The following is a 72,089-nucleotide window of genomic DNA, read 5'->3' as shown; positions in this document are numbered from 1 at the left end:
ATCAAAATGACTTAGTCACTCAAAGTTATTCTTAAAACAGTATTGCCGTTACTATGTACAACAGTTTCTTGATTCTGCTCATTTTGCTCTTTATTATTTCATGTATGTTTATTCATGTTTTTATAAGATCATCAAGCTTATAATTTCTTACACACAATGATATTCTACAAAATTTGCACAGTAGTATTCCTTACAACCATATACCATAGCTTATTTAGCTATTTCCCAATTGATGAACAATATCCAGTTATCTACCACCACAAAAAGAGTTACTATAAATATTTTGGAACATGTAGGTTATTTTCCTTTTCCTCAAATTTTTGTAGACAGTTTCTCAAAGGTCTTATATCTCAAATATATAAAGAATATTGTCAAAGCTACAAAAATGCTAATCATTCCTGTATTGAAAAATTGTCAAAGGACATGAACAGGAAGTTTCTTTTACTAAGAAAAAAATCAAAACAATTTGTAGTTATATGAAAAAATATTCTAAATCATTATTAGAGAAAAACAAATTAAAATGACCTTGAGATATCATTTTATACTTATAATATTGGCTAAAATGATTGAAAAGGAAAATGATAAATGCCATAGGGGATGTAGAACAATTGGGACATTAATTCACTGTTGAGGTATTGAAAACTAATTCAAGCATGTTGGAGAGAAATCTAGAATCATGGCAAAAGAATTATTAACTGTTTATACTCTTTGACTTCCCCCCCATACCTCTACCACATCTGTTTCCCAAGATGATTAGGAGAAAAAAAATAAAAGGAAAAGAACCTATATGTTCTCAGATAATTTCTTAACCTTTCTTGATGTGCAACATGACAAAAGGACGTTACATTGTTCCATGTCCCTTTAGAATTTTTGATAATTTCAAATCAATTCTTCCTCAATATATAAATACATTTTTTGAATTTATTATTTCCTCCATGAACACAAAACACTTAGGCCCATTGGAGGTAAAAAAAAAAACCTTGTGTACATATATAGGTATTTATATTTACACATATATTACATATGTACATGCTTTTGAGTGCGTATAAATATATACACATACATGAAAATATCCAGATTGTATAGATAAACTCACCAAGAATTGACAATTCTTTTGACAACTTTGACAATTCTCAAAAGAAAAAGTAAGGCTCATTACTAAAAATATTATTTTCCCACTCTCTAGTACTCCATTTGATATATTGTCTTAGTCAAAATAAATATTTTTCTTTCACAGTAGTAGTTAGTAATTTTTAAAAAAGTAAATTAATCATCTCACTATTTTTTTTAGTCTCAAGTAGCCTACCCTATTTTGCTGAGGAATAACTAACAATGTCTCTATTTTCTAGGTCTTTCTGAAGTCTTTGCTTTTTTTCTGAGTATTAGTTAGGCTGTTTCAGCAATACTTTTATCACCTATTGATGCTGCTTTTCCTTTTTGACCAAACTTTCACAAGATTAGTGTGCCTCATCATAATCCTTGGAATGATTAACTTCCTCACACCAAGTAGTTTTCTTGTTTCATTGGTATCAATGTAAATAGCATGAAAACTAGTGCAAAACTGATACAGACATTCATAAAGGTGGGTAAATAAGATAAATCTGATTTTATTCACTCAAGATCAGATGTCCTGAGTCAAATTAGTGCCAGAAGAACTAAACATGCATGTCCAGTCACAAAGTGAAACAATATAAAATTTATTGTTTGAATCAGTTATTTTCCACATCATTGTTATTAAGAAACTTAGAAAGGAGGCACACAGGGTTTGGGGGAGATTTAATGAAATTAAAGCATCAGGAAAGACTTCTCAAAAAAGTTTAAATTTTTTACTAAATTGCAGGAAATCAGTTCTAAAGGACAAAGGAAAAGTATTAGAGAACTAGAGGCAGGGGGGACAGCCAGTGCAAAACACAGAGAAGAGATGCAGAGAGTGACTACAGTCAAGTACGCTGGAACACTCAGACAGTTAAGCGTGTGGAAAGACAATATCTAAGAGGATTAAAAAATAGGGAGGGATAAGTTTATAAACAGTTCTAAATATATAAAAGTGAAGTTTATATTTGATTCTATAGGTAAGAAGGAACCACTGGAGTTAGTTGAGTTGGGAGGTGATACGATATTTAGATCTATATTTTTTGGAAATCACTTTTGGAATTGTGTGGAAGATATATTGGAGTCCATAGAGACTCAAGGCATGGAAATCAATGAAGAGGCAATGTAATAGTCCTGGACAGAGGTGATGAGGGCTATAACTATGGTAGTTGCTGTATGGGTAGAAAAGACATATCTGAGAAATGTTATGAAGACCGAAACAGTAAGATCTGAAAGCCCTATTGTAATGCTGGAGAAACTGAGGCAGGAGAGAGATTAGAGAGTTTTCAATAGTTTATTAATTGGAGAGTATAATTGACTGGACCGGACTCTTGTCTCAAATTATCCAGTCAGATAAAGATATACTGGGACCAAGGAATCCATGTTGGTCCCAGGGCTGTCATCTCAAAGAATCTAGCAAAGAATGGGAGTATCTCAGGACCTTAAATATTCTTTAGAGACAAAGAAAGTAAAAAGGGCGCGAAAGTTCCTGTCAGAATAGGGGAGGCCATAAATCCTAAAAGCCCGGAGACAGGATGTCTGAATACCCAGAAATAAGATGTCAGTGAGGTATCTTGGAATATTTTAGAGGGATATTGTAAATTCTTGAGGACAGGAGTTCTTGAGGTTAGGAGTTCTGCTCTCTTGTTTATCTTGCTAGCAATATATAACCTTAGAGTAAATGGTTCCCAGTCTTAATGGACCAGAGTGGGTTTTTACGACTAAAGGATTTGACAGAACAGTTAAGGAAACTGAGACAAAGGAAACTAATTCAGGGAAACCAAGTCAGAATAGTTAAAGAGAACTGTGGCATAACACTATGATTTCTCATCTTTGTTTTGTTATGAGGGAATTAAGAAGCCAACTTTCAAGACTTGGAAAAGCAGATACTCCAAGATAAACATGTCATAGTGGTAATTGCCAGGTCATTTTGTACTTTGCCACAAGGTTGAAAAATTTAGTGTGATAAAACTTTCTTTCAGCTGTGTAAAAGTCACTGAGTTTAGCACCTATTTATAAAGAATAATTGGTTAAAATCATAAGCTTATAGCTGAATGTTTTCTTCCCTCAATGGCTACATCCTAAATTTACTTTCTGCTTGGGCCTGTCTGCTTACAGATACTGTATTGTCTGACCTTCTAAAAAGATCACTGCAGAATTGTGCTTGGATTTGGCAAGTGTGTTTCACAATTCCTAGAACTTTCCTCTCACATTACTTTTCTCCTCAGATTTACTTTGAGTACATGCTTTGTGTTATTTACCATGGGAACATTTTTTGAAATATACCTTGGTTGTCAAAATTATTCGTAGCAGCTCTGGGTCAGATAAAAATCACAGGGCTGTGCATATTTTGGTCTTATCCCTATCATGAAATGATAGGCCAGTGACTCTGTACAGACTATATGAATAAAACAAAACGGAGGGGGGGTACATAGCAAGTGAACCAAATATGATATATTTTATGACTTTTTTTCTTTCTAGTTCATAGGGAACATGGACACTTGGGACAGAGGAATAAGGGGAATTAATGGAAAAGATGAGAGAAACCTATTCAGCTATGATTATATGAACACTTTTGCCTAAAACTGGCCTTGATAACAATAGGATAAATTATCATTAATTGATTATCATCATCTTTGCAAAAAAAAAAAAACTAAAAAAATTAAGAAACATCCTGAGTACAATGTTGTATTTAATAAAGTGAGTTAAACAATTTCTATTTAGGAACTCATCATCTGGGACAAAGATATGTGTTAGCAAACTAAAGCAAAAATGTATACAGAAGTTATCACTAAGTCAGTTAGTCACAGAGCAGAAAATAACATTTTTGTATGTGATCTGAATATTAAGAAGAACAAGAATAAGGGTTCATGGGGAATGGGAAGAGATAAAAATGGGAAACACTTAAAGAGACTATCACCCTATCTTTTTCACTAGATTGTATATAATGAGAAATTCTGCTTTTTGAAAATCATTTCCGTGAATTGTTGAGGAATTTTCTAGGGTAAGCCAAATATTTTTGTGTTAGGTTATACACTTGGCTGTACCTAGCAATATCACATTACTGCTAAAGAATATATCATATCTTTTCCAACCTGGCAAACAAAAGTACTCTCTTCAGAATGAAACAAAGAATAGTTAAGTTTTGAGTTAGAAAGATAGGTTGAGTACTGAATGAAATGCCTCCTCAGTGGAGGTTCTATACATTTAAAGGGGGAATTTGATGCTACTGGATACAACAAAAAAGAGTACAGAAAGGGAAGAGACGGAAATAAAATTGGAAGGTAGTATGAGTGCTGTATGGTGGGTAGAATGCTGAATTTGGAGTCAGGAAAACTTGAGTTCAAATTTTCTAATTGTATGACTAGACAAGACTCAGTCTCAGTTGCTTATCTGCAAAATTGAGCTAACAATCACATAGCATTGTTAGCTGTAAAGATCAAAGGGAATAATAGATGCAAAGTGATTTGTTTGGTAAACATCAAAAAGCAATATAGATACTAGTTTTGTGATTAGTAATATGGCTATTATCATTATTATTTTATATTTCACACTTCCAAATATCCCACATTTTAACAACAAATTTGTATCTTTAATCTATGTGTATGTACATTGAAAAATGTTTCAATTGCAAAATCAGGGGCGTGGGGGGGGGGGGAGAGAACAGAGTGGTGGATCCAGATAGAGGAGGAGAAATGGGGAAGACGTTATAGAAAATGAAGTAGAAATACAAATGTTATGGAATCTTTTTGAATCTTTAGTACCTTCATTGTTCCCTCCATTTCTTTTGTAAAACCCTGCTTTTTCTCCTCTGTAAAGAGAAATCCTATCTTTTAAAATGACATACTCTCCCAGAGAGCTCTTTCTTCTCAATTCAAACAGTGGCAGATGGCAGATGAGTAGAAGGAAGTTTGTATTGCCTTTGCCCATCCCATAGATAACAGAAGACTTTGGGCTCCCAGGCTGCCAATCTTCTATCTTTCATCAGCACCAAATTCATGATGATAAGAAAGAAAGAAAAGCAATTTAATCCTCAATGGCACTTCATACAGCTGCTGTAAAACATCATTTGTTCTTTATACGAAGTAAGTAGTAATAACATGGGAACACTGGAAATTGTCAGTTGGATGGGTAGAGATGGTAGAGGAAAAGTTTTCAAGGATAAATCTGGGTAATAAGGTAAAATATATATGTACTATCCATGCTACGATGGGTTTTCATCAAAGATTCAGAAAACACCCACTTATCCTCTGTGAGGAACTCACTGCAGCTCATTTTCTATCGGTATATGTAACTTTATCCCAAGATGAGCATCTGTCAGCTCTGGAAAGCATAACATTTATAATATTGTTTTCATTCCTGACTGAACACATAAAAAGCACAAAATCTAGTTAGAAGAGTGGCATATGTGTGTGTGAGTTTTCTCTAAGCCTTTGCCACAGGCTCCCACTCACCCTCTTCCATTATTTACAGGCTGCTGGTGGGTTTTGCTTATGGTTTTCCGAATGAAGCAAAATGAATCATTGGAATTTCTCTCCAGGTAGCCGCAGGAATGGTGGGGAAATGAAACAGACTAGCCAGACATTTATCAAAATTTGAAATTTAAACCCAATGCTTTATCATTACTATGTCAGAAATTTAAATTTCAGGAATTCCCCTCCCCCCAAAAATAGGTTATAAGTTATTGCCAAATAAATATTAAGGCTTGATCAATAATCAATTCAATCAATAACTCAGTTACCATTTTATGCATAGGATCACAAAAATAGAGCTAGAAGGGACCTTAGAATCCATCTAATCCTTATTTTACATATGAAGAAATTCAAGATCAGAAAGAGTAGTTTAGTACCTTAATCTCACAAGTAATTTGGGAAGTTATTTGAATCTAGGTTCTTTGACTCAAAAACTTTTTCCACTGTACCACTTACCTCCTATCTATATTAGAGAGGCAGCCAGGTATTTTGATAGGAATATTGGCCTTTGAATCACTTAATCTGGATTTGAATCTTGATCTTTCTACTTACTAGGTAAATGATCCTAGGCAAGTCATTTACTCTCTGAAGGCACCCCCTATTTCTCCATCTGTAAAATGAGGAGGTTGGACTAGATGACTTTTTTGAATGGATGCATATTTATTGCTCCCATTGTATCTCTACCCTCTTCTATTTTCTGAGATTCTCATGGGAATGGGAAGCAAAAATTTCAGTGAAAAAAACAGGGGACAATTCCCCCATTTCCTTTCTCCATTTATGGATTTAATCATGAGTACCTCTCAACTATTCCCTCTCTACTTACAAAAAGGAATTTCTCTATAAATGAAATTCAAATGAAAAGAAAGATCTATTCAAGGTTTTAATTAACATTGATTTAAAAGGAGGTTTGTCATAGGAAATTGTCATAAAGGGCTCTGCTTTTCCCTTACAATAATTGTCATTTCCAAGTCTCTGTTCATAGCGCTTTGTCAATTGGCAACAGCACATTGCAGAATTGTACTATGCTACCATTTCTAGAATGACTGTACTTCTGAATGGACTATCTTTTTGTACCATCAGGTTTCCATCTATCTGTCATCAACTGTTTTGACCCCAATGGGAAAATGTACCAGTTACAATTCTGTTTTTATTTATTTTCATTTGCAAAAAAATATTATTTTGCTGAAGACATTTATGCTTTGAGATTAGTAGAAAATGACCTGTTTAAAGTATACAGGCTTGAGAGTAAGACCTTGCAATCACTTTTATCTCTTAACAATTAGTAGTTATGTGACTTATTAGTTGTGTGGCAAATTGTTTAAGTTCTTTGAGCCCCAATATCCTTATCCATGGAATGGGAATAACAATTATACTACATAATTCAGACTTCCAGTGAAGAAAATACTTTGTAAATTATCAAGTCTAATAAAAAAGATACCATTATTGGTCAATTCTGCAAATCTTTTTTTTCTTCCTTTCCTCAGAAGGTCAAAGGATTATGGATCATAGGATCACAAGAAAATGAAATTTCATTTTTTCAGACCATTGCATGTTTTTATTTATTAAAGCCTTTAAAAAGTTATGGCAATTCTCTTCTACTTCTTATCATTAAAGTCCTACCACATAAGACAGAATCAAGAATGAATAATAAAAGTTAACATTTATGTAACATTTTAAAGGTTGGCAAAGTTTATATATATATATATATATATATAGATGATGTTATTATCCCAATTTTACAGATAAAGAAACTGAGGCTAAGAAAGCTTAATAATTTGCCCTATGTCATTCAGCCACTGAGGTAAGATTCAAACTGAAGTTATCTCAACTCCTAGTCTAGTATTCTATCAACAAGCCTTCTATATGAAATGACCTCTGGAACATTCCAAACTTACAGTGGTTGAAGGACTATAAAAATTAAATGTAGACATGGCCCAGATACCCACTTATCTGCTTTAAAATTTAGTTACTTATACAGAAATCATAATCCAATTTTAATTCAAATTTAGTTATTTATATACAACCACCCATATGTGAATATATATATATATATATATATATATATATATATAATATGAATATACTCAGATCTGTGTCTCCCATCCTATTCTACACACACACTCTCCTATCCTACACACACACTCACACACATACTCTTTTTCTCCCATTTGGATTTTCTCAGAGGCTCCTCTAGGGCCCTGTTGTAGTTTCCATTGTTATAATTCAGGGAAATGAGAAAAGGATACTAAGAAAAAAAGAGTATTATTCTCCTTCAAAGAAGTAGTTCAGCGTCATTCTCCTCCTATTAGTGTAAATAAACCTGTTTCTTGATAGCACTCATACACTTTTCTATGATACACCCCCACACAGTCTATATGCCATTCTGATTTTATCGAGGTAATTTAAAAGGAGCTGTATGTAATCTTCCAAACACATTTCAAAGCATTGTATTGTGTGAACAGGCAGCAGTCACCTTTCTTTTAGCTGAAATTTGTCACTTCATTTTGGGGCTGGTTACTCTATTCTTAAGGAAAGGGCTCTATTTTGGCTGAGCTGTTGGACAGCGATACCAGGTGATCACCCTGCAAGCTGGATTTTTTTATTTCCCTTACACCCATGGCAGTGGAAAGGGTCAGCTCAAGGTAAAATTAGGAATATAATGGAGTTGTTCTAAAGCCTTTTTCACTTCCAGGCTAGGCCGCTGTACCTCCCAATTACTTTCCTGCCTCTTCTGGGTTAGTATTGTCAATATAATCGCTATTATTTTCTCAAACGTCTCCCATCTTCATGCTTAGAATTTACTTATAAAAAATTTCATCTCTTCAATAGTCAAGGTTTCAGATAAATAAAGCTGATGAATTTGAGGAGGAAATAGACACAATCTGTGTGTTGTGAGTTTGGGGAGCCACCTTCTCTACCTTTTTCAACATTCAAAAGTAACATTTATAGGTCAAAGAAATGTACTAGCAGGGTGGGTAATATAAATGAATTAAATTTCGGTCTCATTCCATCTCACTTCCCATACTACCAAGGACATTTTGTGGTATTAACTAGAGACCTTCTGACCCACCAAGATGTTCTGATGAAATTAACTACAGGGAAACTGCTCCCCTAAGAACAGACCTGGTCTTGGAACAATATCAATCTCCCCTCTCCCCAGCCAAATCACCACTAAATAACCTGACTTCCTGTCCTTTTTTATTCAATCTCCCAAATAGTCAAATAGTTGAGCAGTCTCAATTGACAGGCTCTTTTTGCCTTCTGTTGTTATTTAGTTGTAATGAATTCTCCAGGACCCCATTGAAGGGTTTCTTGGCAAAGGTATTAAAGTGGTTTGCCATCGGGGCACATTTTAAAGATGTGGAAACAGAAGCAAAAAGGGCTTGCCCACAGTCACCCAGAAAGGAAGTGCCTAAGGCCAAATTGGAACTTGGGTTACTCTTTGCCTTGCCCACTTATCAGCCATCTCTCTCTCTCTCTCTCTCTCTCTCTCTCTCTCTCTATATATATATATATATATATATAATATATATATATATGTGTGTGTTATCTCTTTTAAGAGGGCAACTGCCCATCAACTGAAGCTAATTAAACTTTTTATCTTCTAGCTTTTCTTATTCATTTATTGTTATACAATCAAAGGGGGCCAGGGATGAGGAATAACTTTTCTAGAGGATGTTAGGATTTCTGGGTTTAGAGATTCTCTAATAAATTATTGATTAATCAATCAAGCAATGAATATTTATAACTTCTGTTTTTTATCTTCTAACTTTTCTTCTTCACTTATTGTTCTCCAATCAAAGGGGTTTAGGTATGAGGAATAACTTTTCTAGAGGATATTAGGATATGTGGGCTTAGGGATTCCCTAATAAACTATTGACTAATCAGTCAAGCAATGAATATTTTTAATTCTTGTTGGCTCAGCTCAGTGGTCTTTTCAATTTAAGTGCAAAGATCATAATTTGTCCCATCAACTGTGGACTCAGCCAAGGGGTAGATATCAATGCCAAGTATATTCAAGGTATTATTAATGTTGTCAGGGTAGCAATTCCTAATTCAAAATATGAAGCACAAAGCACAAGGCACATGTGAAAAATTCACAATGATGTTCTCTTTGCTAAAAGGTACTTTAATTTATGAGAAAAGGTTAGGGACAAAGTAAAGCGATAAAATAGATGCCAGGAGAAGTAAATATGAAATAGATTTAGTAGAGCATATAGTTAGCAAGGAAAGGGGTTTAATAATCAACAAGGGAAAAAACAAGTTCCCTAATGGAGAAAAGGAGAAAAGACAAATTCCCTAGTAGAGAAAAGAGAAAGGAAATAAGTCAGGAAGTAGGAGTATGCCATTGATTGGCAGGTGAAATTCATAGAGGAATTTAGCACCCTAAAAGCTATAACAAAAACAAAGGCATGGGATAAGGAGGTGGGAAGATATGATGAGACAGAACGCTGTGGTAGGCTAACCCCAAAAGGGATTCATCAAAGATAGCCCAGGCCATGGACAGATTTATAGGGAAATTTAACCTCAGGGGTTTGACATCACAACTCAGCTTTCTGATCAGATACAATAAGACAGGGCCTCCAAAGATCTGCAAGAGATGGTACTAGAAGGCAGAGCTGAACCCCTCAATGCCCTTCCCTACTTGCTTCAGGGAGCATTATAATCTTGTCTTCAGGCTTTCTCTGCTACCTTACAGAGCTACTCAAGACCTCTTCATTATGGTTGTTTCTAAGTGTGCAAAATAAAAATATGAATTAATCCTACCCTCGGGGAACTTACTTTTTTATAGGAATAACATCTTAGTTACTATACTAAAGGGTAAAAGGATACAGGTAATATAATAGTGGCCTATTAGTGTAATTTCAGAATACTGAGACATTCCATGGTTTAATTATCCATAATAGTTTTAGGTTTTCTTTTTATGACACTTTATTTCTTCTTTATGAAATTAAAAAAAAATTAATTCTGGCTCAGGAAGGAGAAAACATGAGAAGGTACAGGTTCTCAAAGGGGAAAGGAAAATAGTGTCACCTTTGTTCTTTGACAGGTAGGTTGTTGCTTCTCCCATTAATGAAGAGAAATTCCTGTATAACTTTTCTTCCTCACTATTTCTGATGAGACAAGCTTTGAGGTCTGGACAATAAGACATTTTAACAATTATAAATTATTTTCTGAATTTAAATATGTACTTGTAGCATATGAGACGGCAAGTAGTTGGCACAGTCCAGGTAGAGAGCCAAGACAGGAGTCAGGAAGACTTGTTTTCCTCAGTCCAAATCTAACCTCAGACACTTAACTAAGCTGCACAATCCTGGGCAAGTCACTTAACCATGTTTGTCTCAGTTTCCTCATCCATAAAATGAACTAGAGATGGAGATGGCAATTCTGTTTGCCTCAGTTTCCACATCTATAAAAATGAGCAGGAGAAAAAAAAATGGCAAACCATTCTAGTATCTTTGTTATGAAAACCCTAAATAGTATCACAAAGAGTCATACATGATTGAAACTACTTAATGACAATAACTATAACAAGTGTATAAGAGTAGAAACTGAAGGATCAATTCTACTCTGTAATCAGCTGAATTTAAAGAAGGTAGCACATGTAATCTGGGGTGTCTTGGATGAAGAAATCATTTAGATTTTAGATTTTCCTCTGGAGAACCACAGAAGTTAATGATTCTAACTTAATCACTTTGCAAATCAAGAAAATTTAAATGATTTGTCTAAAGTTTCATAGATAGTAAGTAGCAAAGTGGAATTGCAGGTAGAACATATCAGGTAGCAAGTTCTTGACTTACACACTTCTGAAATTTCAGACCTGAAGAGATAATGCTCTTGTCCTTTATTGTCTGACTAAGAAGTATTAATTATTCAACATATCCAAATGAAGCTGGAATCAGATTAAAATGTAATTGGAAAATATTTAATGAATGTTGTAGTTTAGTCAGTTGAGTTGTGTCTTACTCCTCATGACCCCATTTGAAGTTTTCTTGGCAAATGTATTGGAGTGGTTTGCCAATTTTTTTCTCCAGTTTATTTTACAAATGTGGGAACTAAGGCAAACAGAGTCACAAGATCACAAAACTAGTAAAAGTCTGAGGCCAGATATTAAGTCAGATCTTCCTCACTCTAGACCTATCACTCCAATTCACTGTGACACCTACCTTCCCATATAATGAACAAATAAGTTAAAATTAAATTTAAAATATAATACAACACAAATATTTCTAATATGTAGTTTTCTAAGTCAATATGCTGCCCACAGAAATTGTTCAATACTGATAATCCATTGGATAAATGTTTTAAATTAGGTTAAAAACCAAGAATTTGAAAGTAGGGAGGCTAGATTGGACAGTGGATAGAACAATGGATTTGAAATCAAGAAAATTCATCTTCCTGAGTTTAAAACTGGCCTCAGACATTTACTATCTATGTGAACCTGGTTAAGTCACTTAACCCTGTTTGCCTCAATTCCTCATCTATAAAATGAGCTGAAAAAAAAATGGCAAACCACTACAATATCATTGTCAAGAAAACCCCAAAAATTTGGTCACAGAAAGTTGAAGGCAACTGAAATGAGTCAAAAACAAAAAAAGTCCAAAGTTAGTCATGACAGATAGAGGGTGTGATTTTTTAAGGCAAATTTCTTTTGTGAAGCTCTATAACTTGAAAGCAGGTATCTACTTTGCCTGGATGTAGAGTCTAGAGATAGGTATCAATGACAATCCTATCAAAGAGAAATTCCAATATTTGGGGGAAAGTGGCAATCTCATAGTTATAACTCATTTTCCCTACCATTCAATCATTTGTTTAGCCACTTTTGATTAATATGGCATAAGCAATAGTGGCAATACTAAATCCTTTATAGTTTTACAATATAGGATTCTAAAAAAAATTTCAAGGGTTAAAAAAAAACAACAACATAGAAAGCTGAGGAAAGTGGTAACATTCTCACACCATTTTTTCATGGTTGCTTTTGTATGCCTGAGTTCTCACAGATTGTTTTATCAGCTTGGCAGAGTACTCTATTTATCTCTTTGGGGATTTTCTCCAGGGTCAAATCTAGGTGGAAGATAGAGCTTTAAGTGACAAAAGAGAGTTTACAAACCAATTTGCCTGAAATTTGCATTTTGCTACTATTTATGCAATTGATCTTCGTTTAATTTTCATGCTCTTTTCTTTTTCTCTCAATCACAGTGTATACCCAGAGGTTTTTATTTTCTTGCAGCAGAATATTAAGTCCTTTGCATAACTCAGGGTTACTGAAAATTAGTGATTCAAAGAATGATTGATGCCAAATGTTTGTGAGAATAAAATGACAAAAACAAACTAACAAAAAAAACCCTGTAGCTTGACCTTAAGTAGATATTTCTCTCACTATGCCAGTAATAATAGCTCAAGGGAGAACAAACACAACTTTATGTTGATTATCTTGTTAATGAGAAAATTATTTCTTTAAATTCCCCATTGTTATTTAAAATAAAACAAAACAAAAAATAAAAATAATAAACCTTTATCATTGTTTGTCAAAATCCAGTTTTTATTTTAGCTTAGTCTATAACAGTTCCAATATTTAGTTCCCTCCAAAAGAGAGTTCATTATTGAAATTTGTATAAATGTTCAGAATGCTGGGATGCCAGAACTATTTCCTGCTTTCAACTGTTCAAAGAGAATTTAAAGAAAAAAAATTTTTTTTAATCTAGAGAGGTATTTACATTATGGATCATTGGGCTAAATATGTGGGTAAAAGTGATATTGAAAAAAAAATTGGAAAAAGAAAGTTTTGATTTATCTAAATGAATTCAATATGGAATGTTTTAAGAGAAGTATAGCATTATTGTTTCCAAAATGTATTCTGTACTTTTGTTGGTTAAGAAGAAGATATGTAAGAATTGAATTTGGATTTCTCAACTATAACTTTAAAAAAGCAAGAAAGATGACTTCTAGCCAGGTCCATCTCTGATTTATCATGTCTTTATTTTTATTTTTTAGGGTGTTAGAACCTTAATATTTATTTATTTATTTTTCATTAAAGCTTTTTATTTACAAAACATATACATGGTAATTTTTCAACACTGACTTTTGCAAAACCTTCTATTTCAAATTTTACCTCCTTCTTGATAACAAGGGGAGCTTTGAAACACTTTCTCTTTCTCTCTCTCTGACTTTGGGGGGAATGCTAAGCATTCCCCTGAGAGACCCACCCCAAGGAATCAAGATAAAGTAGTTTCATTCTGTTATCTGATTGGGACTGGTTGAGTCCAGGACCTTTCCTAACCCTATTGAGTTGGAAATTAGCCCAGAGGCCCATTCAATTCCAATATTTTCTATTCTAATTCCAGCTCAAACTGCTCCCAGTCCCCACCAAGAACTACCCATATTAACAAGCTTCCTCCAGTCCAATTCCTTGCAGAGGACCTAATCATGCCAAGGAACCTCTATCTCCCCTTGGCATAAGCTGCAACCATCTGACTGCTGAAATGATATTCTCTTTCAGCGTTACGCCTTCTCTTTCTCACCTATTTCCCTTACAAGACCTTATTCACCTCTCTGTCAGGATTTCTCTGCTAGTAACTTTATATCCCTCTTCCAGGACCTTTCCACCAAGGAATTTAGTCTTTCTATTCATGCATAGCAAAGGCTGACTTCCCAATGCCAATAATAAACTTCTTTTTTGCTAGTCTAGTTTTTGGGTTTGTAAATTCCTTTACAAAGGACCTCTGCAACAACCAAATGGGCTCCTACAACACCTTGTCCTGAACTGAACCTCTTCATTAGGAGACACAATCTTGAACCTCATCACCCTCACTCCCTCCTCAGATGGTAGGTAGTCCAATACATGTTAAATATGCTAAAGTATATGTTAAATCTAATATATGTATACATAGTTATACAGTTATCTTGCTGCACAAGAAAAATCAAGAAGAGAAAAAAACTGAAAAAGAAAACAAAATGCAAGCAAACAACAACAGAAAGAGTGAAAATGCTATGTTGTGGTTCACACTCAGTTCCCACAATCCTCTCTCTGGGTGTAGATAGATGGCTCTCTTAGTCACTGTACAATTGGAACTGGTCTGAATCATCTCATTGTTGAAGAGAGTCACGTCCATCAGAATTGATCATTGTATAATTTTGTTGTTATTGTGTATAATGATCTTCTGGTTCTGTTCATGTCACTCATCATCAGTTCTTGGAAGTCTCTCCAGGCCTCTCTGAAATCATCCTGCTGATCATTTCTTTTTTTTTTTTTTTTTTTTTTTTTTAAATAGCCTTTTATTTACAGGTTATCTGTATGGGTAACTTTACAGCATTAACAATTGCCAAACCTCTTGTTCCAATTTTTCCCCTCTTACCCCTCACCCCCTCCCCCAGATGGCAGGATGACCAGTAGATGTTAAATATATTAAAATATAAATTAGATACACAATAAGTATACATGACCAAAACATTATTTTGCTGTACAAAAAGAATTAGACTCTGAAATATTGTGCAATTAGCTTGTGAAGGAAATCACAAATGCAGGTGGGCATAAATATAGGGATTGGGAATTCAATGTAATGGTTTTTAGTCATCTCCCAGAGTTCTTTCTCTGGGCGTAGCTGGTTCAGTTCATTACTGCTCCATTGGAAATGATTTGGTTGATCTCATTGCTGAGGATGGCCAGGTCCATCAGAACTGGTCATCATATAGTATTGTTGTTGAAGTATATAATGATCTCCTAGTCCTGCTCATTTCACCTGCTGATCATTTCTTACAGAACAATAATATTTTATAACATTTATGTACCACAATGTGTTCAGCCATTCTCCAATTAATGGACATCCATTCAATTTCCAGTTTCTTGCTGCTGCAAACAGGACTGCTACAAACATTTTTGCACATGTGGGTTCCTTTCCCTCTTTAAGATCTCTTTGGGATATAAGCCCGGTAGAAACACTGCTGGGTCAAAGGGTATGCACCGTTTGATAACTTTTTGAACATAGTTCCAAATTGTTCTCCAGAATGGCTGGATTCATTTACAGTTCCACCAACAATGTATCAGTGCCCCAGTTTTCCCACATCCCCTCCAACATTCATCATTATCTTTTCCTGTCATGTTAGTCAATCTGACAGACATGTAGTGGTATCTCAGAGTTGTCTTAATTTGCATTTCTTTGATCAATAGTGATTTGTAGCATCTTTTCATATGACTAGATATAATTTCAATTTTTTCATCTGAAAATGGTCTGTTCACATCCTTTGACCATTTATCAATTGGAGAATGGGTTGAATTCTTATAAGTTGAGTCAATTCTCTATATATTTTAGAAATAAGGGCTTTATCAAAGTCTTTGAATATAAAAATGTTTTCCCAGTTTATTGTTTCTGTTCTAATCTTGTCTGCATTAGTTTTGTTTGTACAGAAACTTTTTTAACTTAATATAATCAAAATTATCTATTTTGTGATCAATAATGATCTCTAGTTCTTCTTTGGTCACAAATTCCTTCCTCTTCCACAGATGTGAGAGATAAACCATCCTATGTTCTTCCAATTTGTTTATAATATCATTCTTTATGTCTAAGTCATGAACCCATTTTGACCTTCTTCTAGGAGAGCCTTATGTGATGTGGACCAATTTATATCACCCTTTGGGGCTTCATCTAGAGACGATCTGCTTTCAGTCTCCTCAGGGTCTGAAATCTGTTCTTCCCTTTCACCATAAAAACTGTTTATGGTCAGAGTACTCTTTGCTTTTTTACTGATTTTAACAAAAGTTAAGGTCTGCTTTTAGGGCAGGGGAGGTTTTCCAAGCTTCCTCTATAGGCTGTGCTGAATCCATGCTGACTCACTCCTGGTGCTGGGTGGGCTTGGCCAGGTCCCCTAAGATTCTGGCCTTTTGGGGTTCACTACAGATCTTTTGTGTTTGTGTTGGATGTTTTATAACTTCTCTGCTGATCCACTGACTTGAAACCAGGTCAGATTAGCTAATATTGATGCTGAAGATTCCTCCCTGTAAATTCTCCGTTGCAGGGAGCCCCTACCACCCTGGGTCTGTGCTGTCTGCACTGTCTGCGCTGTGCTCAGACTGCTTGCGCCTCCATGCCCAATTGAAACAGACCTTTTCTGATGATCTTTGAAATTATATTCTGCTGGTAATTTGTTGCACTCCCATCATTTGTGGGTTCTGCCAGTCCAGAGCTAATTCAGAGGCTGCTGATTTGCTAGTTAGTCTGAGGGTCATGAGAAAAGATCAGAAAGAAACCTGTTTCCTTTCTGCCATCTTGGACATCCCCTTTTCCCCCTTAACATCTTTAAACAAAAAATAAGCAAATGTATTTGCTTAATACCTTGGAAATTTAACAAAAATGCTTTAAACTGAATTAGAATGTAGAAAAAGAAAATTGGTTTTATATATCCACCAGATAAATTATATAGGAGCTACAACATAAAAAGAAAAATTGCATTTGAAACACCCAGAAGTTCACAGGAGATACAATTCAAGAAAAGAGTCATCAATAAAACCTATACCCTAATGATCTCTATATAAATCCACAGAGTCTGGCTTATGAGCAAGATGAACTAGAGATGCTAATGTAAGAAGACAAATCTGACATCCCACAGAGACTTGGTAGAACTTATCTCTAGGATATTACTTTGAAAAGGTTTATCTTATTTGAAGTAACAGAATAGGTAAAAAGGAGTCAAGTAGCATCTTAAATCATTAATACATTTTCATGTTTGAAACCCAGGAGGAAGAAATGAGAAGCATGGTGGAGAGTCCTTGTTTGAAGAACAATTGAAGCAAAAAATGAATTATTATTGCCATTAAGTTATTACAGATTAAATGAACAAAAAAAGAAAAGAATATAGCTGAGGAGTTTAAGTAGTATCACAACCCTGATGAAGAAGATATGTCATTTATCTAGGCATCTGCTAGAGCTCCATCTCCATCAAAAGAACTACCAATATTTTCTCATCTTGACTTACTTAAAACTAACTAAAGAAATATATTCACAATCTAATTCTTACCAATAGTTAGAACCAGTTTTTTTCTTATATGAAAATTATGAAAATTTTAGGGGGAATTGATCTCTCTATCTTACAATTAATAATGAAGAAGAGAAAAACTGGGAAAAATCTGAAACACAACCAAAGAATTTTGTTTGTAAAGGATTTAGAATATAGAACTATCTCATGATTCTATGCTTGGCAGTAGGCTGCTTAACATTTTTATCAATAAGCTAGTATAAAGAATAAAGGACATGATTATCAAATCTAAAAATGATAGGATCCTAGAAGCTCACATACCAGATGAAAGGGTAGGGATTCAAAAAGATATTAACAAATTAAAGCATTGGACTAGATATGATGAAATTAGATAAAAATAAATAGATGGAACAATCTTATATTTATATTTAAATTCAATTCACAATTATAAGCTGACGAAAGCATGACTATCAAATAGTTTGTCTGAAAAATGATCTGGGGGATATTAACATATTGAAAGCTGAATAGATGTCAACAATGCAATATGGCTTAAGCTCATGAGATTTTTGATTGAAAGGAGGAACTTAGCATCCAGGACTAAGTAATTGAGAGTATGAATATTCTAATCAGATCTAACCACATCTGAAATATTGAATTTGGTCTGGACCACCACATTTTGGAAGAACATTAATAAATTCAAGAGAATTCAGAGGAGGACAAATGGAATAACTAAGGGCCTAAAGTTTGTTTCAAAAGGTGATCAAGTGGAAAAAAATTTGAAAATGTTTAATTTTAGATAGGAGAAAAATGGGGAGTAGGGAGGAAGGCAATGAACATAGAAGAGGGATTGTTCTTGTTCTGTTGCAGCCCAGAGCACTCAGTGGTTAAAAGTTGCAAAGAGGCCAATATACAATTGGTATAAGGAAAAATTCCCTAACAAAGTGAGCTATGGAGCATTCCAAAGTGGAATTAACTATTTAAGGAGGTAAATGATTCATTTTCTTTTTTAAATAGCATTTTATTTTTCCAAATCCATGCAAGATAGTTTTCAACATTCACCTTTGTAAAACTTTGTGTTCCAAATTTTTTTCCCTCTCTTTTCCCTCTTCCTCTCCCAAAGACAACTAGCAATTCCATATAGGTTAAACGTGTGCAATTTTTCTAATCTATTTCCATATTTTTCATGCTGGCATGAAAAATCAGGTCAAAAAGGAAAAAAAAACATAATAAAGAAAACAAACAAACAAACAACAGCAAAAAGGTGAAAATACTATGCTTGAAACCATATTCAATTTCCATAGTTCTCCCTCTGGAAGTGGATCCACTTAATTGGAATTGCATTGATTTGCTTCATTGTTTAAAAAAAAAAACAAGTCCAAACTGATTCAAAAACTAGATGATTACCAGTTATAATATAAAGGGGATTACATACACATGCACATACATATACATGCGGGTATGTATACATATATAAAAACATACATATATAAAGTATCATATAGATAGATATGTATGTATACATCCATTGTGAGATGTATATGTATATGCATAATTATGGACACATCGATGTATATCTAAATATTTTTAAATATACAGATGTGTGGCTGTGGATGTATATGTATAATATGTATGCAAAGGATACCAAATGTTTTAGTACAATTTTAACTTTAATGACAAAACTATACTAAGGATTTTGAAACACTTCATACATAGCTTAGATTAAATTTTCTCTGAACTCTATTCTAAATTTAAAATTTTGTAATTAATATACAAAATTGGAAATAATGGTCAATGATACATATCTGGAAGTTGTGCAAGGTCTTTTTAAATGAATAGATAAGAGCCATTTATAATTCAGTCTAATTTATATAACAATTATTAAACATTAACATCAGTTTATTTTCTTAAGTTCTTTGTGGCAAATCAAATGAAAAATATATTCATTTTTAATCGACAGAATTGGCTGTGGGTTGGAAAAAGCACTGAGAGAATGAATGGCATAGGTAGGAAGCAGAGGGAAAACAGTTATGCAAGTGGCATGACTGGCAACCATCATATTTTTCTTTTTTTAAACTTTTTTTTTAATTAATGAGAATTTATTTTTCTATCTCATTCCCTCCTCTTCAATAACAACAACACTTGCCCAAAATTTGAAAAGCCCCTGTAACATAAAAACAGTCAAGCAAATCTTGTTCTTCATTTTCAGTCCATCACTGGTCAGAAGATATGTAACATGGTTCATAAAAGGTTCTCTGGAATCAATGACTGGTCATGGATTTGATGATACTTCTTAAGTTTTTCAAAGGGGTCTGCACGTGTATGTGTGAGCATGTACATATGTACATATGTAGTTCTTTGCAAGGAACTGGAGAAGATACAAAATTTAGATAACCCTAGCCCTTGCTCTAGAGAAATTTACGTTCTTACAAGCATAAGACATAAACATGAATAAAATTTTTATTGTAGCTTTTTATATACAAAACATATGCATGGGTAAATTTTCAACATTGACCCTTGCAAAAACTTCTGTTTCAACTTTTCCCCTTCTCCTTCCATCCTCTCCCCTAAATGGCAGGCAGTCCTATACATGTTAAATATGGTAAAGTTTATGTTAAATGCAATATATGTATACATATTTATACAGTTATCTTGATAAACATGAATAATTAAAATACCCATGAAGACTACATTAAAGATAATGTGGTAGTGTTAACAGAAGGTCATTGTTTGAATCAGGAAAAATTAGGATTATCTTTTCTCTCTGACATATACTAGTTGTGCAACTCATGGCAGGTCACTTAATCTTTCATGTAACAATGTAGTTATATAACAGTTACAGATCAGAATTGGTAGAAAATAGTTGCTAGAAGGGATAGAGTTTTCCTACACTGCTGAAATTACAAACCTGGAATAAATATATCTACATCTATATTTATATCTACATTTATGCACACTATCTATATTTATGTCATTTACATAATACATAACATACATATGTATTAATGTAGATATAGGTATATGCCACAGAGGAAATTAAAAATAAACCTACGTGTGAGATCCAGCAGTGGAAAAATTTGGGGGAGAAGAGATTAACAACTGAAGAAAAGTAGAATTTTATTTCTGCTTTAAAGAATGAATTAATTTAGTTGGCAGATTTATAATTAAATTTTATCTAACTTTCAAAGAAGAATTAATTGCAATATTACAAAAACTATTTTTAAAAATCTAAGAAAGAAGTCCTGCCAAATTCCTATAATGATAAAAACATATTGATACCTACACTAAAGAGAGTCAAAACAAAGATAACATAGATGAATACTCCTAAAGAATATTGATATAAATAAACATTTTAAATAAAATATTAGCAAAAAAATTTCAGCAACATATCACAAAGATTATACATTATGATCAGTTTCCATTTATATCAATAATGCAGAATAGGTTTAATGTTAGGGAAACTTCCAATATCAAAGCCTTGTTAATAATAAGAACAAAAATCATCTGATTATATCAACAGATATATAAAAAGCTTTGGACAAGATATAATACCTATTCCTATTAAAAACAATAACAACTAGAACAGTTAAGAACAAATGAATCTTTCTTTAATATCCGAAATATTATATACCTTAAAAAAGTGGTAGTATTATTTATAATGAAGATAAACTAGCAGCTTTTCACATAGGATTTGGAATTCTAGCATCACTCTAATTATACGATATAGTGCTAGAAATGCTCAATATAGCAATATATAGCAATATAGCATATAGAAATGCAATATAGCAATAGGATACCTTTTAAAGACTTAAGAACTCAGATCAATTCAATTACCAAACACAATTCTAGAGGACTCATGAGGGAAAAATCATGGGTAAAGAAAACAAAATTATCAGTTTTGTGTTTAATATAATAGTTTGCTTAGAGCACCTTGGAGAATTGAATAAAAATTGAGATTAAAAACTTCAGCAAATTTGCAGTATGCAGAATAAATCTAAATAAATCATCAGCATTGCTGTATATTCCCAACAAAAGTCACCAGGGAGTGATACAAATAGAAATTTCATTTAAGATAAATATAGAAAGTATAAAATACTTTGGAGGCCACCTGCTAACACACATAGGTACTATATAAATACAACTGCAAAAATTGCTTTACAGAAACAAACCAAAAAATCTAGTTAAAAAAAACACATCAATTGCTCATGAAGAAGCTAAGCCAACATACTAAAAATGACAATTTTGCTTAAATTATTTTACTTATTCAGTGTGATAAAAACAGGTCCATTAAAGTATTGTTTTTCATAACTAGGAACAAAACAATTTTACTAAGGAAACAAAAAGTCAATATTCTTAAGGGAAAATTAAGGAAAAAAGGCCATGGAAGTACCAAATCTCAAACTTTATTGAAAAGTAGCCTAAATGATTTGGAAATGGTTAAAATAAAAGACTGATAAATGGAATAGTAGTTACACAGCACATAGAAGTAAATCAACGTGGTACTCTAGTATTTGATAAACCAAAAGATTCCAACTAATTTGCTAATGACAAAAGGAAAGTAGTCAGGCATAAATTTAGTTGAGATCAATACCTCACACTGATATTAAGATAATATCCAAATGCATAATGACAAAAAATGAAATCATTAAAATTAGAAGAACAAGAAAGAAATTACCTTTTCATATACAAAAATAGGAGAAAAATTAGGGATAGAAATAAGAACAATTTTTATTATATAAAGTTTAAAAGGCATTTGTGCATAGAAATTGGGGGGTAAGAAAAATCTTTGCAGCAAATTTCTCTGATAAAGGTAATATTTTCAAGTATATAATCATTTTTAATATCCTTTGGCCATTTCCCAATTTATAATGACCAAAGGATATGAAGAGTCATTTTTAAAGGAAGAAATTTAGCTCTCAATAATTACATGAAGAATGGTATAAATAATAATTAGAGAAATGAAAATTAAACTCTGCGATTTCATCTTGCAAGAAAGATGAACAAAAAGAAAAATGAAACACATTGGATGGATTGTTGAAAATTAAGCATACTCATTCTTTGTTGTTTTGGGCAGTAAATTAGTCAAGTCATTCCAGAAACTAATTTATAATTATGCTCTCAAATTCACTAAATCACGAATATTACTATAGGGATATATCCCAAAGAGATCAATGAAAAAACATGAAGTACAAAAACATTTATGTAGTGTATATAGTGACAAAGAAATGGTAATGAAGAGGGTGCTCATATATTTTGGAATGACTAAGCAGTTTATAGAATATGAATATCATGGAATATTAAGAAATAATGAAAGGGAGTGATTTCAAAGAAATGTAGGCAGACCTTTATGATTTGCTATAGAGTGAAGTTAGCAAAACCATGAGACAAATTTATATTATAACAATAGCATTGTAAAAACAAATCTTCCAAGAATTAATAACTGATAAATGTAATTATTCATATTTCCTGAGGATTCAAGCTGAATCATGCTACTTACATATTGTCAGAATTGATAGACTCAATATGCAAATTGAGGCACAGTTTTAGACATTAGCAATGCAGGGATTTGATTTGCTTAACAAGTGTCTTTCTTTTCTTTTCTTTTCTTTTTTTTTTTAATGGTGGAGGAGGAGGGAGGGAGTGGAATGGTAAAAAAATAGATTTTAATTCATTTAAAATGTGTATTTAAATTTTTGAATAAATAAATAAGAGGAGAGAATATGGCTTGTGCAGGAAAAATAAAGCTTGAACAAAAACATGGACAAAAGAAAGCACAGAGTGTATTCTTGGGGAAGAAAGAATAATCCAATTTGTCTGGAACATAGACTAAGTGAAGGGGAGAATATGAAATTACAATAACAATAATAGGTGACATTTATATGGCTAGTACTTCAAAGTCTGCAAAGCATTTAAAATATTCTAAAATTGTCATAACAACTCTGTGTTGTAGGTAGTACAGCTATTATTATCACTTTTTAAAAAAGATGTAGAATATGAATCTCCGAAATATTAAGTGGCTTTCTATAATATCACAGCTGGATAATAGCTTCAGTATGATTTTAGCTCTTTCATATTCAGAACTCTTTCCATTATAATTCTCTCTAAGAATGGGACAGACTGGAAAAGTTAAATTGTGAAGATGGCACCACTTGTTTGCAGTCACAAATATGAAAAAAAAACAATCAAGTAATATTCATTAAGCACCTATTATATACTAGGCAATGTGCTAAAGTGCTAGAGATACAAAAATGTTAGACTGAAAGATGGAAAATTCTGAAAATTGGCTAGAGGCTAGTTTTTTAGTCCCATCATAAATCCACAGATGTAGCAATCATATTGGGTAGTTAGCTTAGAAGTCAAGGGAATTGTGAACTGATCCAATCATTTTGGAATCCGGATTTTGTCCATACATATAACTGTACATCCTGTCTCCAAGATGATCAGAGCAAAAGGAAAATTCCCTATGTGTTTGAAAGCTCTCTTTGTGGTACAAAGAACTGGAAACTGAGGGGATACACATCAATTGGAGAATGACTGAACAAGTTGTGGTATATGTTTGTAATGAAATACTACTGTATTATAAGAAATGATGAGTGTATTGATTTTAAAAAAAAATAAGGAAAGATATAAGAAATAACAAAGAATGAAATGAGCAAAGCAAAGAGAATGCTGTTTGCAAAAACAATATTGTTCAAAGAATAACTATGAATCACTAAGTTATTTTGAATATCACATATACTCAAATCAACTGCAAAGGACCTATGAGGAAAGATATTACTCACTCCCAGAGAAAGAAGTAGTAAATAGAAGTATGCATAGTATGATTTTACACAGATAGATATAGATATATAGACATTTCTCTATATCTGTATTAAATGGGAGAGAGACAGCTAAGAACTTGAAATTAAGAAAAAATACATTTAATTTATTCTTTCCATTTTTCCCTTACCAAATCTTACTTAATCTTATTTTTATTTCAAACCCAAACTAGTCGTTATTTCTGTTGAAACTTTTGACTAATTTCACATATATTTTATGCCCATTTGAATATGTTATGGAATGGTATGTTGATCTCTTGCATCCTAATTAGAATTTCAGAATATAATGAGACATGTCCAAAGAATATTATTTGCTTATTCAGTTGTGTGAGGCCCCAAAAGTCTGATAAATAAAAGTGAAGAATTACCAATCAGAAATTCTTCACACTCTATTGGTATCCATACAATTATAAGTTCTTGGATCTCATACAGGATCTTTAGTATGGCCATCAACAATGGGTAGCCAATTGGGAATTATTCTGATGGATAAAAGAAGGGAGTTTTCTTCATGAATACTAGTAAGCTTGGGTTATATTTTAGAAGAGAAATGTTGCCAGTTTTAATAGAAACAGAGGATAACAAATATGCCCTGATGCTATTCTTGCTCTCTTAATATTCCCAGAATCATAAAAATGTATGAGAAAATGGGATTGCTCTATTTTGATGGGCATCACTACCTACCAATAATCATTGCATTGTACAGATCTTCAATAGTTCCAACAAAGAAAATAGTCCTAAAGACAAGTCTGGACAGCACTTTTGCAATAACTTGGTTTTCATCAACACTCAGCTCAAATGTTACCTTCTGAAGGAGGCTGATTCTCGTTTCCTTAACTTTTCTTCTTCTTTAAAGAAATTACGTTTCTTTTGTTATTTTACATGTGTTTTGTATAGATTTATATGTATATATTTACATAATATATATTATCTACTGCAATAGAATATGAACTCCTTGAGTACAAGAACTATGTCTTTATTTTGTCTTTGTGATTCCAACATTTATCATAGTTCCTGGCAAATACTAGGGGCTTAATAAATTCTTGTTAATTGATTTTTACCCAGTTATTAATGTCACCTTTCCAAAACTTTTATTTTAACTAACTTCTCAATTAACCTTTTGTCTTTAAAAAAATCTAAAATTTTTTAAAAAGAAAAAAAACCAATATATTCCTTATAAATGAAAGTCTTTGGTTTATAGTAACTATATATGATTGAGAAATAGTTCTAAAGTTGGTTATATTGAAAGATGCTGAACAGTGTATGTCCTGAAATGAATTCACAGCAAGTAAGCATAATGAAAAATCAAGAAAAGTAAGAAGGTAGAAATATATTGTGGAGTGAGTAGGAGTGCAGTATAATGCGGCCCATATGTCATATGTGCTGAGTTAAAGTATGAGATATGATAGCAATTTCCTCATATTACAGATTAAATTGATAGTACAAGTTATACGATGCAGATTGGTCACATTCCCAGAATACAGAGATCACTTCAGAACAGTGTTATGCCATGGATATATTGTAGAATGAAGAGATTTTTAAAATGTGTTTTAGTGGGGAGGAAGGGAGAATGAAGGGAAAGGGGACACAGCATTAAGTCATTTGGAATTAATCCCTAAACCAAATGAAGTTTGTTGTTTTCACTCTGATTCTTGAATGCTAATTAAATATGGTACTTGTTTATCCACTGATTCATTCTTCTTAAAATTTTTTATTTATTATCTATACATCTATGTATTTATTTATCCAGATCATTACTGTTTTTTTAACATTTACATTATAAATAAAAAGAAACAGTAAGTCATTCAAAGCTTAAATATTTTAGATAGGTCTAAGATATAACTGTTAAATATTGGGAGAAAGTATTAAGAATAAGGAGTAGGAGTTAGGAAGACCTGTATTCAAATCCAACTTCAGATAATTACTACATTGTTAATTTAGAAAAGTAATTTGACTCTTCAGTTCTCTTATATGTAAAATGGGATTTAATTGCTTTTTCACAAGGTTGTTGTGAGATTCAAATAAGAATATTTGCAAAATATTTTGCAAAGTTTAACTTTTCTTATATAAGAAAATAATCTTGGAAATTATTTTGCCCACCTGCTTCACATAGCTAAAATTAAACCTTGGAAGATTAAGTGTTTATTAGCTACACAAAGCTATTAAGTGGTAGACACATAATAATGACTCTTAGTTCAGAGTAAATTTAATTCTAATTAATATTTTCCCAACTCCCTATTTATAAATGCATCAAGAAATTCCCTCTATTTTCTGGATGTTAAAAAATTCTGATGGCCAGCTAGGTAGTGCAGTATATAGAATGATAAATCTGAAGTTAAGAAGACTTACCTTTGTGAATTCAAATGACTGAAAAACAATAAAACTGGTATCTTGGCTTTGGTAATTCTTTGTCCAAGTATAGGTGTACTTGTATGTGTGTTCATGTGTGTATATGTCTCTTTGTGTGTATGTGCGTGCCAGTGTGTGTCTGAAGGGGTGTTGGAGGCAGGAAGAGACATTAAATGAAAAGGAAGGGGAAATCATAGATGTGAGCAATCTAAGTTAGTAGCTATCGGGGAGAGATTTGAATGGCTATAAATGTTGCTAACTAGGTCTTGTGTGTGAAAAAATGTGTGGGTTCTTACTAAGACCAATAAAAAGTTGATATTCATAAAAAACTCTAAAAAGAAGAAAAATGAAACTGAAAACTAATATTATGGGATCATAGTTTGAAGCAATAAAATACTTAAGGGCTATCTCACGTAAATTTAATAAAGATAGCTTAAAGTAGAAGATTTAAAGCATCACCTAGGGCTATCAACAAAGTAGGTGAATACCTATCTCAGTGAGTAGAGACCATCCACTCCACATGAGGGCTGACATTGTCTTTTAAACATACCTGTGTCCCCCATCTGATTGGCCTGAAGGTACATCATTTGGGCCTCCCCTCACAAAGGTAAGAATTTCATTCATAGACATTTTAATGAGGATGTGGAGAGTCATTTCAGTTCTTCACCAATACTTTCTCACTGGGAGATGAGAGTAATCTGTATGTGTTAGGATTAGTCTGCAGATAGGGAAATAGTCTGTACTGGCTTTGATTGAATAAACTTGATTTGAATCAAATTGAATTTAAATATGAGGTACTAATACTCCCTGAATACCTCATATACCTCAGGGAATGTAGTTGGAGGTAAAGTCTCATGAGAATGGAGTTTAAATTCATAAGGCATGGGATAATATATTAAAAATGGAATTAAAATAAATTTTCAGTTTCTCGGGGCCATTGAATCTGAAGCAGAAAAAGCTTAAGTGACTTTCCCAGAGTCATGCAACTACTACGTATATGAGATTGGATTTGGATCCAGTTTTTTCTGATTCCAAGTTTAATACAGTGTCTAATGCTTTACAGATCACTGTTTTTATCTCATTTAATGTCTTTGGTTTCATAATTCGGAGCTGTAAAATTTGATTGCTAAGACACATTGAGAGCTACAAATAGATGAAGATAACTTGTTTGCTACATATTTTATCTTTTCCCATTGATTACCAAGTGATATTTGGTGATAATGGCAAATGTCTTGTGGCAGAGTGACTAGGATGTGGATCTGGACTCAGAAGAAAACCTGGGTTCAAATACTTCCTTAGTATAAGGATAATAATACTTGCATACACATTACAATCCTCATAAGGTTTACATTAGACTTTATGTGAAATATTTTCAAAACCAAAAAGTGCTATTTAAATTTCAGTTCCTATTGCTATCACTGAAGCACATTAAATATTCATGGTAAGATACTTGTATATTTCATGATTCATAGAACTGTCTTGTGAATTTGAAGTAGGGACAGGCTATATGCAAATAAGATTGGATAAGAAGCAATCTGAAATGCAGAGTAATTAAATAAAAATGATCACTGAATGAACGTTGAATGGAAGTGAGTCATTTTTGTACTAGAATAATGCTCTATCAAGTCCAGTAGGCTTTCTTTAGTATAAACATTCCTCTTCACTTCTTTTGTCATTGCAACTGACAACTAATTCAAACTTTAGATTTTGAATTTTTCATATATACAAATTCAGAATGAAATGAAAATATAGCCAATCAAACAAATAGGACTAGACCCTCATTGAGAGAAGAAAATGGCTTATTTAATAGAGATAAATTATTAATGGAATTTGGATACTTTACATTATTTCTCCTGTCTGCTTTATTTGTTTTCTTTATAGTAGAATAGCATTTATAGTAAAAAATGTGCATAGAATTTTTTGATCTTGTACATTTTCAATGAAAACAGTATTTATTAAGAATGGCTTTCTGAATAGGTCAACAGATGCCTCTGTAACAGAATACTCTAGGGCTTATTTTAACCTCATGTTATTAGTGACCTACACAGATCATTCAACACACTATGAAACAGTGTGTCCCTGAAAAGATATAAAAAATAAAAGTAATAAGACATCAGCATCCAAGTGCAATATAGCTGGCATCTAGTCTGCATACCAAGCAGCAAGACTACATTTCAAGAAATGCTTTTAAGCGTGAAAACTATCATTTTGCTGATTATTATTATTTTTTTTTAAAGAGCAAGATAAAGGAATTTAAGGGATTCTCATTTGAATATCAAATGGTCAGCCTAAAAGTTTTCAGCTTAAATTTGGGAAAATGCCTTTATCCTTCATGGTAATGGGCTGAGGTTTGAGTTGATGCACTGAGGTCCCAAGTACGTGAGGCTAAATAGTAATTGGGCTATACTCTATTAATATACATGATTGGATAAAGAATGGCCCCCACCCACTCTCTGTGCAAGTCCTGATGTGTTGTATAGGAAATGACGATTTTGGTGTGTGGAGGCAGAGGGGGAGACAGGAAGAGAAGCTGGGAGAGATTGGGCCTGGGTTTGAGACTCCGAGCTGCTGGTTGTGTGGCTGCTGGTCGAGCTAGCTTCTTGACTCAGCTGCACACATTGCTATCGCCGATTCTCTTCCACCTCCCATCCTTCTTCACTGAGAATAAAGACTGACGATTTTCCCCTAACCTGAATTCCTGACTCCTGCTGATTTAAAAATACACGATCTTCACACTTCATATCTTCAGACGGTGACTTTTGCTTTCAAAAACCTTTGGCATGGTTTAAAGTTTTCCCAAAAACTGCCACTATTCATGGAAAAAAGCAAAGTTTTTTTTTGTTTGTTTTTTGTTTTTTGTTTTTGTTTTTGTTTTTATCAAGGGAGAAATACCTTTTTAACTCCTGTAACAATGCAACTATTTTTCCAATTTGGATTCCTTACTGAATAGAAGCTGCATAGAAAATATTTAACAGTGAGAATAATAAGGAAGAATTGAGAAAGTTTGCTTCCTTTGGTGCAAGGTATGAAAGTATTACTCTCTCCCTCCTCCCAACCAACATTCACATCTTCATTTTCAATGCCAAACGAATAAAAAGAAAGCCAGAAAGATTAATTCCTATCATGAGTTTATGTAGCTGTTTTATAAAGATTTATAGCACTGATATATTACATTTCATTTCATATTGCAGGTCTCTTGAAATCTAATTCTAGAAAAAGGAGAAAAATCAAGAGAAAAACAAAAAGCTGGGAGTATTATTGGGAAAGAGGACATCACTTCATTGTCATTTTATTAAGAACTCTTTTCATAGAAAATGGAACTCTTGCTAGCTTCTGCCTATTAATCACATTATATGTATATTTTTTCCTACATTTACAAGCTATGAACAGACTCTTTAGAAATGGATGCTAGCCACTATTTTGTTATCTCTTCCCAAGGAAATAAACAAAATAAAAGTCACTAAGTGAGTCACAGTGAATTAGCTCATCAGATCTTATTTTTAGACAAATAAGTCAACTGAAAGATTATTTTTAAAAATAGTCATTTGATAATATGAAAATATCATATCTTTGGAGCATTGGGTAAAATCAATCCCATCCACTTCATATTTTGTTTTAAATTCATTCAGGGAAATCTGCATCAAAGTTGTGCTCTAATTTAATCTTGCCTCAATTTTAAAGAATGTTCTTTCCTTAGAAAGTGGCCTCTTTTGTTTGGAGACAGTTATTTCATCGGTCAGTTGTTTCCCCATGGGACTTCTCTTAACCTCCTTCCCCCGCCACATACACATATGCACACCTCACTTTTAGCTTATTTCTACATCCAAAATAGCCACAGGAACTACTTAATTACAGATCAGCAGTGAGAGGGCACAAGTTTACTGCCCTCTGATATTAACCTCTTATGTGACTTTGGGCAGGTCAAGGAACATCCCTCATCCTCAGTTCCTACATCCATAAAATGAAGGGGTCAGGGTGGATGGCATTTGAACTACATTCTAACTTTACATTTATGACCTGATGACATGAACAAGTGCAACACAGGGTAATAAAGTATGAATTATGATCCTTAGATATTCATAAATGAGATCACAGAACAATAGAAATAAATACCAAGATATATTGCAAATGACATTTTGGGTATGAGAACAGTCTAGTTCTAATCTTTTACCTGGGATTATTGGTCATCACTTTTTTAAAGAGAAATCAACAATTAACATTTTTCAGAATATATCTGACAACAACTACAGACCTGAACACCTGGAAAACATCTTTATCTTCACAGGACAGTTATATTTAGATATGGTAAAGATATTAGACATCCTCTAATATATCCCCCTCATTATATAGAAAAGAAATCTATAGCCCATGAAAGTTAGATAACTTTCTTAAGGCCATACAACCATTAACTTGCAGAGCTTGAATTTGAACACAAATCTTACACCTCTAAAGCCATCGCTTTTCCCACTATTTATTGTGTTGGATCTTCTTTCATGATTTGAGCTTCCTCCCCTCTCCCCATGTATATATTTTATCACTGCAGCTCATATCCCTTCAAAACATTAGTAAGTGGGCTTCAGATTATTGTGACAACAGACTAAACATTTGGAGATATAATATCTTAACATTGATGACTTTTTAAAGAAATCCTATTCCCTCTTTTTTATCCCATTTCAGCACAGATTATGGAATATATATATATATATATGTGTGTGTGTGTGTGTGTGTATATATATATATATATATATATATATGCAAAACATATATATATGTAAATACATATAGTAAAAAGTCTTGCATAAAAGTAAACAATTTCAATGATCAAGTTTTTGTGCAAAGATGTAGATAATTTTTAATGTCTCTTGAGAAATAGTCTCCTAGAATGTCACAATGACATCTCTCCATATTTACATATTTCTGTTATCTACTTTATGTATCTCTTTGTATATACATATATGTGTATACATATGCCATATATGCATGTATGTATATGAATGTGTATGTGTCACACCTATTCCAAGAGTCACGAAGACCTTAGTTCTAATCATGCCTCAGACATTGGATCTTAATTTGTTTATCTGTTAAAGTGGGAGCCTAAATGTATCACTTACTGTCTTTGTGACCTATGACAACTTCCCAAGATGATAAGTTTTAGAGAAAATGTCAGCTTAATATTGGTGGAGGGAGTTTGTTACCTAGGAATACCCTATAGAAGTGAAATGACAAGTTTAGTTAATATGTTCTCTCTCTCTCTCTTTCTTTCTCCTCTCTCTCTCTCTCTCTCTCTCTCTCTCTCTCTCTCTCTCTCTCTCTTCCTGTCTCTCTGTCTCTCCCTCTCTCTCTCTGTCTCCTCTGTCTCTGTCTCTCTTTTTCTGTGTCTCTGTCTCTCTCTTTCTGTGTCTCTGTCTCTCTCATATCTATCTGTCTAGTTTCTATCATCAATCTATCTATCTATCTACCTATCTATCTATCTATCTTTTAGTATCTATCTACCCATCTCTCTATCTAGTATCTATTTGGTATCTATGTCTCTCTCTGTCTCTCTGTCTCCCTGTCTTTGTCTCCCTCTCTCCCTCTCTCTGTTTCTCTCTCTCTCTCTCTCTCTCTCTCTCTCTCTCTCTCTCTCTGTGTGTGTGTGTGTCTCGCCCTTTGTTTGTCTATCTCTAAGTGTCTATAACTGTCCTATAATCATGTATTATCAACCCTCAGGAGCACTTTGGGAGTAGGCAAAAAATAGCACATGGAGAGAGATCAAAGATTCTATCCTACTGGCAGTATTTTGTTTCTTGATTGAATAGGCTACTCCAACTTCCCAGCTCATATAACAGGGAAAAATCCAGTAAGAAAGAGGATGACTGGAACAGCTTGTCATTCTAATCTTTTTAAACTGTCAATTATCCATCAAAATTTTCATCACTATTACAACAAAAGCAGTTCATGTTTCTTTCATTTGGCACTGTGAGATGCAAATTGGTTGCACTTAATAGAATGCCTGTTTTGCTTCAAATGTAAGTTGAGTCAAAGCAGAAAAAGTAGATGACTGGTTTGGCAGAAAGACATTCTAATGGTGCTCCTTTATAAGCAAAAATTGTTTGCACAGCTTTGCAAGGAAAGCTCTTTGCATTATGCTCCTGGGAGATTTGTTTAATGAATTGATACACATTTCCTTTCTCTCTGACATGTATTGCTTTGATTTGCTTGACACATATTACTTTGAATGCTTATGGTATTCACTCCTAAGAGCCACAGGGAAATTCTCTAAACCAAAGTAACCAAAGTAGATTATTATTTGATTGAGGGTGGGGAAGGCATCTTTCTTCTTTTATTCAATCGTTTATTGAGCACCTATTCTATGTACTATTAATGACTGATTCACATTAAGCAAACACTTATTTTGTATCTACTGTAGGAAGAGTTCTATCTAAGTCACTGGAAGTCAAAGGATTATTGACTACCTACTAGGTACAAGACACTGTTTAGTATTGGGAATATAAAGACATAAATGAAACATCCTGCCCTCAAAGAGCTTAAATTGTATTAAGAACAGACATTAGATTAACAGGGATATGCAATATTATATGATAGGTTGATTAGTAACAAAACAAAGTCCTCAATGATATCTGAATGAGAAAATTGTCATTACACATTGGAGAAATCAGGAAAGGCTTTCTGAAAGAAAAGGGATTTGAATTGAGCTTTAAAGCATTTTTGGAATTCACTAATTGAATCAAGGGTAAGAAGGACCTCCCAGTGTAAAAGGGACATAGTGAACTAAAGTAAAAAGGTAAGAAAGGATAGGAAATGTTTGGAGGATGGAAAATAGCATATATGGTTGCAGTGTCCAGATTACAAAAGACTTTGAATGCCAGGTTAAGGTGTTTGAACTTTATATTACAGACAACAGGGAAACAGTAAAGAATTTTGTGCAGAGGCAATATTATGACATGGCCCAATTTATCCATATCATATGATATAATTTAGTGGAATGAAATTTTATTAAGAACCTACTGTGTACAGAACATGTTGATAAAGATACAAAATTTAGAAAACAAAATTAGAGTAGACTAAAGCCTGTTGGAGATTTTGTAGGTGAGTTACTTGACAAGATACAGATTGGATCAAATGGCTTATGAATTCTCATGTATCTTTGAGTACCTGTTATTCTACAATATCCACATGGATAACATATATGTGTATATATTTATGTGTATCTATGTCTTTTTGTTGTTCAGCCATTTTGGTTGTGCACAATTTTTCTCACTTACTCATTATTATGGAACTCTCCAAGAGCAGACCTATCCATTGTTGTTAGCTAAAGATAAGATTTTCCCATCTTGCATCCATTCTCATTCTCTCTCTCTCTCTCTCTCTCTCTCTCTCTCTCTCTCTCTCTCTCTCTCTCTCTCCCTCTCTCATAACTATCAGTGGGGGAATCAGATACTGTGTATATATATATATATATATATATATATATATATATATATTATACACATACACATATATTCATTCGACAGTTACAAATAAGCAGCTCTTTTTGTGGTAGCAAAGAACTGGAAAATGAATAGATGGCCATCAATTGGGGAATGGCTGAATAAGTTGTGGTATATGAAAGTAATGGAATATTATTGTTCTATAAGAAATGATGAACAGGTTGATTTCAGGAAATCCTGGAAAGACTTACATGAACTGAAGTGAAGCAAGAAGAACCAGAAAAACATTGTATGCAACAACAGCAAGATTGTCTAATAATAGACTGCTTAGCAATTCAGTGATCCAAGCAATTCTAATAAGCTTTAGAGGGAACATGCCATCTGTATCCAAAGAGAGAACTATAGAGACTGAATGTGGATGAAAGTATACTATTTTCATCTTTTTTTTCTATTATTTTAAAAATAGATTTTTTTCCCTTTTGTCTGATTTTTCTTTCTTAATGTTACTCATATAGAAATATGTAAAAAAATGTACAATATAACCTTAAAAAAAACAAAAAGAAAAAAAGAAAAATTGAGTTCTTTAAAAAAAAATCATTACAATGTGCTACAGAACAATCTGAGAAAGTATTAGGAATTATTTCACAGAGTAACTGACATTTAAATTGGGTTTATAACTATGATTAAGAATATATAATTATAGAGAGTAGTAAACAGAGAAAACAAGGTATTTCAATGGAAAACAAGGTGTAAGGAAAAAACAACCAGGTGAGAAATTCAAGAAAACATGGAGGAAGACTAGTCTGACAGTAGTATGAAGGATGAAGGATGGTTCAGTATAGTCAAAAAGACTAGCACTCTCTTGAAATAACCTGATTTTAGCATAAATAGAAAAGAGAGGATAGATATGAGACATGTTGCAAAGGGAGAATTGATAGGAGTAAGTTACCAGTTGCAAATGAGAGTTCAGAAAGAGAAAACAGTCAAATAATAAGATTAGGATTTAGAATAGGTAATACTAGGTAAGAATCATTAGCACAAATAGAAATGAAGCCAGAAGGATATGTATGTTCAAAGAAAGCATAGGAAACATACTAAAGGAAACATACTAAATTTTATTTGGAAACCCACAGGATGTCTAGGTGGAAATGTGCCATAGGCTTTTAGAGATCTAAGTCTAAAGCCTATGAGTTCAAAACTGGAGTTATAGATTGGGAGTCATTTGCATAGAAGTCTGAATAGAAGCCATGAGAATAAATTAAAATTGCTGGAAGATAAAATATAGGGAGGAAAGAAAAAAATGCCAAGGACAGAGCTTTGGGAGGCACTTTCCTTAAAGGTTTAGAAGATGTGTAGGAATCAGAGAAGGATTTGTTGCTAACTGAACTAGAAAAAGATTTATTTTATTGAAGTTAGGAGAGATTTTTTTTTAGAATGAATAGATCAATACTCTCAAACAGCATAGGATTATAGAGCTGGAAGTTATTGTAGAGGTTGTGAGTACAAAACTCCCATTTTATAGATGAAGAATTGAGTGGTAAAATGAACTACTCAGGGTAACTAAACTGGGATTTGACAACACAATCTGCAAATTCAAAGGCAGCATTCTATATAATTCAATTAAAATTATGTACAAGATACTATGCTAGGCACTGAGGAAAGAAACATGAAAAGTGAACATCATGAAGTTTCTCTCAAGGACTTACAATATGCTAGTCATATAAATTTATAGCATTCATAATTATGATACAGGATAGAATGTGATACAGGCTTCTGGTTTACTCTCTTCAAATTTTAGATCATACTTTAATCTTGCAGCACAACAAAATTATGTTGGAAAAGATGACTGATCAAGTTCCTTCCAACTCTATGTCTTCTGATCCTATATAAAAGTAATCTATTTTAAAGACTTTTTAAAAGACATAGAATGACACAAATCTAGGAATCTAGACATAATTCCATAGGAAGTTAACAAATGTTTTTAAACAATTGAAGTATATGATGAAAATTGTGTCTTAGGAAGACAAATCTGACTATGATACAACATATCTCCAGGAAAGAGAAATTGTGGACAATGAAACAAAATGACAAGGCTTAAGTTCCTCATTCTCTAACTCAATATCTATTTTATACTGGGGAATTATTCATGTAACTTCTTTGGAACCTAGTTCTTTATAAGCAAAATAAGGAGATTGGATTAGTAGATTTCCAAGCTTCCTTGGCATTCAAAAGTCTATGGTGCTACAACATTTCAAACATGCATAACTTCAAATACTACAATTGTTCTTAGGCTTTTTGAGTGTATGATATGTTTTTAATATTTTAAAATTCATTTAAGTTTAATTGACCTTATTTAATAAGAAAAAATAGCTGTGTGATCCTGCACAATTCACCAGTCTCTGAAACCTCATATTTCTCATCTATAAAAATAGAACTAATAAAAGGATTTATCATCCAGAGCCGATGTGAAAATTAAATTCTTTTCGCCGTGGAGAGATTCTCTAAAAATGAAATCAGGAACTTGGGAAATTCTAGTGGTTCCAAAGAGAATTATACCCATTTGGAGACTTTAAATTGACCTTCTTTGTCCAATACACAGAGGTACAGGGAAATTCAAAAGAGGAACACCCTGGAATCATTAGTTAAAGCCATCAGCTGATTCTCCTTTAGAGAGCTTACACTTTTTAACAGTCAAAAGATTTTTTTCAAGGCAGAGCTGCAAACTACTGTTCCTTCAGAATTGCAGAAGCACCTGGATTGTAGACATTCACACCTGAAATTTGTGTTGTCACTGCCAATAAGTCTCAAGTGAAAACACCTGTTAATAGAAATTCAAAGTTATAAAACCAGGAATCCTTAAAATTCTTCCTTTGAATGATCTTGATTCTGCAGGGATTCAAAGAAATCTCAGAAATGAAAATGGGAATAAAGGTAGTAGCAATGAAATCTGAAATAATGTTTATTTTTTGGGGGTGGGGAGAATATAGGGGATAGGTCTGCTTCTCTATAGCCTTAGGTGACCTACTTCCCTTAAGTGAACTATGAGCTTCTTGAGGCCAAGGACTGATTTATTCATGTTTGTGATTTCCCAGCTCTGCACTTTCATTCCTCCACACATAGTAGACATTCAATAAATACTTAATGAAGTAATTAAAGAATTTCAAATTTCAATTAAATAAACTCTAAGCATTGTTCTGGGAATGTCAGAAAAGCTAGATTACAACACAAAAATATTCTTTTTAAAAATTTTATTTTATATTTAATATTTTTATTTCCCTAGTTATACGTAAAACAATTTTTTATTGTAGCAGGCCAGAACTCTGAAAAAAGTATACTTGAATCACAGCATGGTGCTTATGGCTATGCATGCTCAATGTGATGTAGTGAGGTAATCATACTGAAGGATTTAAGGGCTGAGGGAGGGACAGAGAGCTCTCTCAGCAGCAGGGCTCTCATAGAAGACTTCAGGCTCCAGACTCCAGAGTCCCAACTCCATCTTTGAACAACCACGGGACAGCTCTCCTGCCTCCTTCACTTCTCCACCTAAAGACCAAGGACTCTAGCTGCTCCCGAGGTCCTCCAGAGAGCTACCTTGGACATTACATTTTACACTTGTTTTTAAATTTTTGAGTTTCAGATTCCTTCCTTGCCACCCAAACCCTCATTAAAAAGGCACATGTGAAGTTATACAAAATATTTCCATAAAAGTCGTGTTATTAAAGAAACCATAGATCTCCTATTACCCCAAAAAAACCCTCAAGAAAAATAAAGGTTAAAAAAAAAGTATGCTCAATACTTCAAAAGTATTTGGAGAAAACCACTTATTTCTCTGGGTATGGATAGCATTGTTCATCATAAGTCCTTCAGAGTTATCTTGGATAATTGTATTTGTAAGAAGAGCAAAGTCATTCACAGATGATCATATTATTACTCCCTACAAAGTGCATTTCATTTTGCTTGAATTCATGGAGAACTTTCTAGGTTTTTCTGAGAGCATCCTTTCCATCATTTTCCATAGAATAATAATATTCCATAATAATCACATACCTCAGTTTATTCAGACATACCCCAATTGATTGGTATTCCCTCAATTTCCATATCTTTACCTTGAAAAGAGAGCTGCTATATATCTATCAATATATATCTATATCTATATTTCCTTTTTAAAAAACATCTCTTGGGATTCAATTGAGGAATAACTTTTATTTATTATTATTATTTTTTTTATAAATTTGACTCACTTCCCTATACATTTGAGAAATAAAGCCTTCCTCAGAGAAACGTGTTTTAAAATCCTTTTCATAATTGCCATTGCTAACTATATTCCCCTACCCTGTTCTTTTCTCTCTCTCCTTTTAATCTGGAGAGTATTCTTATCCTTTGATCCTCCTCAAAAATGATTTGCTTCTGACTCTCACCTCCCCTAATATATGCTTTCTCTTCCATCACCATTCATTCTTCCTACATCTCCTTCCCCTCCTATTTTTCCTCTCAGGTAAGATAGATTTATATACCTATATTGGGTTCATATTTTCTCTTTGAGCCAATTATGAGGAGAGTAAGGGTCACTGGCTCCCTTACCTTTCCTCTCATCATTCCACTGTAAAAGTTTTTTTCTTGCCTCTTATTGCAGAAAATGTGTATCATTCCCCCTTTCCATTTCCCATTCTCCTAGTACATTTCTCTCTCACTTCTTAATTTTATTTTTCATATATTATCCCTATAGATTAAATTCACACCTGTGCCTTCTATGTATATATACACCTTCTAACTGCCATATTAATGAAAAAATTCTAAGGAGTTATAAATATCTTTCCATGTAGAATTTAAACAGATAAACCTTCTTATGTTTCTTATGGCATCTCTTTACTGATGACCTCCTTATGCTTCTCCTGAGTCCTTTATTTGAAAATCAAATTTTCTATTCAGTTTTAACCTTTGCATCATGAATGCAGAAGCACTCTATTTCATGGAATATTCACCTTTCCCCCTGAAAATTTATACTCATTTTTGCCAAGTAGGTGATTCTTGGTTTTAATCCAGTACCTCTCTGAGTCTACAATTCTTTAATTTAGAAGCTGCTAAATCTTGTGTTATCATCACTATGGCTCCATTATACTTGAATTGCTTGCAATTGAAATTGAAATTTGAATTCAAAGCAATTGAAATGCTTGCAATATTTCCTTCTTGATTCAAGATTCCAGAATTTTGTTATAACATTTTGGCAGTTTTCATTTTGGTATCTCTTTCAGGAGGTGATTGATGGAGTCTTTCAATAACTATTTATCCTCTGATTTTACAATATCGAGATCATTTTCCTTGATAATTTTGAAAAATGATGAACAGTCTTTTTATTTGATCATGATTATTAACTACACCAATACTCTTAAAAATTATTTCTCCTGGATTCATTTTCCAGATCAATTGTTTGTTCAATAAGATGTTTCATATTGTTCTCTATTTTTTTTTCATTCTTTTGGTTTTGTTTTATTGCTTCTTGATTTCCCATAAAGTGATTAACTTTCATTTGCTCAATTTTAACTTTTAAAGAATTATTTTCCTTCAGGATTTTATGTATCTCTCTTTCCCATTTGGCCAATTTTTATTTTTATGGTATTCTTCTCATTACTTTTTGTATTATTTTATACCACTTTCAATTATCTTCCCAATTTTCAAAATCCATTTTGAGCTCTTCTATGCCCTGAGCCCAATTTTTATTTTTCTTTTCTTTTTTTTTCCCCCTGAGGCAGTTGAAGTTAAGTGACTTGCCCAGGGTCACATAGCTAGGAAATGTTAAATGTCTGAAGCCAGATTTGAACTCAGGTTTTCCTTCAGGGCTGATGACCAATTCTTATTTTTCTTGGAGGCTTTGGGTGTAGAAGCTTTGACTTTGCTATTGTCTTCTGAATGTATATAATTTCTCACCAAATTAACTCTCTATGGTCAGAATTCTTTCCCATTGTCTGCTCATTTGTTTCCAGGGAGGAGGATGCACTGTCCCAAACTGTTTTCGGTGATCCTTCTAGGGAGCTGACCACAAGTAGTCTTTTCTGCCCTGGAACTCTGAGGAGTGTCCCTGATCCACTGTGGATGTAAGTTTTTTTGTGACAGAACAATAGAGTCTTTCCTCAGTGCTAATAAAAAGACCTCCTTTGAGTGATGTTCTGAAAGCTGCATTTGCCAGCACAGCCCAAGTCCATTCCTGGTTTGTTGGTTTCCTAAGAACATCTCACCCTCCTGACAAACCTTTACTGACAACCTTCCAACTCGTCTCTAGTGTCTTTGGGCTAAGAGGTCTAGTTCTTCCATTGATTCAGAGGCCCCAGGGCCTGTTCCTGTTATGTCAGGGATTGGGACCCAGGCTGGGCCTGGGCCTGGGGCCAGGGCAGGGGCTGTGTTGGTCTGGCCTCCACCAGGACTGCTCCCGGGACTTCCACCCTAGTGCCACAGACTTGTACTGCTCACCTTCTCAGTTGTAAGTGGCTAAAAAATTTTCTACTTCATCTTTGTGTGTTCTGAAGCTCTAAAATTTGTTTAGAATCATTTTTAAATAATTTGGAGCAGTTTGGGGGAAAGCTCAATGAGTATGTGCTTTTACTCCACCATCTTGGCTCTGTCTTCCATAACAATATTGTTAACCAAAAACAAATAAAACAACCTGGTGTAATGCACAGTGTTTCATTTGAAGTCAGAGGATCTGAGTTCCAATTTTGACAGTTCAATTGACTCTCTGTTGGTTTCTCTGATTCTCAATTTTCTTATCTGGGAAATAAAAATGCTGAAAAAATGATCTCTAACACACCTTTCATCTCCAAATTTGTGATCCTATGAGAGAAGATAATGAATATAGAAGCACTTTGCAAACTTTAAACCTCAATTGAAATGTGAGATATTATTATTATATAAATTGTCAAGGTGATATAAGAATTCATTGAGAATTGTAAATCACTTCCCAAAAAGGAACACAAATAACATTTCTTTTTTAAAACCAGCCTGCAAATCCCCTAAGGGCGTATAGAAATAGTAAAAATAAAAGAAATCAGCATTCCTGTCGACATCCCTGGTGTTCATTTTTATTTGCCTTCTGCAAGAGACCTTTTGCAAAGCTTTTCAATCATTCGGGTAATTTAAAGTTGGCAAATCACCTCAAGCATCTTTTAAAAGAGGCTCAATGAAAATAGAATGATAATTGTAATGATTGTGCCCACAATTCATATTTTTGCTTACATATGTTAACATCTTACAGGCACTCAATCCCATTTGGATATGGTAATTGTAATCTTTAAGGGTATAATGCCATTTCTCAAATATTTTCAGTGCTCAGAGAGATTTATAAATATTAATTAACCTCTTCAATGACATAGATAGATATCATTAGTGTTATTTAGCAGAGAGATAAACTGAGGCACCATAATTAAGTGATTTACACTTTCATTGTAAATTGTATATTGAACACTGGCAATTCTGGGGTAGTTGTGTTTCAAATGGTACAACATAACATTCTTCATAAGGCCTTCCACTTTAAAACTAGTGACAGGGTCAAATCATCATGAACAATTTTTTCCATTTTTCATCTGAGACCTTTTTTCAATGAAAAGCTAGGGGGCACAAAAAAGATAATTGGATGAATAAAAGCACATTCTATATTCTCCCCAGAAGAAACATTTATGAAACATATTTTGGTCAGTCTATTTTGGCTGTCATAGCCCAGTAAAGCTCAATCCTCCTGTTCCTTCCTTCTGTTTTATGATTAAGACATGTTAAGGATTTAGAATCCCAGTCTTGGCAAGAAAAATCAAGTCATATCAAAATACCAAGGAATGAACTCATCATACCAATTCATTCACAAAGCTTTTTAAGCAGGAAGTGTCCTAGCTTCTCTGACTTTCTTCAAGTGTTATCTAAAGTCCACCTTTAGCAAGATGCTTTTCCCAGTTCTTATTAATCTTAGCTATCTCCCTCTGAGATCATCTCCAGTTTATCCTTTATATATTTTATTTGCCTATAGTTGTTATTTGCAGATTGTCTCCCCTATTACTCTGTGAGGTTTTTAAGAGTAGGGATTTTTTTTTTTCTCTTTCTGTAGTTCTTAGTGTAGTGCCAGGAACAAAATGGATGCTTAATAAATGCTCATTGATTTAATATTTATCCATAAAAGCAATGGAGAAAATATAGATAAAAAAAACTGAGAAAGGAGCAAGCCTGTGGCATTAATTGACTTATTAATAATGGGCATATCTAGAAAAAAACAATAATTCTGTGGATCCAGAGTAGGATCAACAGAACCCAAAGCAGTGGAGAGATTCAAATTCCAAAAGCATCTGAAGTATTTAGATTAAATAAATGTACTCAAGTTTTTTTGACATTGTCTAATACCCAATCTACTAGACGATACTGCCTTAAGAATATGTTTGCAAGTAGATCATGGGAAAAGAGCTTTATTGTAAGATGCATATTTTCTTGTATCGTTATCTGAAGCCCAACTTCCTTTCTCGGTTGACTTTTTCATTTAAAAGTACATCTTTTCTTGTGAGAGAAATTATTATTCTATTATATTAATAACCAACCATTAAATAAGGATCCAGGCGTTTCTCCTTTATTTCCTCATTAAGGCCCAACCCTTATGAAAAGTCAATATCTTAAGGGCATGACTGATTGATAAAATTGTTATACCCCTCAAGGACCAACTCCCTTAATCTCTAAATTAGATTTATTTTTTTATTTTATTTTATTTTATTTATTTAATAGCCTTTTATTTACAGGATATATACATGGGTAACTTTACAGCATTAACAATTGCCAAACCTCTTGTTCCAATTTTTCACCTCTTACCCCCCCACACCCCCTTCCCTAGATGGCAGGATGACCAGTAGATGTTAAATATATTAAAATATAACTTAGATATACAATAAGTATACATGACCAAAACATTATTTTGCTGTACAAAAAGAATCAGGCTCTGAATTATTGTACAATTAGCTTGTGAAGGAAATAAAAAATGCATGTGTGCATAAATATAGGGATTGGGAATTTAATGTAATGGTTTTTAGTCATCTCCCAGAGTTATTTTTCTGGGCATAGCTAGTTCAGTTCATTACTGCTCCATTAGAAATGATTTGGTTGATCTCGTTGCTGAGGATGGCCTGATCCATCAGAACTGGTCATCATCTAGTATTGTTGTTGAAGTATATAATGATCTCCTGGTCCTGCTCATTTCACTCAGCATCAGTTCGTGTAAGTCTCTCCAGGCCTTCTGAAATCATCCTGTTGGTCATTTCTTACAGAACAGTAATATTCCATAATTTTCATATACCACAATTTATTCAGCCATTCTCCAACTGATGGACATCCATTCAGTTTCCAGTTTCTAGCCACTACAAAAGGGCTGCCACAAACATTCGTGCACATACAGGTCCCTTTCCTTCTTTATAATCCTTTGAGATATAATCCCAGTAGTAACACTGCTGGATCAAAGGGTATGCACAGTTTGATAACTTTTTGAGCATAGTTCCAAACTACTCTCCAAAATGGTTGGATTCGTTCACAACTCCACCAACAATGCATCAATGTCCCAGTTTTCCCGCATCCCCTCCAACAATCATCATTATTTTTTCCTGTCATCTTAGCCAATCTGACAGGTGTGTAGTGGTATCTTAGAGTTGTCTTAATTTGCATTTCTCTGATTAATAATGACTTGGAGCATCTTTTCATATGACTAGAAATAGTTTCAATTTCTTCATCTGAGAATTGTCTGTTCATATCCTTTGACCATTTTTCAATTGGAGAATGGCTTGATTTTTATAAATTAGAGTTAATTCTCTATATATTTTGGAAATGAGGCCTTTATCAGAACCTTTGACTGTAAAAATATTTTCCCAGTTTATTGCTTCCCTTCTAATCTTGTCTGCATTAGTTTTGTTTGTACAAAAGCTTTTCAGTTTGGTATAATTGAAATTTTCTATTTTGTGATCAGTAATGATCTCTAATTCTGCTTTGGTCATAAAGACCTTCCCCTTCCACAGGTCTGAGAGGTAAACTATCCTATGTTCCTCTAATTTATTAATAATTTCATTCTTTATGCCTAGGTCATGAACCCATTTTGACCTTATCTTGGTGTACGGCGTTAAGTATGGATCAATGCCTAGTTTCTGCCATATTAGTTTCCAATTTTCCCAGCAATTTTATCAAACAGTAAGTTCTTATCCCAAAAGCTGGGAACTTTGGGTTTGTCAAAGACTAGGTTGCTATATTTGTTGACTGTTTTGTCCCTTGAACCTAATCTATTCCACTGATCAACTAATCTATTCCTTAGCCAATACCAAATAGTTTTGGTAACTGCTGCTCTATAATATAATTTTAGATCTGGTACAGCTAAGCCACCATCATTTGATTTTTTTTTCATTAATTCCCTTGAAATTCTTGACCTTTTGTTTTTCCATATGAACTTTGTTGTTATTTTTCTAGTTCATTAAAATAGTTTTTGGGAGTCTGATTGGTATAGCGCTAAATAAATAGATGAGTTTAGGTAATATTGTCATCTTTATTATATTTGCTCGCCCTATCCAAGAGCATTTAATATTTTTCCAATTGGTTAGATCAGACTTAATTTGTGTGAAAAGTGGTCTGTAATTTTGCTCATAAAGTTTCTGATTTTCCCTTGGCAGATAGATTCCTAAATATTTTATATTATCAGTAGTTACTTTAAATGGAATTTCTCTTGTAACTCTGACTGTTGGATTTTGTTAGTGATATATAAGAATGCTGATGACTTATGTGGGTTTATTTTATAACCAGCAACTTTGCTAAAGTTGTGGATTATTTCTAATAACTTTTTAGCAGAATCTCTGGGGTTCTCTAAGTATACCATCATGTCATCGGCAAAGAGTGATAATTTGGCTTCCTCATTGCCTATTCTTGTTCCTTTAATCTTTTCTCAGCTCTTATTGCTATAGCTAGTGTTTCTAATACAATATTAAATAGTAACGGTGATAGTGGGCAACCTTGTTTCACTCCAGATCTTATTGGGAATGGTTGCAGTTTGTCTCCATTACATATGGTGCTTACTGATGGTTTTAAATAGATGCTGCTGATTATTTTAAGGAAAAGTCCATTTATTCCTATACTCTCAAGTGTTTTTAATAGGAATAGATGTTGGATTTTATCAAATGCTTTTTCTGCATCTATTGAGATGATCATATGGTTTTTGTTAATTTGGTTATTAACATGGCCAATTATATTGATAGTTTTCCTAATATTGAACCAGCCCTGCATTCCTGGTATAAATCCTACTTGATCATAGTGTATTATCTTGGAGATGATTTTCTAGTAGTCTTTTTTGCTAATATCTATTTAAGATTTTAGCATCAATATTCATTAGGAGATTGGTCTATAATTTTCTTTCTCTGTTTTCAGCCTACCTGGTTTAGGTATCAGTACCATGTCTGTGTCATAGAAGGAATTTGGTAGGACTCTTCATTCCCTATTTTATCAAATAATTTATATAGTATTAGGGCCAATTGTTCTTTAAATGTTTGGTAAAATTCACATGTAAATCCATCTGGTCCTGGGGATTTTTTCTTAGGGAGTTGTTTAATTGCCTATTCTATTTCTTTTTCTGAAATGGGACTATTCAAGCAATTTACTTCCTCCTCTGTTAGTCTGGGAAGTCTGTATTTTTGGAGGTAGTCATCCATTTCACTTAGGTTATCAAATTTATTGGCATAAAGTTGAGCAAAATAACTCCTTATTATTTCTCTAATTTCCTCTTCATTGGTGGAAAGTTCTCCCTTTTCATTTTTAAGGCTACTAATTTCATTTTCCTCCCTCCTTTTCTAATCAGATTTACCAAAGGCTTATCTATTTTATTGGCTTTTTCATAGAACCAACTCTTAGTTTTATTAATTAGTTCAATAGTTTTTGTACTTTCAATATTTTTAATTTCTCCTTTTAATTTTAGAATTTCCAATTTAGTATTTGATTGGGGGTTTTTAATTTGGTCATTTTTTAGTTTTTTTAGTTGCAAGCCCAATTCATTAATCTTTTCTTTCTCTGTTTTATTCAAGTAAGCCTCTAAGGATATAAAATTCCTTCTTATTACCGCTTTGGCTGCATCCCACAAATTTTGATGATGTCTCATCATTGTCATTATCTTGAGTGAAATTATTAATTGTATCTATAATTTGCTGCTTCACCCAATCATTCTTTAAGATGAGATTGTTTAGTTTCCAATTACTTTTTGGTCTATTTCCCCTAATTTTTGTTGAATGTAGTTTTTATTGCATCATGATCTGAAAAGAAAGCATTTACTATTTCTGCTTTCTTGCATTTAATTTTGAGGTCTTTATGTCCTAATATATGGTCAATTTTTGAATAGGTTCCATGAACTGCTGAGAAGAAAGTATATTCCCTTCTATCTCCATTCAATTTTCTCCAAAGATCCAACATACCTAATTTTTCTAATATTCTATTTACTTCTTTAATTTCTTTCTTATTTGTTTTGTGGTTTGATTTGTCTGATTCTGAGAGTGCAAGGTTGAGATCTCCTACTATTACAGTTTTGTTGTCTATTTCTTCTTGCAACTCTCTTAACTTCTCCTTTAGGAAGCTGAGTGCCATACCACTTGGTGCATATATGTTTAATATTGATATTGCTTCGTTGTTTATGCTACCCTTTAGCAGGATGTAGTTTCCTTCCTTATCTCTTTTAATTAGATCAATTTTTACTTTTGCTTCATCTGAGATAAGGATGGCTACCCCTGCTTTTGACTTCACCTGAAGCATAATAGATTTTGCTCCAGCCTTTTACCTTTACTCTATATGTATCCCCCTGCTTTAAATGTGTTTCTTGTAAACAACATATTGTAGGGTTCTGACTTTTGATCCAGTCTGCCATCTGCCTCCTCTTTATGGGGGAGTTCATCCCATTTACATTTACAATTAGAATTACTAAATCTGTATTTCCTGCCATCCTAATAACTCCAGATTGTGCTTTACTTATTCTTGCCTCCCCCAACCCTCTTTCCCCCTTTTAAACTTATGTACCCCTCTTGTATCACGATACTTATCCTCTTTATAATCCCTCCTCCCCCTTTGAGTCTTTCCCTTCCTTCCCTTATTACTCTTTTCTTTTCCCTTTTCCTCTCCCCCGTTTTTAATGAGGCAGAGAGAATTCTTCTCTAAAACAAATGTCAATTATTTTTCTTTGAGCCAACTCTGATGAGAGTAAGATTCACACAATGTTCCTCCCCTCTCAAATTCCCTCAGATATGATAAGTTTCCTTAGCCTCTTTGTGGATGTGGTTTCCTCTTTTTATCCCTCCTTCCCACCTTACTCTGCCATCATCCCTTTTCCATATCTACTTCCCTTTTTATGTTATATCAGTACAATCAAATTTTACATGTATTCTTTTTGTATATCCACAACAGAAATACAATTCTCAAGAGTTATTTTTACCTTTTCTGCATCTCTTGAGTTCTATTCTTGGAGATCAAATTTTTGTTTAATTCTGGTTTTCTTCAGAAACAAATGGAATTCATTTGTTTCATTAAATGTCCATCTTCTTCCCTGAAGAAAATGCTCAGCTTAGCTGGGTAGTTTATTCTTGGCTGCATCCCAAGTTCTTGTGCCTTTCGGAATATCATATTCCAGGCCCTTCTTTCCTTTAATGTAGAGGCAGGCCAGATCTTGGTGATCCTTATTGTGGCACCTCGGTTTTAAATGGTTTTTTGGCTGCTTGTAAAATTTTTCCTTAATCTGATAGTTCTGAAATTTTGCCACAATATTCCTTGGGGTTTTATTTTAGGGTTTCTTTCAGAAGGTGTTCGATGAATTCTTTCAATGCCTATTTTACCTTCTGATTCTATTACATCTGGGCAGTTCTCTTTGATGATTTCTTGTAAATAGTATCTAGGCTCTTTTTTTCATCATAGTTTTCGGAAAGTCCAATAATCCTCAGATTATCTCTCCTAGATCTATTTTCCAAGTCTGTCATTTTTTCAAGTAGATAATTCATGGTTTTTTCCAGTTTGTCATTTTTTTGTTTTTGCTTGACTGATTCTTGCTGTCTCAATGAATCATTAGTTTCAATTTGTTCAGTTCTAATTTTTAAAGAATTATTTTCTTCATTAGCTTTTTTTACTTCTTTCTGTATATGTCCAATTGAGTTTTTGAATGTATTGTTTTGGTCTGTGGAATTTTTCCATTTCACTAATTTTTTTTTTTTTAGTGAATTATTTTCTTTTTCCAATTCACCGATCCTACTTTCTTGCGTGTTCTTTGTCTTTTCCAATTCACAAATCCTACTTTCTAGTGAATTCTTTATTTTTTCCAATTCGTATTTCAGGAAATTGTTGCTCTCTTGTAGGCTTCTCTTTCCTTTCCCCATTTATCTTCTAACCTCTTTTGAGACTTTTAATGGTCTCTTCTATGAGAGCATCATGTAAAGGAGGACAGTCTGATGCATTTTTTGTTTGAGGTCTCTTCAGGTTTGCTGACCTGCTCTTTTTCTGCATAGAAGCTGTAGATCGTTCTTTTCATCTTTTTATTCATGTTTTAAAGCCTTTAGAGTAGGTCTCCTAGGCAAGGGGGTTACCAGCTTCCTCTGCAGAGCAGGGAAAGATGTAAACCGATTTCCGGCTCCGAGGTATGGGAGTGCTCTGAGTGAGAGTTTTCCCTTCCCCCAACAGGAAGTGGATTCAGCACTGGCCAAGCTATAGAAGTGCCCAGTTGGGCTGAGTGGGTTAGCGATTGCCCTAGGCTAGAGACTAAGGGGTGAAAGTGTCACTGCCCCAGGCCGGAGCCTCTTGTGGGACTGTGAGTATTAGCAGCTGACCGCAGACCACAGACCGCAGACCGCAGACTGCAGACCACAGACCGCCCTGAACTCTGCCCAGCGTCTCTGCCCAATGCAAATCGGCCCTGGAAAAGCTCTATGGCCCCAAGCCGAGCTCCCCACTGCACAGATTGGAGGCTAACCTGGGCTGCGTCCTCCTGCCGTGCAGGATCACAACTGCCCCAAGGAAAAGCCCGTACTGCGGGTTGGGGCTGCGCGCTTGTGCTGAGATCTGTGCCTTCACCCTGGGTTTGAGACTCTCCTCGGAACCTAATTTCTCTCCCGTCTGCGCCGATCTCCCCTGGCCATGGAACCAACCTTTTTGGCGAGACTGCAGATTTTCTTCGGCCGGTGAGTTGTTCTACTTCTTATCTTTATGAATTGTAGCAGTCAAGACTATTTTTGAGGCTCGATATAATATTGATAAAGAGGGTAAGAGAAGAGCTTAGAAAGTCGCGTGTGTCTTCTCCGCCATCTTGGCTCCGCCCCTAAATTAGGAGATTTAGCCTTGGCACCTTCTTACCCCAAGGAAAGGATCACTTTTTCTCCACTAGAATTTAGGGTGAATCCCTTATAAAGTCAGAATAGTCTGGATGGATTCAGATTTCCCCCATCCAGGAAGCTGGAAGAAACTGTCTCATGAACAAACCTTAGCAAGAAGAATTGAAGATTTCTAGCCCAACTCTTCATTAAATATCACCCAATCAGGGTTGATTTTCATTTGTCAGAGTATCCCCTTTCAAAAAGTATTTAAGGCTTTCAAGCTTTCCATTGGCTTGTCTCTGGTTACCAAAAGAAACCACTGACCATCAATTAACTGATTATCATCTAGCCTAATTAATAAATTAATTATTAATTACCCAAAAACTTTGTTGTATAGTCCCATGAATTTACTTGAACTTGACTCAGTTTAGGACTTCTACCCCAAATCCCTTAACCCTACTGTGTTCCTAGGAATTGAATGAAAATTGTGTGATCTAAAGAAGGGCTGCTTTACTATTAATATTGATGTAAGAAATTGCTGAAGAGGCAGCATGGTGGAGAGGAGTGACCCCTTCCAGATTATCCCATCACCAGAGTCAATCTTTCAAGGTATATCAACTGGAACTTACAATGAAAATTTGAAGATAATTTTCTCAGTTTGGAAAGCTCCTAGAAACATTTCACTTCAAGAGACTTTAGTAGTCACCTAATCAAATCCTTTCCCCATTTACTAATCCCTTTATAACTAGCATCATGCACAGGTAGTCATTCAGTCTCTGATTAAATATATCATGCAAGTACACACTCACTATGTTTCATGAGCATCTTCCATTTTTTTGAACAGTTCTCATTGTTAGGAAAAATTTCTCCCTTAATCTATAATCTGTCTGTTTCCTTAACTAGGGCAGGAAGAGCCCTAGACAGAATCAGCACTCAAAGATAAGATCAAGATCCCAAAGTGCTAAAATCAGTTTATAGGCAATACAATAAAACCCAGTAATAATGACAAATTGTTTGATTATGGTTATATTGAGTCCCATCTTCTTCTGAAAGCCCATCAACGAGTTTGGAGGTTGCAGTTGCCTAATGTTCCAAGGTTTCTTTATCTGGGAAGCTTTGTCAAGGCTGACAACTACCTAGTTTTCAGTTAATCTTAAAAGCTAACAATAAATAATTTACATATATTCATACAATCATGAAACCTTGGATTAGAAAAGACTTTGGGGCTGCCCTAGTCAAACACCCTCATGATAACCTTTTCCTTTCCCTCCAATTCATGATTTTTGTTTTCACGTCAACCTTCATTGCTTTAGCCCACAGGAATTAGTGGCGGATTCAAGGCATTGAAGTGGGACAATGGAAAAAGAGATTTTTCTTTAAGGATAACTTTTTTTGCCCTGCAATAAATATTCTCATATTTCTTTACTCATTGGAACCTGACATAAATGCTAAAATGGTTTATTATTATTATACAATAGAGTATTCACTTTATACTAAAATTTAATAAATCATTTTGAATCAGTCATTGATCTAATTTATATACATCTCAAGAGAATCTCAAGTCATTAATTGCATGTCAGTGAAATGCAATGTTGAAAACAATTTTTCAAATTCTCTATGCCATAAAAATCTAACAATTATAATCTATCTGTCTATCTATTTAACTATCTCTTTCTGTCTATACCAGGAATCAAAATGTTCACAAAACAGAAAAACAATGAAAAATTACAATATTGTTGCAAGACTAAAGTAATTATAACCTTTTGCATGAAATTTTCCTCCAATTTTAAAGAGCCTGTTTAGGGTCATGGACTTGGGGCAGACAGAAAACAAGTCTGACATTTTCAATTATTCATTATATGTGACTGAAATATTTTAGTCTAGAACACCTTAGCAAAGGCTCTTTCATGATGGAATCTAATAACCTCTTTCTGAAGTCTTCCACAATTAGCTACTTTCAATATTCCTGATTATTATCTATTTTGTTTCTGAACAGACAAGGTTAACAAGACAATTCACTTGCTTCCAAATGTAATCAGCAAAGATTATGCTATGCTGGGCAGTTTTTTTCTTTAAGAATTACTAAGCTATTGTTATACCTTGAAACACATCAACCTAAAAAATATGAATATAATAGATAAAATATATATTTATGTTTTATGAGATATATTCATAAGATGATCCTTACGTTTGATGTTAACAAATAAATTGAAATCAGCATTTTTTAGGTTTTGTGTAGTCTTAACAATTAAATGAAATGAAGTTGTCACTTCTAATATCTGATTCTTAGAGAGGTTACTTTCTTTAAGAAATGTATTATTATAAAAGCATAATTATGTCTCTGTTCCTTTAAAAAAAAACAATTAAATGTCAACATGCCATCTGTCTTACAGCACTACAATAAGCAGATTAGACATTGAATAGATATTGAAGGTAAAGATGGACCAATACATCCAGATGCTTCAAACATTTTCTTTGATATTTAATGCAGAAAGTTAAGGGAAATGTCGGTGTTTGGGTGTTTTTTTTTTTCCTAATGTAGGAAAGCATTCAGACACTGATTAATTTGCTCAGCAAAACTCATATTCAGTGAAATGGATGTTATATGCAAATAACAGAGGACAATTCAAAGAAGGAAAGGAATAATTATTTTTTGCAATGTATAATTTTCAAGAAATTAAAAAAAAACAAAACAGCAACTAGAATCCCAAGATGGCAAGTGTTGGAGAAAAACAAGTTATATTTCTTAATTGTTTTATTTTTTCCCTTCAGAGTCTTTTACTTTTTGTATATTCATGGTTGGTATTTCACAATTTTTCCTCATAAGTCCCTGATTGTACTGGTCTTTATGAACCAGGGAAGGTCTTAGGCATGGCCTTTTCTGAATGCATGAAAAAGGCCCTCTTCATTTCCCTAAAATATATTCAATTAAGTTTTCCTTTTAAACTCATGACTATGAATATCCTTGTAAACCACAAGAATCACAGGAGCAAACTCTGGTTGGTGAATTTATAGTTGGTTGAACAATCAGACCCCAAAAGAATTGAATAGTTAGCATTTATATAGTTTTAACATATGTTAAATGAATTGTCTGTTGTCTTATTTGATACTCATAACAATTCTCAGTTAGGTATAATTATCATTCCTAATTTTAAAATGAAGACGCCAAGGCTGAGAATGTTACACAGCTAGTAAGTGTCTATCTAAGTCAAGATTCAAACTCAAATCTTGATAACTACAGGCCCAGGGCTCCATTCCAGTGCTAGATTCCTAAAACATCACCCACTTACCATGAAAAACACAGTGCGGCTTCCACTGCCACACATGGAGTCAGAAGGAAGGTATCAACTCACAGTCATGAATGGGGGAAGAAAATCAGTAAAAATTAATGTGGGATCCAAAATTGACCAGTCAGTGAGAAAAACCCAGAGGCAGAGCTTCAAGCCAATAGCATTTTATAAAGGGTGAAGTGAACTTCAGATCTTCCTCATAATTTGACAGATCCCCTTGCAGGGGTCCTCAAACTACAACCCACGGGCCAGATGCAGCAGCTGAGGATGTTTATTCCCCTCACCCAGGGCTATGAAGTTTCTTTATTTAAAGGCTCACAAATCAAAGTTTTTGTTTTTACTATAGTCCAGCACTCCAACAGTCTGAGGGACAGTGAACTGGCCCCCTATTTAAAAAGTTTGAGGACCCCTGCTTTAGAGTCTTAGTTTTTATAATGTTAGATATTCAAATGTGCAAAAGAGGTTTGGTAAAATAAAGAATCTCACTGAGGATCAAAAATGGCATATTAGTAGGAAAGTCACAGACTAGGTAAAGACAGGTCATTCCTGCTAAATTGTCATAAAATGGGCAAGGCAAGAATAATCTGTGGTAACTCAATGGTCACAAAATGGTCATCTGCTCAAGTTGAACAGGAGATGGTGGTCTGGAGGTACAAAATTAAGTTAGGAGCTTTTCAAGGAATTAAGGCATTCTACCTGTACTGAGTTTGGACATGGATTTTAAGTAAAATAGGATGGAGATATATTTTTTAGCTTCTTGTGATTGCACAAGTGAGCTTCATAACTGGTAAACAAGGAGTGAACACTGGATTAAAGTTAGAGAAATACTATAAAGTCCTACTTTATGAGACCCTGTCTTATTTAAGTATGCCTTATATGATCCATGTAGAATATCATACTGATGGAGACTAATTGAAATAGAGTAGGTATCCAGAAGAATTGTTTCTCACAATAGACAACTAGAAAGAATTCTAGCTCTAGGCAAGAGAGTATGAGCTCTCCTACTACCCTCACACTCATTACAAAATTCAGCCTCTGAAATAGTGCTAGACTGGTAGAATCCACGAATATTGGGAGTACCGCAAATTACCAGCAGAAGATAATTCCAAAAATCACTAGAAAACATCTGTTTCAATTGTTTCAACAAACACAGGAGGAGACCAGGCACAGGCAGGAACGCAGAACATGGAGGCTAGTGCAGGCTGAGCAGACTGGGGGTGGAGTGTGGTCTCTACGGGGTGGAGAACCTACAGGGAGGACTCTACCACAGTGTTGGCTACTCTGCCCTGGCTGCAAGCTAGTAGATCAGCAGAGAAGTTATAAAACATCCAATGCAAATGCAAAGCATTGGAGTCTCATAGGACATGGCCATACCCACCCAGCACTGGGAGCACCCAGCTCAGCCATTGACCCCAGCTCAGCTACTGTAACTTCCTGATGTATGTAGAGGAAGCTTGGAACCTCCTTGCCCTAAAATCAGATCCCAACTTTTCTTTAAAAATGAGTAAAAAAGCAAAGTGAGCTCTAACTAGAGACAGCTTCTATAATGAAAGAGAAGAAAAGATTTCCAATCCTGAGGAGACTTAAAGCAGATTGGCTCCAGATGAAGTCCCAAAGGGTGATATAACCTGGTCCCCACCACACAAGGCTCTCCTAGGAAAAAATTTAAAAGGATCTTAAAAGAGAGCTAGAAGAAGAATGGGGAAAGGAAAGGAAAACTTTGCAAGACAGTTTGGAAAAGGCATATAACTCATTAAAAGAAAGATTTGATAAAGTGGAAAAAGAAAACAACTCCCTGAAAAACAGATTATGTGAATTAGAAAATCTAAATAACTCCCAGGAAAACAGAATTTGTGAATTGGAAAAAGAAAATAATCCTTAAAAAAAAATTGTGAAATGGAAAAAAATTTCATAGAACAAAACAACTCATTTAAAAACTCAATTGGTCCCAATCCCTATATTTATGCACACCTGCATTTTTGATTTCCTTCACAAGCTAATTGTACAATAATTCAGAGTCTGATTCTTTTTGTACAGCAAAATAATGTTTTGGTCATGTATACTTATTATGTATCTAAGTTATATTTTAATATATTTAACATCTACTGGTCATCCTGCCATTTAGGGGAGGGGGTGGGGGGGTAAGAGGTGAAAAATTGGAACAAGAGGTTTGGCAATTGTTAATGCTGTAAAGTTACCCATGTATATATCCTGTAAATAAAAGGCTATTAAATTAAAAAAAAAAAAAAAAAAAAAAAAAAAAAACTCAATTGGATAAATACAAAAAGAAGTAAAAAAAGTAAATGAAGAAAATAATTCATTAAAAATCCAAACTGAACAAATGGAATGAATGACTCAATGAACATCAAGAATCAGTCAAGTAAAACAAAAAAAAAATGAAAAAAACAGGAAAAAAATGTTAAATATCCACTTGGGAAAACAATATACCTGAAAAATAGATCTAGGAGAGATAATGTAGGGATAACAGTACTCCATGAAAATCATGATGAAAAAATGAGCCTAGACACTATTTTTTCAGGAAATCATCAAAGAGAAATGCCAAGATGTCATAGAATCAGAAGGTAAAATAGCCATTGAAAGAATTCATTGAACACCTCCTGAAAGAGACTCCAAAATTAAAACTCCAAGGAATATAGCTAAGTTTTAGAACTATCAGACCAAGGAAAACATATTACAAGCGGGATTAGAAAAGAATCAATACACTGGGAAAACATTTTTATATTCAAAGGTTCTGATAAAGGTCTCATTTTCAAAATATATAGAGAATTCACTGAAATTTATACAAATAAAGCCATTCTCCTGTTGATAAATGGTCAAAGGTTATGAACAGACAATTTTTAGATAAAGAAATTGAAATTATTTCTAGTCATAAGAAAAGGTGCTCCACATGATCATTGATCAGAGAAATGCAAATTAAGACAACTCTGAGATACCACTACACACCTGTCAGATTGGCTAAGATAACAGGAAAAAATAATGATGAATGTTGGAGGAGATGTGGAAAAACTGGGACACTAATGCATTGTTGGTGGAATTGTGTACAAATCCAACCATTCTGGAGAGCAATCTGGAACTATGCTCAAAAACCTATTAAACTGTGCATACCCTTTGACCCAGCAGTGTTACTACTGGGCTTATATCCCAAAGAGATCTTAAAGAAGGGAAAGGGACCCATATGTGCAAGAATGTTTGTAGCAGCCCTTTTTGTAATGGCCAGAAACTGGAAACTGAGTGGATGCACATCAATTGGAGAATGGCTGAATAAATTGTGGTATATGAATGTTATGGAATATTACTGTTCTGTAAGAAATGACCAGCAGGATGAATACAGAGAGGCTTGGAGAGGCTTACATGAATTGATTCTAAGTGAAATGAGTAGAACCAGGAGATCATTATACACAGCAAAACCAAAATTATATGATGATCAACTCTGATGAATGTGGCTCTCTTCAACAATGAGAGGATCCAAACCAGTTCCAATTGTTTAGCTACACCCAGCAAAAGAACTCTGGGAAATGAGTGTGGACCACAACACAGCACTTACACTTTTTCTGTTATTGTTTGCTTGCATTTTTGTTTTCTTTCTCACGTTTTTCCTTCTTTCTAGATCCGATTTTTCTTGTGCACCAAGATAACAGTATAAATGTGTGTGTGTGTGTGTGTGTGTGTGTGTGTGTGTAGATATATCATACATACATATTGGATGTAGCATATACTTTAACATATTTAACATGTATTGAACTGCCTGCCATCTAGGGAAGGGGGGGAAAGTTGGAATGTAGAGAGTCACAGTTAGTGGGGAAAATCTGGGTGAGTTATAAGACCCTTCAGCCCAGAGGAAACCTGCTAACAATGTCTGGTTCTGCTCCCCATCTCCCCTAAGGAGAAGTCAGTCCCCTTCCTGAGAAGTCAGGGGGTGGTGACAACCTGTGTTGATATTGAAGCAGAGTGATAGCAGGTGGAAGAGTGATACCAGGTGGCAAATTATGTACAATAGCAAGTTGTTTATGTGGTCCCACGTGCTCAGTGTTGTTTATGTTACATTATATAAAGGGGAAAGTCCTTGAAATAAAATTTTTCCACCATCCTTAGGAGTCGTACCTCATCACTTCTCCACTATGAAGGTACATTTTAATCACCCCAGTGTGGGGGCTTGAGAAAGCAACGGTATATTTTGTCACCCCAACTAGGGGGCTCTAGAAAGCAGGACACAACATTGGAACACAAGGTTTTGCAAGGATCAGTGTTGAAAAATTACCTATGCATATGTTTTTTTTGTTGTTGTTGTTGTTGTTGTTGTTGTTTTTATTTAATAGCCTTTTATTTACAGGTTATATGCATGGGTAACTTTACAGCGTTAACAATTGCCAAACCTCTTGTTCCAATTTTTCACCTCTTACCCCCCCCCCCCTCCCCTAGATGGCAGGATGACCAGTAGATGTTAAATACATTAAAATATAAATTAGATACACAATAAGTATACATGACCAAAACGTTATTTTGCTGTACAAAAAGAATCAGACTCTGAAATATTGTACAATTAGCTTGTGAAGGAAATCAAAAATGCAGGTGGGCATAAATATAGGGATTGGGAATTCAATGTAATGGTTTTTAGTCATCTCCCAGAGTTCTTTCTCTGGGCGTAGCTGGTTCAGTTCATTACTGCGCCATTGGAAATGATTTGGTTGATCTCCTTGCTGAGGATGGCCAAGTCCATCAGAACTGGTCATCATATAGTATTGTTGTTGAAGTATATAATGATCTCCTGGTCCTGCTCATTTCACTCAGCATCAGTTCGTGTAAGTCTCTCCAGGCCTTTCTGAAATCATCCTGTTGGTCATTTCTTACAGAACAGTAATATTCCATAATATTCATATACCACAATTTATTCAGCCATTCTCCAACTGATGGACATCCATTCAGTTTCCAGGTTCTAGCCACTACAAAAAGGGCTGCCACAAACATTCGTTATGCATATGTTTTGTAAAATAAAAAAGATCCTAACAATGCCATCTTCATATTCTGCTTTAAGCTTGTAACTTTCTTAAAATAGCATTTTTATTACATGTAAAGACAATTTTTAATATCAATTTTTTTAAATTGAGTTCCAAATTTTCTCCTTATCTCCTTCTCTTAGCTTCTTAAGATGGTAAACAATTTGATATAGATCTTATATATGCAATCATGGAAATCATGCATTTCCATATTAGTCATGTGGGCACAACTAAATATAGGCATTATTATACCTATTTTGCAAATGGATAAATTGAGGCTTAGTGAGGTTGACATTTTTTGGTCATTATATAATTAGTAAATATTGAGTTTCAGATTTAGATTCATATCTCTCATCTCTAAACACCATTTGCTCAACACTCCATTGCCTTTAGTTTAAAAAATCATAATTCACAAAAGAAAGCATTCATAATATTCCTTATTGATTCTGTTGGGTTAGCATTATTTCTATTTTATAGATAATAAAATTCATTCATAGAAAGGTTAAATAACTTGATGATGATTTCTAAGTATTAGAACTAGGACTTGAACTTAAGTATAAATCTAAATCAGTCATCTGTTCTATTATAATAAAAAGTCTTATAGAACCATTAAATGATATAAACACAGGAGTCAGGGAATCTGTCCTCAATTCAATACAAAGCCAATTAGATTTTTCTAAATGTCAAGAGATATCTCAATGAAGGAATTTGAGAGGTTATTATGATCCTGTTTTTAGTTGCTAATAACAGTTCTAAAGACTTTTGCAAAAGCTCTTAGGAGGCCAAAAGTGTTGCCTAAGATGGAGAGGAACAGTAGGTTTAAAGGCCTTATGTATATTTCCTTTCACAAATGCAGATTGCAATCCCTTCTATACTTTAGTGCAAAGCTTATTAAACTGTGGGTTATAATCCCATATGGGATCACATAACTGAATGTGAAGGTCATGAAATTATGATTTATTATCACTAAATGTTTGATTTGTAAACCTATTTTAATATGTATATATCCGGAGTCACATATTAAATGTCTAGGGCAAAAAAGGGCTACAAGCAGAAAAAGTTTAAGCCCTGCCTTAGCAGATGATCTTCAGGATTTGCTACTTCTGAAAATTCGTTAAATTGAAAGGTCCTACTTCAATACAGCCTCTATGTACACCATGTTATCTTTACTTTAGCATTGAATGTCTTACTAATATTCCTTCCCAGTCAAGAAATTCTGAAATCACATTCAGGGTTTATTTCTCCCTATCCTTGTGCCTGATGTTGACATGGATTCCTCAATCTATCTCTGTTTTCACAGTAGCAATAGCATGAACTGGTTCTTGATAAGTTTGTGAAATTCTTCTCTTTTCAACAGTTGTTGTTACAAGTTTGAGACGTAATTCCTAAAATTGAAACTGGGTTGAAGGAGAAAAAAGAAAACTGAGGTTGCTTTGGGTTTTCACATTCATTTTATTTCAAGGTTGGCACAAATGTTAGGGCTTTTTGGAACTTCTCAAACTGAGATTACAAAGTGACATGGCTATTACTGTGTAGGGAAAAGAGTCCAATGAAAATTTGCATTTGATAATCTCAAACAAAACCTCACTCTCCCCTACTCCTTTTCTCATTCTCATTGTTTTTTGTCAACTATTTAGTATTTCTATTACTTAATCCCTGTATGACCTTCAGCAAGTCACTTCACTAATCTCAGTTTCCTCATCTGCAAAAAGCAGCTTAGACTTATTGATCTCTAAAATATCTTCCAACTCTAATTCTGATGCTATCAGTTTTTTACGAAACTGAAATAAGAGGTAGAGATACATGTCAATTCAGTCATATTAAGTGTCTTCTCATCTGACAGCCTACTATTATTTATTATGTATAACATGTTTTCATTATTTTATATTGAATATTATCTTTCCAATTATATATGTATATAATGCTTTATATATATGCACATATATATACATTTTAATTTTGAGTTTCAACTTGTTGCTCAGGTGAGCACTAGAAGTGGCTTTTAAGTCTGGCAGCCTTAGGAACATGATAGTCTTAAATTTCTTCACTAAAGAAGGCGACTAAATAGCATTGCAAACTTAAGCCACCTGAGATTTTCAGAATGACTGACACCCCTGATGCTATTCCAAGTTTTGAAGCAATATTTGCCAGTCAGTTCACAAAAGATGATACACATCATCCAAAAAATCTGAAATGTCCTGCAGAACCCTCTTTTGATTGTTCAAGAATAGAATAGCAAATCTAGTGGTAATCAAAGAAACAGAGATAATCAATTGCAAGTTAACAAACACTTTTGAGGAAGGAATGGCAGGAGGCATTGGCCAAGTGACAATAAATCTAATTTGTGTCATAGAAGAACTTGGAATAATAACTATAGGCAACACAAACAAGAAAGTTACTACCATCATCAATGTGGACAATATGGTTATAATCAGCAGCCTCCTTATGGCTATTATTAATGTTGGCAGCCGTCAAGTAAAACCAATTATATTTTCTTGAAATATGTCAAAAATGGCCTATTCTAATTCCTTCAATTCATTTTTCTTCCCATATGCAACATTTTAAAATAAATTCAAAATATTTATTACATTACAGGTAAATTTCTATCAGTAACTTGTCACAATAATAGAGTTGGAACAGAACCATATAATCCACTTATTTAATTCCCTCATTTTACAGATTGAAAATACACACACACACACACACACACACAAACACACACACACCCTAAAGAGTTTAGGTGACTTTTGAATGTCATGTGAGGGAGGAAGTAAAAAAAAATAGCCCCCCTTCTTATTATGTTATACTGTTAGATATTAAAGTATTTTGCTTTTCCTAGTAATTTACTACAAATGCAGGTTTATCATTATATTGAACCATATAATGAACATCTCTTTCCTATAAATTTAAAACATTAAAGGATACAAATTATATGATAGAATGAAAACAGCAGATCTCATTTCAAAACTTTTCAGTGTTTTATCATTAAATCATTATATGTTCATAATTAGGCAATAATGAAAAATTAATATTTTGCTTTTCTAAAAAAAGTTATTATTTGAGCTCAACTAGAAGTCTCATGATTCAGTAGAACTACAGCATCAATTAACTAGTTATTTGATGAGTGAACCCAGGGGCTTCTTGATTTCTCCATTTAATCTCCCCCCCCCCTTTTTAATCCACAAACATTCTCCTTCTGCATTGTCTTTTCCCCATAGTCATAGTGTCTATCATCTTATTTGAATAAAATGAGCAGAGAAAATCCAAGTCAGTTCCCAGATTTCATAATTGTGGGCATGAGACTGTGCTAAAGAGCTTTCATCCCTGAATGTTCACATGGCACAAGTATGTGAGCTACTTACTGGAGAGGGCACAAAGAATTAGAAAATATGCTACTTGCTTTTAGAGAGCTTACAAATCAGAAGTTCATGGTCAAAGTAGGGATTAATTGTTACACATTATAATCCTTTTAAGGAATAATGTTATGCCTCCTATGCTTAGGATATTTTTAGGAGACTATTCTTTCTTATATAAATGCTCATATACATGTACAAGCTACATAAATTCTGGCTATTAGGGGAGGACTTGAAGGAAATGTAATTAAATGTCTCTCTACTGAGCAAAACTGTAGATTGTTTTGTGAGAATCAGATTTACAGAGGTATGAACCGTCTTACATGAGACTAAGAAAAGAGTTCTGGAATTACAATAGATATTCTTGTACAGCAAATACAACAACTAGTACAAATTGGGAAGTTTTAAGGTTCTTCAATGGACTAGGTAATCTCTGAGATCCTGAGATTTTATGGCTCTGATAGTTCCATCCAGACTCAGGAACCAACATGCCAGAAGGACTCAAGTTAAATAGGTCAAAGCAGAAGTCTTTGATGAGGAGATAGGCAGCCCCGTGGATGAAAGGAAAGATCCCCCATCAATTAGAGACAATCAGACTGAACTTAAGCGCTCAAGGGCACAGCCACAAATTAAGAAGGGAGACTGAAGGCTCTATTCAGGCTTCAGCCAGTTGTTTTGGTCTGTGGTAATACAGGACTTTCAAAAAGAATAAAATGAAGGCTAAAACCATTTCTAAGGAAAGCACATTGAATAGGAAGTGTTATCAAGCAGAACAAATTCTGAGGAGCCTTGGCTGTCAAAATAACTTAGACGAGCTCAGTATTTCCGCTACAGCGGCTTTCGTATATTCTAGGAGAACATGATGACCATGGACCACACCTGCCTTACCTTTACTCTTCCTGCATGATGTGATGCACCTGTGAGCTGCAGGGGCCATGAAAGTGGCAACAGATGTGGCAAAACCTTCCGGGGAGAGAAACAGTTTTGCTGCCAGCAGTTGGCATCTCACTGAAGCTACAGAATTATTCAAAAGATATGCGCCTGACAGGACTCCTGGTAGGACACCAATTTTTATATTTTCCTCTATGTATCATCTGTGCATATGTTTTATGTCCCTATTTTGTTAAACTACATGGAAATCGAAGGGCAATCACAGCTCAAGCTGTTTTTATTATCGTGCCCAATCATTTCACCACCAAAACTGTCATAAACATGTGACCAGCTCAAAGTGTTTCACCTCATTTATGTCTGCCAAAAGCCTTTAAAAAATCTTTTAGGAAAGTTGGAAGAAAAGTTAAACTTAACATAACTGCAAATTTAACTATAGCCACCATGGTGCTAGAGGCAAAGGCTGAAAAATAATTACAATTGTAATAAAGGACAAGAAAACACTTCTCCTACATGCATCCACTTCCAGAAACTAGTAAGAAGGAAACAGAGATGAAGTTAATAAGAAAGAAAGAACATAAAAATAGAAAAAAGGTCACACATTAAAAAAAAAAGTGAGAACCAAACAAAGCACAAAAGCAACTTCGATATATTCTGTCATATCTAATCTTTTCATCTGTATAGTATTAAGAAAGAAATTCCCACAATCCTGCTTTCTTTAGAATCAATTGATGAACAAGCATTTATTAAGTTTCTCTTATGCGTTGAGCATTATTCTAGTTTAGAATTAGAAAAAAAATTTAAATGAAATTAAAAGAAAAGAAAAAAGGTCTTATTGTTAAATGTCTTATATTAGGTGAATAAGACAATATGTACATCTATTTATTATGTATCTTTTATAAATATAAAGTAAATTTTAAAAAGTAATTAAATATTAGAGGAGAATAAGCCCTACAAGGAAGCAGAAAAAAATGGACAGATCTGAACATAATGTATAGCATTTATTATATAGGCTTTCTTGAAATGGAAATTTATTACTTTTCCCAAATGACTAATGGTCAAAGGATATGAACAGACAACTTTCAGATGATAAAATTAAATCAATAATCATATGAAAAAATGCTTTAAATCACTATTGATTAGAAAAATGCAAATTTAAAACAATTCTGAGGTATCACCTTATACCTCTCAGATTGGCTACTCTGAATCAGGTAATGATAATGATAAATGTTGGAGGAGATGTTGGAAAACTGGAACACAAATGCATTGCTGGTGGAACTGTGAAATGATCCAACCATCCTGCAGAGCAATTTGGAACTATGCCCAAACCGCTATCAAACTGCATAGTTTTGATTCAGCAATACTACAAATGGGTCTGTATCCCAAGGAAAGCATAAAGAAGAAAAAAGGGCCAACATGTGCAAAAAATGTTTATAACAATTCTTTTTGAGGTGGCAAAGAATTGGAAAATGTATAAATGCCCATCAATTGGGGAATGGCTGAATAAGTTGTGGTATATGAAGGTAATGGAATATTACTGTTCTATAACCAAAAAATTATAAAGAAGCTCATTTTAGAAAGGCCTGGAAAGATTCACATGAGTTAATGCTGAGGAAAACAAGCAGAAACAGAATTATAGTGTACATAGTAACAGCAAGATTGTGGAATGATCAACTATGAAAGATCTGGTTCTTCTCAATGGTTCAGTGCCCAATAAACTTTAAATAGAAAACACAAGCCATGTTCACTTTTTTTTTTCCTTGTTTTTTTCTCTCATGATTTTTCCCTTTCTTCCTGATTTTTCTCTCCCACCTTGACTCATAAAGAAATGTGTATTAAAAAATTAATGTACATGTATAACCGGAAAAAAGAAAATTATAAAAAACCTTAAAAACAAATTCTGTAAATTTTTTTAAAAACAGAATGAAATTTTTTACTTTATATTGTATGCTCTCTTATGTTCTGCTGTGCACATGGCACTCTTTTTTATTTTCCTATTTTGTATTTAAGTTTTAAATTTAAAGAAAAAGAGAGAGAAAGATACTTTGTGGGAAGAAGAAGCATCCTAGACATGAGGAAACAGACAATATGAAAATGGAAGGCTGGAGATCAAACAGGAAAAATAAAGCAGCTTTTTTTTGGATGGAAATAGAGTATATTCAATAGATAATTAATTTATTAAATTATGAAATAGGAACAGGTACACCTGGTTTGATGTGCATTCACCAGGAAAGATCATGATGCTCAGTGGAAAATGGAGCAGCTATCATACTTCAAATAGGCCCAGAAATAAGCTGCATAAAGTGGTAAGATAGAAGCCTGCAGCAAGGAGCAGGGAAACGAGATGATAAAGGGAAACAATGTGAAGAAGAGCGGGGTGGGCAAGGAGACACAGAAAATATTACGTAAACATGGATTAAAGTTGGGAGCACTAGGCAGCATGGACCCAATGGAGATAAAGTGTTTGGGCAAGGGCAGGAGTTTGAGATCTCATTTTTATACATATTTTTTAAAAACCCAACTTCAGTGTCACTTTGGAGTTAGTTCATTACCATATCCAATTCACCTCAAAATTATTGATAAAGCTTCAGTTACACCTCAAAGTTATCAGCATCTTTTTTGATATTCTGCTGCTCTGAAAATGTGGATATTTGGAATATGTCTTGAATCATAAAATCAGAAGTTATTTTTGAAAAATACTATTTTTTATTTATCTTGTATTTTTATGTGTTTTCTTCTGCACCATGGCTAATATGAAAATGTTTTACAAGACATCATATGTAAATCATATAGCCAGACTTCTCAAGGAAAGGGGGAGGACAAGGAGTAAGAAAATTTGGAACTTGATATATTAAATATATTGATATAATACATATATAGATATATTTAAAAGAATTTTAATATTTTTGCTTTAAAATATTTTACATATATTTTAAATTAAAAATAATTTATAAACAACCTAAATAGCTGGAAGAATAGTGTTCATGATAAGTCATGAAGATATTAAAATATTAAAACTACTAAAATTAATATATACTTTTAATGTTAGAAGAATCAAATTACCAAGAGGATACTATATATGAGGATGACAAAACTCAGAAAAAAACAGTATCTAGAATTACAAGAGAAATAGTTGAAAAAATACTGTCTTAGTGGGTATACCATTCCTGGGACACAATATTATGTTAGATTAGGTTAGGTTGTGCTATGCTATATTATATTATGTTATAAATTATACATTACACTATTATTATTAAATATCATATTATAATATATCATAAATAGATATTTGTAAAATAATTATTTTATTATAAAATAGAAATTATATTTATATATTATAAAATTATTATAATATAGGATCATATTATAAAATATTATAAAATAGAAATCATCAAAACTATTTGGTGAAAAAGTTGAGCAACAGACAAACGTAGACAAGAAAAGGAAAAAGCAGAAACAATACAGCTCAATAACATAGTTTTTCATATACTGGAAACCAAAAGTTACCTAGAAAAAATACCCTATTTGATAAAAACTGGGAGGAAAATGGGAAAAAATTATTTTGGCAGAAATTAGCCTTGCACCAAAACAGTACAGTCTAAGTGGATATATCACCTTAATAAAAAAGATCATGTGATTTAAAAAATCATGTGCTTCTCACAGATATGGGTAAGAAACCAGAAGCTTTTAACAAGTGGGACCTAGATGACTTCTTTTAATTCAGCACACATTACCAGGATGTGAATTTTGTTTACAATATGTTAGATTTTGTAAATCATGTTCCTTTGATGTTTGGGAAGGTTTTATGTTATTTCCAGATTCTTCTTTGTTAGTGAACATCTCCCTCTTAAAATTACTTTTTAATTTATTTAAGAGAAAGAATGGCATAATGGCTATAAAGCTGGCTTCAAAACTAGAAGTCCTGGATTCAGATCTTGCCTCTGGCACATAAGGACTTTATGACTCGGGTAAATCACATAAATCCTTAAGGGTTTAGACAGCTCTAAATTTCAGTTAAGTTACTGATAAGTATTGGTAAAAAAAACATTCTCTACAACAATTAGTTTATAATCCCAGTCCTTATTTCCCTTGTATATATTTCATCTTAGATTTTCCATGTATTCTAGTTTTTGATAAGTCAAACACGAGAGTAAGACCTGTGTTTTGTTGCTTTTATTGTTTATCCTCAGTGTCTAGGGCTAACTTGTCACATAGTAGATTGTTACAATACTTACTGAAGATTCCAGACAATAGATAGAACATTTTCTGAGCTCTTCCCAGCTTCCCTCAGAATCAGTGCTAAATGCGTATAACAGTTTTCCAGCTTGAGATATTTTGGAAGGATTTCAGGAAACATCTGTCTCAATTGGGCAAGGGGAAACTGAGCCCACTGTAGGCATGGGGCAGGGAGGTCCAGTGCTGGAAATATAGCTGGAGGCTCTCAGGCAAAGTACACTAGCATGGGCTATTCTGTCCTAGTTCAGAAGCCAGTGGATCAGCAGAGCAGCTGTGAAATCTCCAGTGCAACTACAGAAGGGAAATTGTGAGCCCCTGATCTCCAGGATAACAGGTCGGACTTGGACAAGCCCAACCAAGCAGCGGAAAGCCTGCAACACCACTGGCCCCAGTGCAACGAGAAGCTCCTATCTCCCTTCAAAAGAAGCTTGAGTGTAATATGTCTTGTGCCCTTGGAGCAGAGCTTGACTTTTAAAATGAGCAAAAAAAACCCTCTTGACTATAGAAGGCTATTATGGAGATAGGGAAGATGAGAACAGAATCCATTACTTCCTTTATTTAGATAAGAGTTTTTTGTATAAAAATTGTTTTATGCTTATGTTCACATAATTGCTGTGTCTGTTTTAGCAAGTATATGCTCTATTGTATCCCTTAAGGATTTTTAAAAAGATTTATGGCACATGCACACACACAAACTCACACAGATCTTTCCATCTTCCTCAAACTTCTGGTGGTTTTCCATTTGCCCACATGGATTGGGTTTTTTATCGGCCCCAGATCAGAAAGCTACATCAGAGTTGAGACTAACAGTGTTTTCATCAGGGGAGGAAGCTTCTTGAGGGAATTGATTAGGGAAAACTGGTTGGAAGGAAGTTGTGTGAGAAGAATGTTGTGTTTAGAGTAAGGGGAACTGCATCAGAAAACTACTATCCTATTGTTGTGAAAGTCATTTGTTGGACTTTTAACACAAGAAGAGACTGTTTCAAGTTCTGGCCCAAAATATCTCTTTCTAAGATCAAATCAATCACACTGAACCATGCCAAACCAGATAACTATTGTCTCTATCAACTCCAATGTCTTAATACTTTGTAAAGATTCCAACATCTCCCCTTTTCTTTTGATTTAGAACATAGGTGGACATAACCTCCTTAACTTCTTAAGGAGGTGAGAACTCCAAAAAGGTGATCACGCCTTCCCTGACATCTCAGATGTTGGACTTCTAACACAAGAAGAGACTGTTTCAAGTTCTGGCCCAAAATATCTCTTTCTAAGATCAAATCAATCACACTGAACCATGCCAAACCAGATAACTACTGTCTCTATCAACTGCAATGTCTTAACACTTTGTAAAGATTCCAACATCATTTATACTTTCTTTTAGAGACATAGATATGAAATGAATAATAATGGTAAAGAAGTCAATTTCTGATATTCTCTGGAGAAACACTAGAGATATGAGTAAAAATAAAAGTTATTTAGTGGGAAAACCCCCAATATTGCAGGTCCATAAAAACTCAGAGAGTCCAGCCTTTACTCATATCAAGGTATTACTGAAGAGCAAGTTAATTAAGAATTTAGCACTATTCATTGGAGTTCTGAAGCTGGGTCTCTGTTGTCCAACTTGCTGCGTGATAGTGCCATGAACTATGCACTAAATAGAAAAAACTTAAAATTCAAGCTATTCACATGACATCTGTCTATTATTAGGAGGAAATCATTCTGCTGTTCCTAAAGGAAGTCATAACATTATTTTGGACACACTGTTCTATAAACAAATTTAGTAATTAATCAAATGAAAGCATAGGCTGAAAACCATCAGTGGTGACTGGGAATTGATTCTGATAGGAGAGATTCTCTGAGAGCATAAAATACATGACAAATTACTTGTCATAATGTAAAAATAATTAATTGAAGAATAAATGAACGTCAATAATCTTTATAGCTTTTGTAATAGTGGATAGAATGCTGGATCTGGAATCTGAAAAACCTATTTAGATCTGGCCTCAGGCAATTACTAGCTATGTGAGCCAGAGTAGTACCTTTAATTCTGTCTTACTTTCCTCAACTGAAATCATAATAGGAATCATAAATCACAGCCATTTCACAAGATCTTTGAGAAATCAAATGAAATCGTATTTGCAAAGCTCTTAGAACAGGGTCTAGTACATGAGCATTGTAGGCTTCTTTCCTCGCTTACAAAATCATTTTGTGGAAAAATTCCATCTATTATGATAATGCACTTAAAACAATTTGAGAAGTTATCTGGATTTCATCTCAAATCTCTGTTGCAACAGTCACAATTCAAGGTTATAAGTATTGTAGATGGCAGTGTTAAAATTAGAATCTAAGTTCTCTGACTAACGCCAACATCCATTCCGCTGTACCACATAGATCTGCCCATCTGGCTGGTCTTTTCTCTCTCTCTCTGCCTTCCTTTGTGAGTCACATAATGCCATACCTTCAAAGAGCTTGAATGGCTTGACCATGATTTAAGAACTATTCAGTGTCAGAGTCTAGATAGGGACTGAGCTCTTTCAATTTCAAATCCAGCACTCTGTCCAGTAAGTACACCTTGCCTTTAGACAAATAAGGATGATTTTACATTTTTTTTATCTTCAACTTCTCTTTATTCCATTTTATTTCTAATAATTAATTTGTTTTGTTTTCCCCCAGGAACTAGAAAGCTGAACTGAACGGCAAGCTTCTTCCATTCTAATGGCAGTCAACAAGCCCGGATCATACATGGACCAGAATTCAGATGGATCACTGTAGCATTGGAGTATTGATCATCTGGGAAATCTTGTCCCTTCATTGTGATTGAGAACAACAGAACCATTATAAGTATGTGCTGAAAAACCAGATATCTAAATGCTCTTTTTTAAAGTAGCCCTCTCCTGAGAGTTTGTTTGAACTCTAAATAAAGGCACCCATTGTATCTTCTGTTTACAGCAGCTGAGGAAATGCTCACCCACTAGAATGACCCAAAGGCAGTTTCACCAAAAGCTATCCTGTCATTGGTAAAAAGATTATGTTAGTTAAGTAGAAAGCAGTGTTGTGTGAGACAGGGGATTATGTAGTGTGGTTAGGGTTTTCATTCCCCGAGTTTCCATTTGGGTTTTAGATCTTGGGAGTTGCCTCTGTTATATGCCACAGTGATTTTGAGCATGGGGTTTTGTCCAGACTATTTTGGCAACAATAAAAAAAGCTGTCATTGTCAAGGACTGCTTGTCCCTTACCTATTTACTGATCTCTCACAGAACACTTGCTTGTATTTTGAATTGTTCACAGTGTGCAAGGAGCACAGAGAAACAAAAAGCCAAATCACCAAAAGGTCTAAAGCCACCGAGACATGAAATGAAAGATGGAGCTAATCAGATGCTTAGATGGCACGAGACGTGAAACATGGGATGAGGACGAAAGGATTCAGCTTTTTTGGATGAGGCAAACAGAGCTGGCCATGACCTTCTGGTTGGAGAATGAATGTGCAGAGTCGGAGCTGTCTCTGAGGTCAGAGATTATAGAAAAGGTTAGCTGATAAAAACATGGAGAGAAGTAAATTGCTTTAGTGCCTTGTGAACAAGGAGGTACAATTGTTCCGTTATTCTTCTGTGATCTAAAGAAATAAATCCTTCAACTTCCTCCTGAAAACAAAAATCTCATTGTTTTGTTTCATTTATATTAATTTTAAATAAAAATATGGCATGTAGTTCTATGCCAGGAAAAAAAGTCTATATTAATAATATGTAACATCAGAAATCCTGAATTTCTCTACCAAAATTAATACTCACTTTTGGACTATACACACACACACACATATATACATACATACATACATATATGTATATAGAGAGACATAAATATAAATATGGATATAAATAGTACACATTTATAAATATTTATATATTTTATACATTTTACAAATATTTATATATTTAAAATATATAAGCATATATATTTTATATATAAAATATGTTCTCTTGACAATATGGAGATACTACTGATCTTCTTTGCACCAGGTCCAGTCTTTTGCATGATGTATTGAAAATCTTGGAATTTACAAAGGTAATAATGATACTAGGAAAATTAGAATTCAATAGTAGAAATTTCTTCACTGTTTTACTGGGGCACCTGGCTATCGTAGAAAGGGCACCTGATTCAAAATAAGAAGATGTGGGTATTACTCTTATTGTATATGTGATATTGTCTTGGATGTGATCTTAGTGAATTTCTTAATCTCTCTATGCTTATTTCCAAAGATTTAAGAGACAGGTGCAATTTATGCTACCTATCTTGTGAGACATAAAAGAGAAATAAATATAAACTCTTTTACAAACCTTTAAAAAAGCATTAAAAGACTGTTAAGATAATTTGGCCATTTCATTGGATCAAATTGACCTTATCTATCATATACATCATATTGTAGGGCAAATTAAAGTTAATAAGTATGGTAAATGTTCTAGCCCAGTTATTGGTAGTAGATTTAAAAAGATCATGCTATCTTTTTGATATCCCTATTTATGTTTATATGGAATTATAGCAATACAACCAATAATAGCTGACATTTATATAGTATTTCAAGGATTTGAGACCTGAAAATTTACCAAGGACCAATGATCCTAAAAAAGAGACGTGATCAGATCCTAAGCCAAATATAAATTTAAGTTGTCTAGTCTTTCTAAAGGTCCTAAGGTATATCTGTCAAAATGATGTGGCTAATAATAGTAGGGAGACACAAAAACTTCCTCAGTGAGCATAGGTTCAAATTTAGGAAGCCAGGTACTCTTCAGGGAATATTGGTAGCGTGACACTGGAGATTCAGAACCAGAAAATACTGCACTTTAATTAAGGAATAATAAGCAACTCATATATCAAGGAATTAATAGGTTAAAAGAACTGGTTTGCAGAATTTTGTTTGTAGAATTTGCTTCAGGAAAAGAATCAAAAGGAGAGATGGGTTGGGCAAAAAAAAAGCAAGTACATTGTGATGAAACCAGGGCAAGAAAGACTCAATTTATGATGAGGCAGGAAGCAAGGCCTGAATCTCACTTTCTCTATTTAGTTAACATGTAATGGCATGGTGAGTCAATGGAACTGAATGGATCAGAGAAGCAAGAAAAGTATTTCTAGGAATATTATTTCACATATTTCAGTTTTCTAAGGTGAATTCAGGGCTTGGCTTAAAGAGAGAAAGATGATGAGGGAGGTACTAAATTCATTTACAAAGGAGGGACTTGGGTGTTGGTATGTGAGAAAAGGACAGGATCTAGATTAGGTTATAAATTTGATTTCTTGTTCGATAATCATATCTGAACTGGCAAGAATTTTAACCATGGTCACTATTTGGTAAAGAAACACTTTGGAGTACAAGGGCATTTTGAGGATTTTCAAATAATATCCCATAGGCAGGCATCAAATGTTCTACCTGAAATAACCCAGATAATAAATGAAATATGTATTATACATCTCCTTTTGTTGTCAGTATTCTGCTTACAATGCCATTCCATCAGGCATTTTTGGTTATCCAAAGTTCACAGAAGGCCCAAGGCTTTTCAAAGACCAGGGCTGTCAGTAAATATTGTCATCCACTCCAGACCTAAGGTTCTGGAGCCTGACCTTTGCAGGGGAGGTCTGTTCAAAATTAGATTGTGTAGTTTTAATCTAGGCATAAACTTCAGAAATAGAGCAAGTTTCACCAAAGGCCTTGATTTCTTCCTTTTTATCTTCACAATTCAGTAATTACAGCATTGGTCAAAAATTTGATGTTTTCCTCACAAGTTAAAGGAATTTAATTCACTTTATGCTAATCAGAAACATAAACACTCATCATGTTTGTAATAAAGCAAGTAGTATCTATTTGCATATATATCT

At 33.9% G+C, this 72,089-nt stretch overlaps 1 long non-coding RNA gene and 1 pseudogene across 2 annotated transcripts; both read left to right on the top strand.

Annotated features, from left to right (window-relative positions):
- The first annotated feature begins 59,845 nt into the window (after window positions 1–59,845).
- On the top strand, window positions 59,846–60,203 carry LOC100913934 (annotated as a pseudogene).
- Window positions 60,204–62,008: 1,805 nt separating this feature from the next.
- On the top strand, window positions 62,009–69,526 carry LOC116422076. Of its 2 annotated transcripts, none has more exons than XR_004232664.1 (3): window positions 62,009–62,153; window positions 68,895–69,062; window positions 69,510–69,526. It is a non-coding gene; the product is annotated as an uncharacterized LOC116422076 (long non-coding RNA). The 2 variants fall into 2 exon arrangements; XR_004232665.1 differs by lacking the exon at window positions 62,009–62,153 and adding an exon at window positions 68,589–68,782.
- The last annotated feature ends 2,563 nt before the right edge of the window (window positions 69,527–72,089 follow it).

The sequence above is a fragment of the Sarcophilus harrisii genome, chromosome 3, assembly GCF_902635505.1.
Source record: "Sarcophilus harrisii chromosome 3, mSarHar1.11, whole genome shotgun sequence".
NCBI lineage: Eukaryota > Metazoa > Chordata > Mammalia > Dasyuromorphia > Dasyuridae > Sarcophilus > Sarcophilus harrisii.
This window is presented reverse-complemented; position numbering and strand designations above follow the sequence as displayed.